Source organism: Hippoglossus stenolepis, chromosome 1 (genome assembly GCF_022539355.2).
Source record: "Hippoglossus stenolepis isolate QCI-W04-F060 chromosome 1, HSTE1.2, whole genome shotgun sequence".
NCBI classification, from domain to species: Eukaryota; Metazoa; Chordata; class Actinopteri; order Pleuronectiformes; family Pleuronectidae; genus Hippoglossus; species Hippoglossus stenolepis.
The window spans coordinates 4,604,073-4,676,161 of record NC_061483.1 but is presented as its reverse complement, the minus strand read 5'-3'; the positions used below and the strand labels follow the sequence as shown (position 1 = coordinate 4,676,161).

Here is a 72,089-nt window from a genome sequence, read left to right as displayed (position 1 = left end):
GGTCAGCACTGACACCAGCAGCTGTAGAGGAGGATATATTTAGAAACTTGAGTCAAGAGGAAAGGAGGCTTCCTCTGCTGATGTCACTGAAACGGGTGAAAACCCAGATGACTAACAGCCGTGTGGTTAAACACTGTGTTAATGTTACTGAATCTATTATTCATTTCTTAAAATTATCCTGATGTTCAAACCACAGATTCATGACTAATCCTCCTGAATAGAATCAGACTCAGGAGTGTTCAGATTTATTTTTCTGGTGCATCTGGGCGTTAACTCTCCATTTGGCAGCTGAAGTTAACTAGTCACTTTGCAGATAAGGATTAAACAGGCAAAACGTGACGGCTTTTCAAAACACAGTGGATGTAGTGAAAGAGAAACTTAGTTAGCTTCAGAAGCTCGACAAGAACAAAGTTATCTTTTCTTTGGCCCGGCTCACACCGACGAGTTCTGGAAGTCGCAGAGAAAAGCCCCAGTCGGCGCCAAAATTGGCGTTCAATCTCCACTCATTTTGTGTGAACTCTTCAAAGACGTAACTCGAGGGGCTCGTCTCCACGTCGCAGTTTACATATCTGGAGAAATCAGCGACAACTGCAGCCAATCAGAGCACAGGACAGGGTGGCAGTAGTGGTGAGGGGCCACCTGACTTTTGCTTATTGCTTCTGTGTGAAATGAATTTGATAGAAGGCTACGTTTAAGCATCAGCCAGTAAAAGTGAGTAGTTATCAAACGTCATAGTTTAAGAAAAAAGGTTCACATTGTTGTTGGTAAAGTTGAGAATAATATCCACACATTGCTATTTGAATAATCCTGTATTCATCTCACAACGTGGACATTTTATAGTAAATGCTACTAAAATACTTACGATTGTAACTGTAAAGAGGTTTAAATAAGATAAATGGAGTATAAACTAATAAAAAAAACTGAATATACAAAGTGCGAGAATATATACAGTGGAATGGGTTGCACAGAAGCCATTGAGTTGCACAGTTACAACAGTTAACCAGAGTTTAAGTGCAGACCATAATGGGTGCTTGTAGTTTTACTGGGAGCAGAGCTGGTTGTACAGTCTTGCTGCTGCAGGAAGGAACGACCTGCGATACCCCTCCTCCAGTCTGTCGCTGATGGAGCTGCCCAGTGCTGTGATGGTGTCCTTCGCCATCGTCCTCCTCTGTCCCACCGCCTCCACTGGGTCAAGGGAGTATCCCGGGACTGAGCTGGCCCCCTGTACTTCGAAAGTCCTCAGTGGCCCTTCTCATGAAGTGCAGTGGCATAATCAGTACAGTGTAATGTCCAGGTGAACACACAGGTATTTATATGAAGTCACTATCTCAATGTCCATTCCCTGGATGTCCACTGATCATGAGCAGGATGTGGAACAGGAACGGACGACGCTGCCTGGAGGTGTGGTTCCTCCATCCCTCTGCTGTCGGAGCTGAATTCGATGGCTCCCAGTCCAGCTCTGCAAACAAGGGGAACAATCTAGACTGACAGATATTAAGAGTGCAATCAGCTCTTCATCCTGGGCAGCTTTCAATTTGCCAGCATTTGTCTTTATGTACCTTCGAGTGTTGAATGGCAGTAAAACACGAGACAGGAAATGGGTCAAGGAAAAGTGATTCGCTGGGGAAACGTTGTCTAGAGACCTGAGGAGCAGGATTTTTTATTGTTTTTGTTTTGTTCATCTTTTCGCACCTCTGTTTTCTCTGTCCTCTTGTGTTTCAATTTATTTCTTTGATTTAACCGGCATCCGCTCATCCTGTTGCCGCTTTAGTGAATCCACTCGTTTGTAATTATTTATCTAACCTTCCAAATCAATAACTCTTATTTTCTACCAACAACACCATGTTTTATCTTTACCCTGCATCCGGAGCAGGATGAAGCTGAGGAGCAGGAGGATCAGTCGGACTCATCCTGTCTCTGCTCACATGTGTTTGTGTGGTTTCTGGAGACCAGACACACTCAGCAGGGTGTGTTTTTTCCTGGTGAGAGATTGAATGATGTGTGATTCCTGTCGCTGGTCAGACAGGTCGTGCAAACACTGCTGAACTCCCAATCTCTCTACAGGAAGTCGTGCACTCTGAACTTGGCACAAGTCGACCAATGATCCAGAGTTAACTTTTTGGAGGATTGTTCTTTAGATCTATGGACCGAAGGGACCAGGACGAGGGACAAGGGTTTAAAAAATGGATTCATCATTTCTGTTTGTAGGGATTTGTCAATTCTGGAGTCATTTTTTTCAAACAAGTTTAATATGACCCATTTATTGGATCCAGTTGAAGTCCAGGCGGCAGTATTCTGGACTTGAGCAGAAAATCATGACTAATACCATAACACAGAGCAATAATTACTCCTATTGGATGTGAGAAAGGGATTGAATCCTCTGTCACATTCTAACACATTATTAACAATCCTGGTTTAATGCCAGAGGCAATCACAGCAAGTGGTTCAGCGCGTTTGACCAAACGCACACAAGTGTCGACCATGTCTCTCGCTGACCCATTTCTGTCACAGTCGCTTTCTTTTCCAGCCACACTTCTTCCTCTGTCTCGTACAGAAAGACGACTCAAACACCCCCAATAGTCACGGGAGGAAAGTCCTTTCCAGGGAGAGGACGGTGTTAATCCAGTGGTTAACAACCAAGAACGTTACTGTCTCGGGATGAAGCTCCGGGTTTCCAGCTGTGCGTGGCTGAACAGAAAATCGTTCATGCCTGTCATGCTTTTTTTTTTGCTGTAAAATAATTGAAAATCCATATCTATAATTACATGGAATATTTCACTTCGCCACTTCAACCACAGCAATACGTAAAACACACATTTGGGAAACAACAACTTCAGATGTGAGGAGGTATTGAAGTTTTGAAAGCACATGAACTGTTCCAGTGTTGATATGATCGTGTCGGCAACAAGATGCTCATCATCAGTTCTTTATCTCATTTCATGTCCCTGGGACCTCGAGTCCTCGGGGGTCGTCCTGAAACATGAAAGTCCGTGTTTGATCATGTGGATTTTCCTGCCTCCTCCAGTGAGTGTCTTTACATTACAATGGCTGCCGTTAAGCAGCAGAAACAACAAAGTGTCACGATCCACTGCTACTGCCGTCACAGCTTCATCCCGTCAGCATCTAAAGTGCGATACTTCTTACAGAAACTATCTACTTCATGTTTTTGTTTTGTCAGCCAGTTGTGGTTGAAGGGACAGAAACACAACTTTGAAATATTACTGCCGAGAGAAAGTAACGACTAACAAGCAAATGCCTAATGATGTACATCAAACGTAAGAGTCACGTTTTATCCACTTTCCATCCATGTTCTTCTGCTTCTCCAAGATCAGGTGAGGGAGGTGCCACCGGTCTAAAGCTTGATGTCATGTCTGTCGAGCTTCATCTTTAGCAGCTTTCTTTACCAAACTGGTTATTATGCATCACACGTTAGAGTCAGGCTTTTATCCACTTTCTATCTATCCATCCATTTGTTTCTGCGTTTCAGAGATCAGGTCACTCAGCTGGATGTTCCAGGCGTCCCTCTCCACAGCTCCTCCTGAGGGATCCACCAGAGGAGGGTGGGTCTATCTTGGCCCTGTCTCCACCAACCTAAAGATCAATTTAATATCTTCATATCTTGGATTTTGCTAGGTTTCTTTACTCAAGTGGTTTGGTGCTGGACAGTTACTGCTCGGTGGGTTTATCCCAGAGGTGTAATTGTGTTGTAAAACCAAAACAAAGACCTGGCTAACAGACAATTATCTCTTTATTTAACTATGTTAGAGTCATGTTTCATCCACTATCCATTTTCTTCCACTTATCGGCTCAGCAGGATGTTCCAGACCAAACACAGAAACATTGTCCAGCTCCTCCTGAGGGATGAGGGTCGGTTTTCTTTCCGTTTTGGTCTCCACCCACAGATCAAGAACATCCTGATGTCTCCATATTCACCAGCTTTCTTTACCAAATTGGTTTGGTGCTGAACAGTTGATGTACTGTTCAGTGGGTTTACATCAGAGGAAAGAACACTCCCCATTATTCATGAATTTCCCAGCAGGTTGAAGTTATTCCAAGCGCAGTGCTGTCGGCTAACCAGACCTCCATCCACATGTCTGATGCTGCTCACTGTAGCTTAGTGAAGCTCTCTGTCTTTCAGCCATGACTTGTGTGACGATATGAAAACACACACACACAGACACACACACACACGAAAAAAAAAGACCTGCAGTGTTGGGTGGTTTGTCTCATTTGCTTTGTTACTACACAAAGAAAATGTGAAACGATTCACCCACAAAGCTAATGATTGATTTGTGGAGCTTTGAGCAGTTCTCGGCTCCAAGGAGGAATCCACGTATCGTCCTAACTTCTGCAGCGCTGATGTAAATTCTAAATTCTTACCAAGCTGACAGGGGCAGACACATTTCGTCAATGCTTCACCCGACGCACACAAAACACCCTCTAATTATTGTGGTCCAATTCCCAGCGGAGGCCTCGATAGCGGCTGCACTCGCACAATCAATACACAGAGTATACAGGTCATTGATTCCACCATTATGATTGTCATTCTTTTTTTGTTTGTCCTGGGTAGTTGCAGTTAGACAGAGCGACAGCTGCAATTTCACTGTTTGTTTTTTTTTAAAGAAGAAACATCACGCATCAAGTAGCACAATTACATAAATGCTCCAGAGGCGCTGACTCACATTTTACACTCACTGTCAATAATACCGTTGCACTTTTCATTTCAAAATTATAGATACGCGTTACAAAAGGACAACATATAATATAATCACTTGCAGAACATTTGCAGGGAGGAAGGGGAATCTGACAGCAGAGTGACAGCCTGCTTCCTCTGCTCTCCTGCTGCTAAGCCACACACAAAAAAAAAAAAGACCAGGAAGCTGCTGGAGTTTTTTCGGATGGATGCCTTGTCGCAGGCCGCGGCGTGGTCCCGGTGACAGAAGGGGGACGATGCAGCACGTGACCTTCATGAGTCGCTGACCCCGGCAACATTTGTTTCTCAGCTTGAGACGGACCACTTGCAGCCTTCATCAGCGCACGGCAGACATCTGTGGTTTCCATCGTGTAGAGGGCACCAACAAGCATATTTTGTGGGTAACCGTGCACGTGCGTGTTTGTCTATGTGTGCGAGTGGCCGGGAGGGGGAGGGCTCGTGGTGGTAATGCCAATGCTCTGCATGCCTCCTCCCTGCAGCCACCTTCTGCTCTCTAATTGCAGCATGTCCGCCACCTGACCGCTCCGGTCGCTGACTCATTTTCTTTCACATTTCCTCACTAAAATCTCTTCTAATCGCATATTAACTTTCAAATGGTGCGGGGAGAAGAATGTTGTCCTGATTGCCACTTTGGTCCTCACTGTGTTTGTCTCTAGAGATCAGAGTGTGTGTGCATGTGTGTGTGTGTGTGTGTGCACGCACCTTTTCTGCCGTCCTCCCCCAGGCACAAGCTGCCACATTGACTTAACGGATCAATCCACACCTCGCAGGTGCAGCAGATGGGTATCACTCCGACTTTAACATCGGAGGCTGTCTCCAACCGGAGTCGGTTCATGGCATTTGTGACAAGCTGCAAAGAGAAGCAGTAAATAAATAAATAACGCAACCTTGACGCAGTATGGACCCGTTGAGAAATGACGACGGGGTGACTCACAGAGAGAGTGAACTGGCCTGGAAACGTGTGTCTCCATGTTGTCTGCCTCCCATTTCAGGAGACAGTTAATTAATTTTCAATGTAGCACAGCTCCACAGAAAAATATCTGCATCCAAAGTGTTGCTCTTAAATCTCTGCTTCCTAACAGCCTGTGTAATCTACCACTCAACCTTCAGACATATAAATTATAATTGCGCTGCCATTATACCTTCCACCTACTTGCAAAGACTCCTGCAGAGAATGTAACTGAAGCTTGACTTTATTTTTGAAATAGCTTTTAATTTGAACCTGAAAAATAGAGACTGGCAGAGGCTGTCAGTCATTTCAGCAAATGCCCCAAATCAACATAACGTGTATTTATAGGAAGTTGTGTTTTCATTGCCGTTCGTCTGTCTGTCAGCAGAATTATTTAAAAACTACTAAACAGATTTGAATTTTTTTTTTTGTTTGGGCATGACCCAGGAAAGAAGAACACAATGAACTGTGGAGTGTTATCTGTATGAATATGTACGCATATCCAGTTTATCACATTCTTTATCCTTGTTTCTTGTAAGCGTCACTTCTTCATCAAGTGTTTATGACTGAGTCTATGTTAACAAAGTTTCCCATGACCTCTAAAAAACTGTAATTTGAACCCAATGCACTGATTATTTGACTTTGAGTCAGGAAGCTTGTTGTGTTTTCATGAAATGTTTTCAATCCTGTATCATTTCAGATTTTCCTCTTCAATAAGGAAGTGGGACTTGTCAATGTGTAACTGACCATAAGCATCATAAATCAAATCAAATCTTATCCCCAGCTGTTTAAAAGCAGGATTGGAAAGTAGAGCTGAGAGTTGTTTCAGATCAGAAAATCTTTTTCTGTTTTGACCTCAAGCAAATTTACAAATTAAGGATTTTTTAAACGTCCCTTTCATTTGGACGACTCTGCACCTGAACTTGAAAACTTTAGAAACTGTCATTTAAATTATTATCATACTTGGTTTTTACTCTCAGGCGGAAAATCACCTTTTCAACAGTCGCCCTGAATCTTTTTGATCCTAAATTCCACACAACGTAACCAATAATTAAGAGCTGAAAATCAGAAGCTGTTTACATTTATAATTGGTTTAAATCGTAATGGACAAAAGAATCGTATTGGAGTGTCTACTAACCTTTTAAAATTAAAAGTTCTACGATTTGGACTTGAACGCACAGAGAATTAGCTTCTCGGCCTTCGGCGACACATTAGGAAACATGTAGTCGGTTGTAAACTCCTGCAACAAAAGAACGAATGTTTCTACGTGGAGGGCGAGGGCTGCATCTCCTCGGATGCTACGCGAGACACATCTCGCCACTGACGCAGTGAACTGGATGTCCCGGCAGAGCCAGGGGCTGCGTGTGCTTGACTGCTCCCTCCTGACATCACCCATCACTCTTTTGTACCCCCCCGCCGCCCCTCTCTCTCTGTCCAACCGGGCAGAGTTTTAAAGGATGAGGTTGTTCCCTGGGGACAGCTCACCCTGCTGGACACAAACGCCTGCTGCGAGCCTGCGAACGACCCTGACTCCTGTTTTGGCGTCGTCAGAATCTTTTCTCGTTTCCCTGGTTTCTCATTTCTCTCATTTCCCTTGCCTCAGTTACACCATTTCTTTAATCTGTTAGTTTTTAAACCTACTGACTTCCCATCATGCAGATTCCTTTATTTAGTCCTCACTGTCTTCTCTCTTTGTGTCCCTCTCCTAATTTTTGCGGTATTCTTTTGTGTTTCTACAGTTTGGAGAGCGAGCATTGCAGAGCTCACGCTGTGCCGAGCAGCGGTGCAATTCGAGAGGGAAATAAAAATAGCTTGGCATGTCAGCAGGGGTTTATGATGGCCTCTCTTCCTGGGAGAGCTCACATTAAGTCCTACCCACATCTCACACAATAGACAAATGGAGCAAAGCCTGCAGAGCTGGTTCAGGCCGAACAAGTTGAGTCTCACCAGTTAGACCTTCCAGCACAGTCAAAATAAATGGACATTTCAATCACCCCGTGTTTCTGTGGCCTTTGGTTTTGACCTGCTGTCGTATGCAGGTGAACAGTTTGTCAAAATACACACACACTTTCACTACACTACACGACCCCGTGATTTCTTTTCAAAATAGTTTTTTATTCCAGCAATGATTGAAGCTCATGTCACTGTTGCCACAAAATACCAGGCTGAAGAGTTTAAACGTTTAAACTGGAAGGGCAGCCAGAGAGCGCACACCTCCGCCAAGGAAACCACCTTCACTAGATCCAGACTTTTATTTGGATCTGCACCAAACTGCTCACACTCGTAAAATACCAGTCTCTTAAATGAGCTTGGTGTTTTTCATCGAGTTCCATAAATTACTTTCTGGGAAATAATTGAAAATGTTGCATCTCACAATGTTATCCCCGGGATCTAGATCCACACGTTTAATGTATTCTTCCGTTACCCATAATGCACCAGGTGCTGTGAAAATCTGTCCAGTCGTTTTTGAGTAATACTGTAAAACAAGCAGGTGAAAACATAACCGCCTTGGTGAAGGTAATATATGTGAACTTAAATGTTTTGATGATTTTTCAGTATCTTAGTTTAGACAAACTTTGTGTATTATTGGTTATTCCAGTTACAGATGTTAGCACCTCTCCTACACATCTGGGAACGATTCCTTATTCACCATAAAAAGAGGAGTGTTAAAATACTGTGGTGTGTCTTTGATTAAGATTTAGTTTGTTGAAGCACGTCACTAATGGAAATAAATTTGTAACCTGAGGCTCTAGTATTCAACTATTTTGTTTTATGTTTTCTTTTGTTGTCGTCTCTCTTGCTGAGCATCACATTCACACACAGGAAGTGTATCTAGCTCGTTCCTGAACAGATGCTGCTTAACAAAAAAGGAGGAAAAACAAAATGGCACAATCCAATTATTTCCGAAGCTCTTTCCGAAGCTTTTCCAAACTCTGACTGCCAACGTCAAGACGCTGATTCTCCTTCCACCTGCAAACTTTGAGAATCAGTTTCTTCACAGAGACGTCAGGTCCAATTCCAAACCAGGCCGTGTCACCGTGCTGTGAAATCTGGTAGAGATCATAGAACTCAATTCTATTCTTTGCTGCAAACCACTACCTCATCCAGCTGTGATTGTTCCTCAGAGTCGACGTCATACTTTGTCTTTTTGTCCTGCTTGATGTGTGGAGAGCAGACCTTGATCGGTCAGTTGTTTTAATTTCAATGTCAATCAAAACTTTGAAGGACTTGCCCACTCGTTCCCCGTGCGGCCGTGTGATTGACAGTGTGACAGGATGGCACTTCTCTGCTTGTCCACACACATCAGTCATGTAATTATGTTCTGAGACGGGAGAGAGGAGAGCATCTGCTGCGCGGTGACTCATTTATGACAGAAACAATGAAGAACAGGCCAAACGCTGGTCGGATAAGTGGCTGGAGTGTTTGCTCCTGCGTCACCAGAGGGACATCTGAAATAATACATTTAATATTTACAGTAGGATGAATTGTACGCCACGTTATAGCTGCAATTTGAGACTCTGTGTTCCAGGGTTCCTTTGTCCCAATTTAACCAGTGTACCACACTCACTACAGTATGTACTGTCCCTGTATAATGCAGTAAAGAAAGGAAAGATACAAAATCGCAGTAACTGGAGTTAAAAGTACAGATCCCCACATCTGGCCTCAGGACAGTGGACGGTTCTATGTCAGGGAAACACAAACACTGGATGAATCACGTGTTTGAAGCCAGACTACAGTTCTGTCCCCGTCATGGTGTCTTCCTCACACCTCTTCCTCTTCATCGAAACACGGTAATCACTCGGTAAATGAACTGACCAGGGATCAGAATAAATGCTGCAACAGCTCAGAGTCTGTTAATATAGTCTTATGTGCAGACAGCAAATTGAAGTGTAATTCCAGTGTGAGTGTAGCTGTCATCATCACAGGGAACCGGCCCCAGAGCAGCAGACCTCGCTCGCTGCCAAACGATTTCTTGAAAATGAAAAGCTTTTTTTTACTAAAGTACATTTGCAACCATCTATTCCAGCTCATGGGGGGGGGACCAGCTCTGCATTATACCAACATGGTCTGTATGGTTTTTATTGTGCAGTTTTAAAACAGATGTGGCTGCTGAGAGTTTACAAATGAGATATTTTAGTGTTTGTGCAGAAAATAAAAGAGTTTAAAACGCCAATACATCTCACTTAGATAAGACTCTTACAGTTTCATTGTCTTTAGGTTTCACTTGTCCCCTGAATTGATGACCCTGCCTCTCAGATTAAACCTGCCAGTCCTGCCACTCCTCTGCAGATCCACTCCAGCAGCAGCCGATCCTCACTAAGTAACACAAGCAGCTAAGACTCCTGTGGCCTGCTAACGAGCACCCCATCACTCCTTCCCTGTAAACCCCTAAAGCCCCCACCCATTAGTGGGGACCCTGCCAACAGAGCTCCCAGTGTTTTGAGGGACAGGAGGACGAGGCCAGAGCCTCCCAGACCAAAACCCGGATTAGTTACTAATCCTCAGAAGAATTTTCTCTCCCCTGACACCCCCTGCTTTTCAGGAATCTGCTTGGTGCATGACTTAAATTTTTCAAGGGGAAGAGAGCTGAACAGAGAGATGTGGGAGGCTGCGGAGGAAAGGACGGGAGTCAGGACTGGTTAATGGAAATATTAGAGAGGCAGAGAGGAAATGCACACTGTAACATCTGCCCCAGAAAAGCGCTTTGCTCTTCCTCCTCGCTAATTTCCCTGACCGTTACTTCTGCCGATATCATTTCAGTGTCCTGACATTTTTTCACAAGTCACCGGGATCAAGCGCTTTCATGCAGTGGTATAAAGAGTTTCTAGTTTGAACAGAAAGTCTGAAGCTTTTTGAACTGGAAGCTGTGGTATTGAGGTTGTCCTGCCTAGCTGTGGAGCCAGGTACAATCTGTGATTCAGTATTCACACTCACCTGCACTGCACACATGTTGGTTTAACAGTCCAGTTTATCATGAAAACGATCAACCTGGATACATGTCGAGGATTTTAATTTGCCGAAATCATGTGCTCCATATATTTACACCTGCAGGACACGGCCGCAGAAATAAAATATCCACAATCGTTAATCAATCTGTAATTTAGATTACTGACACATTAACTGTGTCTTAATTTTTCTGAGGCAGCATTTGAAGGCCGTTATCATCACAGCAGCACAACTAAGCTGTTCCATATTCGAAGGAATTGCTTTTCAAAGCCATAATGGCAGCGGCAAGTGACAAGACCAGAATATCTGAAGCTTACGCCCGGCACACGCTAGATGCATGAGCGGCACACGTCATGGAACGTCTCGCTTTTTGTTTTGGCGCCCATCATATCCGGTTAGGGCGACCACACTGCCTGCGTGAGCTATGACTCGTGCTAATTTTCAGAATAGACAGTGAAATTAATCTTTCACCACTGCTTCAGGGTATTTCAGTTGAATATAAGAACACTTTTTGTACCCGTTTCAAAGTAAAAGCACTCCCAGCTCCGACTGAAACCACTCGTTTGTTTTGACAAGGTTTTTATTGTGAAATATTAGCAGGACAGGAAGTTGCGTGCTCTGCAGCAAACCCGCAGCAGACACGCTCCCTGTGTGAACAACAGACACACACATGACATGCAACAGAGCGACGCAGCCGTCACGCTCTGCACACACACACTCACTTACAGTTAAGTATCAGGCTTCAACGCAACAGCTAATTGTATAGATGTTAAAAATCCAAGGTGCATTAAACTGTCTTGTCCAAGAAAGTGTGCAGCTCTGTTGCAAGGCAGGAGAAGCTGGTGACGCAAAACAGGAATCCTCCGTAGATCAGAGCCGCTCATTTCGTTTTAGCCTTCGCTGTCTCCACGGTGCACGAAGGCCCCTGAATACGAACACAACTATTCTCTGGAGAGTACGTCGCTCCTTTGTAAACGGTAAATCCCTTTTTTCCTCATCATACCTACAACCTTCACACGAGACTGACAGCCTTCGACGAGGGCGCAATAACGACAACCATCATCACATAACCGCTTTGCTAATTGCCGCGGCATAATCACGGCCATCGAAAACATTTCACCAATGAGCCCTCGTTTCCAGAGGGTGAAATATTCATGTTCTTCTGGGGGGGAAGTGGAGCCGCCTGCATTTTAAAAACCATTACACTCTCAAAATGAAGAGCGGTTCCAATCTGAAATCCTGTTTCTGCTTTATCTAAGTATAGTATCTGATAAAAAAAAAAACTAAAAAATGGGACAGACATTATTATGATTGCACTCTGCTCAACCTCACAAGTACATTTGGCGAAATCAAATCCAGAGGAATATATGTGGCAGGAAAATGTGAAGTCTGCTGCAGCTGTCAGAAAGACGAGTTATTTATTTGTTTGTGGGGCCTCTTCTCTTCTCTGCTTTTTTGTGTTGTTGTTGCCTCTTCCTCTGTTTCCCCACTATGGAGCAGATTGGATTATACTGAGCAGAGGCAGTAGAATTAGTGTTGGATCGCTGCGTCGCATATGCTCCCCAAGGAGAGATGGTCTTGAAGAAATAAATGTGTGCGTGTGAGAGAGAGAGAGAGAGAGAGAGAGAGAGAGAGAGAGAGCAGATGGTTCAGTTACTCAATGTTCAAACATCCCTGGGCAGTAGTGGGGTGCACATTGTTGACTCTCCGCTTGTAATAACTGTAGTCACATTTCTTTTTCTACATTTCATGCTTCAGCGGGTGGATGATGTACAATAGGCCCGGGTGTAACTTCAGATCTGCAGCGGCGTCGTAAGCTCGAGACCGGGATTGAATCTCATGCTATGGAAAAAGAGGATTTTCTGTTCTGAATTGTTTAAAGCAGAGCATGAACTCAGAGCAGAGCAAGTGCTTCTCGTGTGATGGAAAACCGCAGCAATGCATCTGTTTACTACAGAAAACTGCAGCATATGTCCACACCTAATGTCTGGTGCTGGAAGAAGTAATGAAATATGACATAGTTAAAATATTACAGTGGCAAGAGAAAGTACAAATTGAGCTGGTTCTTGAGCTGATTTCAGAGACACAAATTATTTTAGAGTTCGACCTGATTTCATCGTTGCGATGCATCGTTTGACGCCCGTTGTGCAGAGGAGGGATGTGAGGAGCAATCAGATGTCGGACAGTCGGATAAATCTCTACTCAAACTTTTGGAACAGTACCATTCTATGTTAGATCCGCCTCCTCTCTCGCACACTTCAAATCATTGAAAACACATCTCTTCTCTTTGGCCTTCTTTTTTCGAGTTGAGAAAATGTTTATCCCAGCAGGTTAGTATTTTATTTTTTATAATTAGTATTTTGATAAATTGCGTATTTCAGTTTTCTTGTTGTACCTTTCATTTTCTAAAGCACTTCGGTCAACCAAGTTGTTTTAAATGTGCTACCTAGATAAAGTTGACATTGACTGACGTGTGTGAAATTCTGGTAAAACATTTCCATTCCATTCTTTCTTACATCGTCTGTGCGAAATGGCAAAACATGGTGAAAATGAAACCAGGACAAACCAGCAGACATGAGAAACCTGCCTGTTCACGGTTTCTTCCCCCGTCCGATCCCGGCCGACACACCAGAGAGAGACGTCGGCGCCTCTTTCTGGATGTTTCTGCTCACGGACGGGAACATATGGTCCAGGCAGCGACGGTCTGGAGGGGCCGATGGGAACGCTGCGTGGGAGCAGTCAGGTCGTGGCTTGACTATCGGACCCGACAGCGAGAGCACATACATTCTCAGCTTTTGGTTTATGATGCAGACGACCTACTTGAACAGTGTCAGTTGGAATTTAACAACAAGATGCGCACAGTGAATAGAAATAATGTTTTCCTGTTTTTTTACCAGTCTTTACCCTTCACATACTTTGTATCACATGTACTGTGAATGTTGTCTTTGAATATGGACAGAAACGATGCCATGGATTGTGTGTTATTGGTTAAAATCGTTTGGGTTTGTTCATATTTGTAGCTGAGATGAAGAACTGATCATATTTGAAGGCAAATTTAACCATTACCACTAAATCGCTTAATTTAATGTACGTAAACAACACAAAGAGAACTGGCTCCTGTGTGTTTACCATTATATTACTGAGTTATTATTAGGATACACCAGAGACTTTACAAAGATGGACGACATGACAGCTCACGAAAAGTGGAGCCAAAGTGTCTCTATCTCCCCCTGGTGGCTTGCTACAGTACAAAATAAACTGCATCTCCTCCATGGGACATGGACCCAACAAAAAAAAAGGAAAAAATAAATCCCTATGTTTGTTGAACTCAATGCTGCTGCAAAGTATCTGCTTCTTCCCCCTTGTTCTCGATAAGACTTCCCTGGCTCCCAGTCCTCGCCCACATCTGATTAATGCCTCCCCACTTAGACCTCTCCTCTTCCTCCGCTCGCTCTCGCCCTTCCTCTGCTGTTATTAATAGCCGGAGCCCAGAGGAGACTTGTTGTGGCACAGAGATTAGGTAGCTCGCAGTGGCCCACCTGCTGACCCCCCCGGTGAACGACGCAGACACTGTCCCTCCTGCGAATAAAAGAGAATAAGTGCCTGATGATGAGCGAGACAAGATCTGATGATGATTTATCAAGTTTGTTTTGTCTCTTACATGATCGACAAACGCTGAAGATAATTATTTCCTCGCATCGTACCGAGATCTTTTGCTAGAAAGTAGAGAAGAGTTGATTACTGCTAGTTGTAGATTCCACAGCTGGAATATAAAGAGTCATGACCCCACAACTTGGAGTAATTATCATAAGAGCAGCTGAGACATGCATACACATGGTAGAGTGATGGGTTCAGTTCTGCATGGCAGCACCACGTCCAGATACGACGGTTGTCTGAAGACGCAGGTTGTTCTGTAATAATGCTCAATGTCTGGTATGTACGAATCAGCAGGATTGTTTGGAAACAGCAGAATCGATAAGTTATTTTGGGTCTGATTCAACCTCTCACACGGGTCAAAGTTCTTCAGCAAATGCTCGTAAAACAAAGGTGTACATCTGTGTTCATGTGGCTTCGTAGGTATAAGTTCAAAATGATCAACCGTGACCAACAAGCCCTGATAGTTCCCCTGGAAGACGATGCAGTTCTCCTGCAGCATCTGTGACCTCCGCTTCAATCCCTCTCCCCACTGAAGGCCTGAACTCTCCAGTCAATAAAGACAAAATGCCCCCTTCTCTGATATTGTATACCTCAGTGTGTACAACAGCATGTTGGCTCACAGCTGAGTGAGAGATCAACTGAACTGAGGAATGATTGGATTGTTTCAGGAAGTGATTCTGTTCTCCAACCATTTGTTCCTTTTGAATGAATTCTTCATGGACAAGATGGCACTGAATGAGAGCTCAAGAGGACAAAGACATGTGTACGTTGTTTTTGCGATTGCACAAATCGCAGAGTGGAGAAAAACACAATATTACACAATATATTACACAATATTCCAGGCAGAAACCGTGCGTGTTTGTTCAGTGCAGCGTTAGCCAGAGCTGGGTTTTGAGTGAGGACAGTTCTTACACTCACTGAACTCGTAGGCTCCAGTGAATGAAGGAGCAGTCTGATGGTTTTTAAATGGAAAAATGTGCCACATTGTTATGAGAATAAAATATGTAATAAAAGGACAGAGTCTCTTTTTAATGATCCTGTGAGGCCGACACTGAAGAAACCCTGTATGAGTCTGACTCAGTGGACGCAGGCTGCAGGTTTAACACTTGGGCTGAACTGGCTGCGAATAAATCCATTCATTTGTCATAACGAGATTTCAACTGCAGGACCGGGAGATGCACAGCTTCATGCTTTTGAGTCTTGGCTTTTTAATTGTGTATATAGCTGTACTTGTGCAGCAGTCGCCCGGGACAGGCAGATGTTCTTATGAAGCCGGTGTGACCACAGCGTAAACCTGCAATCGGCTGCGTTACTCATGCTGCATTACACTTCCTGTTGTCCCCCATCGCAATACAGGAAACATCGCAAAGCTATGAGGTCATGAAAAATTCCAAATATAACGTTGATTTTGATCCTGCAAAACATCAACGGGGAGTTATCGCCTCCCCAGGTTCTAATATTTCACCAAAATGTGCAAACACTCTCCGCCGACACCATTTTGCAGGGGCGATGCATCCTGGCCTCAGTGCCGCCGAAGACAACTGTGATTGGTTTAAAGACATAAAAACAAGTCCGAGTGTCCCCCCCCCCCATAGGAGAATAATAATGGACGCAGCCAGATCATTCTTCACCGCTGACACAGCGCTGAGGAGATAGGTCTGGCTATGCGAGACTAATCCTGTATTGACACGATTTGTCAGGAGTGAAGCTCTGCTGCTTGTTTACACTGCAGCCGTCTCTAATATGACTTTCTGCACATCTGGCAGTTATTTGGCATCTGGTATATTTTGAGGAAAGACGGAGGATAAAGGTGTTTTTATAAATTTGAGACGCTTAATGACTAATTTATTAAATGGTAATGGTTTTGTATTTATATAGCGCTTTTCTAGTCTATTATTAATTATTATTAAGTGTCAAGTAATTCAGAAATGCGAGGTGTTTACCTGTGGTGAGTGACAGGTTTAACAAAGGGTGTTATTTTTGTTTATTTCAGTTTTCACAGTGCTAGAAGTGATGCCGCTCATTACGTTGCCAGGAGAATGAAATGATTGCTCCCATCAGAGACTCTCCGCTGTGATTATTGACGCTTGCTTGGACTTGCTGCAGTAGGGTTGTTGGTGTGTAGGTGGAGGCAGAAGACAGCAGCACAGGCAAAGATAAAACTGGTCTGAGTGAGTTTCCAGCGGAGAAAAAGGAACAGTCACACCTGTAATGAAAACATGTCTTGTGGCGGCTGCAGTGAAGTCTGGTCTATTGAGGTTACTGTCAGCGGAGGAACTGGCACCTCTGTCTCGTCTATAGTGGATTTCTGCTTTTATGACGGTTCGGCGTAGGTGCAGAATGGCTTTTTCTGGAGAGCGGGGAGAGTTTGGTCCGAGGGGCTGACACCGAAACCTGACATTTATTTGATGTACTGCATTAAATGTCGAAGAATGCTCGTCCTTTGAAGAAACTTACCCAGAGAGTTAGGAAAAAGAAGCAAAAGAACTAAAGCTGAACTAAAAGTCACCCGTGAGTGATAGCACGGCTGATTTAAAATGACGTTTTATTCCAAAATAAAATAAGAGCCATTGTGAAACAGTGGCGGATCCCTACATTTATCATTTATTAATGACCGGCTGAAAAACAACGGCCCTCATGCTGCCTCCTGTAGTCCACACAGAAGAGGGGGGGACATTTATATCAAGTGTGTTTGGCTGCTGACTCTCAAGTGTGTACTCATTTTGTTTCGGCAGGTAGGAACAATGATATTCAAGCTCTGGTCTCTGTCCTCCCAGAAGTGCAGTTTGTCAGGAACGAGAACATCACAACAGCGACTGCAGGGAACAAACCGAAGACAAAAAAATGTTACCAGTACCGCAAGACTATTTTTACAGAGGTCCCCTAAGATTTAAAAAAAGAGGAAGCATCATTACAGCCATAATTTAACGCATAATTAAAGATATAAAATGTAAATACATCTTGCCTTTAACAATGTGCTCTTATTTACCCCAAGTGTAAACTAAGTTAGACTGTAAATAAAGATGAATGACTAATGTTTGATTAGAAGAAGAAGACACAGTGGACGGCGGTAGTGCACCTTGATGTTGGCTGCCAACCGCCAATATACCGCACAAAGACAAAGAAGAAGATGACTGACAGTTGAGACCGACTCTCAATAGGTCGAGGACACTTATCTGCAGGACCGATTGCTACTGGGCAGACTCCAAATGACATCACAGCATCATTTCGTGCCATAAAAATGTGGTGAAAAATCATGATTGACAGCTTAGACTGACTCTTATTTGGTCGAGGGCTTGTTTCCATGGCACCTCGACGTCGTGGAGGACTCTGTCTCCACATGACGTCAAACGTGCAGGATGGTGGCACCCGCACCCTTTAGCATCGTGGGTGATTTGAGCTACGGTAGAAAAAAGAAGATTAGGAATTGTAAGTATCAGAATGAAACAAAGCAATGATCTCTCTCTCTCCACATGTCACAAATACATGTTTTTGAATTCTAGATGCAGACAAAAAGGAAAGAAAACCAGGGCTATGATGGATGAGGAGGTTATCATGACTCATGTTTCTGAGTAACATCGTAACACACACAGCTCACACACCTTATTGATTTGAAATGTAATAACCCATTAGTACAGTGTTACGCCACAGTACTAAAACTCCCTCTGCTGATTACAATCTCTACAATATGTGCTTGATAATTAAACACAACACTGAACGATGAAGCATCCACATCACAAAAAAGCTCATTAAGGCAGTTTTGGATCTTGAAAATCGTACGTATCACTAATTTAAAAAAGTAATTACAATTTTCTTACAGCTTAGGTTAGAAGTTACATTAATCATCACATTAATATATATATATATATATATATATCTCAGTCTCAACTCTGTCTTTAACAACTTTGTCCCAAACATGTCACGATATGAAGATATCCGATTAGCAGCACTGGAGACGTCCTGTCCTCACAGTCAAAGTGCAGGGATGTGCTAAGTATGGGTCAATGTGAAAACTGTGAATCCCCAGTACGTTAATTTACTGTATATTCACACACGATCACCTCACATTTGTATTGTGTCTACTCTAGTTGTCAGTTTCAGACTTTTATCTCTTGGACATGGACTTCGTTCTCAGGGACATCTGGTTCAACTGGTTTGGACATTTGTGTCCACACATACATCTCCTCTGGGCGTCGTCCAGAAAGGTTCAGGGTTGCAGAGCCTGTCTGAAACCGGTCTGAAAGCTTCTGTCACAAAATGCACAACCTCTGTCTGGGTAACAAACTGCTGCTCCAACTCTCTGCCGCTCACCTTACTGGAAATACTGGTCATACAAATACAAATACGGGTCACCAGTGTATCGCTGGGCCAACATATACAAATAAACAACACTTGGACAATATAAGAATCTCCAATTAACCAAACTCCAATCTGCGTGAGGAAACCCGTGTAGACACAGGGAATCAAACCAGAAACCTTCTTGTTGTGAGGCAGCAGTGTTAACCACTGTCCCACTATTATGTAATCAATATACTTACCTGTATATCTATTATCCAGTTTTATGTCACAGCCCAACACTGCATCTGGATCATGCACAGACAAATAACATGTTTTGTGTAGTGTAATGAAGACTTGTTGTGTGATGGAAGGTGTGAAGGATTAACTGTGCCTGTGTGTGTCCGTGTGTGTGTGTGTGTGTGTGTTTGTGTGCATGCATTCATTTATTCCCCTGTGCATTTGTTGCCACCAGTACACAAAGGCGGTATTAAACTGATTGCCTGGCCTTGCGGCTGTTGTGTCTGATGGGACTTCCTCAAAGCGAGTGATTCTGATTTAGTGGTTATCTGCCTCATGCATCACTATCCTTCTCTCGTTTACAATCTCAAACCACAGCACCGGGCCGACCTTCAGCCTCCCCGGAGCCGTTTGTGGCTTCACCCCTGCTGCTTCCAGGGCAGCCTCACAGGCCACAACTTCCATCCTGCCTGACGCTTCATTCAGTTTATCTCATTTTGAACAACTAACGTCTCCCAATCCACCACATTAAGATATACTTTCAATAGCAGCGTATTACAAATAGTTTTCGTGTACTCTGACCTTTGCAGTTGACGAGTTGTGCGTAATAGTAAATTCTTTCCAAAAAAGAGGAGAAAAAGGTAAAGCGATCATGTCGGCTAATGTTTATCTTAGTCTCCTGAAACCAGACATGGAGAATGTGATGTTTCTGCAGCACATTGGAAGGGAAAGGGAGGAGGAGCTGACGGTTTAACACCAGAATCCAGAGATGTAAAAGTAGAGAAAAGTATTGTTTTTTTATCCATGACAAGTTTAATCAACTTATACTACGTAGACTCTTTATGTGGCAGAGTCTTTAAAGTTAACCAGATGATTTTAAGGTTTGCAAACTCATTCTTAGGCGTCTTTGAGATGTTTAACTTAGTCACCTCCTCCAAAGAGGATATGTTTTCACCGCTGTCTGTTTGTTGGTTGGTTGGTTTGTTAATCAGCAATATTACGCAATAACTATTTGGTGGATTAACGCAAACTTGGTGGAAGGATGTGATGTGGGTCAGGGAGGAACCCATTCACATTTTGGTGTTGACTTGAAGGAGGATCCAGGATCTTTTAGTTTTTCCCCTTTCTTTATCAAGGCGAGATTGTCCTTGATCCTTGATTCCTGAGAGAATAATTTTATGGATCTTGTTTTTAAAAGAATCTGGGATGTTTATGGGACTGGTATTCATGAGTCGGTGCAATTTGGTGTGTGTCCGATTTAAAATCCAGATTAAATTAATTTAAATTTGGTTCCGTTGCGAAGGTATGGGCTCTACTGAGGGATATTCTAGGACGGCAGGTTTCTGTTGTCGCAAGGGAGTTTGTTAAATGTCCATAAATCAAATTACCATCGGACATAAAACTGAAAATAATAAATCAATTCACTTCATTAACTGTTACATGACTACAATTTCCCGTTGATCTAAAATATTAGTTATTTAAATATGATGATGTACTGAGCATGGGCCTGTGAGGAGGCAGCAGCACTGCAACCTGTGTTTACAAGCCACAGACAGAACCTTTATCTCCCAGACGTGACGGCACACAAGCTCCTGTTGTTTTCAAAAACACATTAAATATAACTGCTCGGGGTATTGCTCAGCTCTTAATGCAAGTTTGCCGGTACCATAAAAAAACAACTAAAAGCAGCTCCCTGTGTGTTTGATTTTATTGGAGGGGTGAAGAGAAGACAGCTGTCTAATGACCTGCTGCCCGGAAAGAGTTGGAGTAGATTAATATTTGATTGGTATTCCTCATGGCTCTGTTCTCGGGTCTTTCTTTTTCAGCTGGCTCATCAATGAAGTAAAGATTTTTGCTACCAGGAAAAAACCTTCATGATTTTCCAAAAAATGGCCTTGTTGAACACAAAGTATCAGGATAAGATAATGTTAAATTCAGGTTTCACAGCTGCCAAAGTGTGTTGGCCACAGTCAGGGGGAAAATCGCAGAACCCTCCTCGGCAGAGAGGGTGAATCAATCTTCAACAAATGAATAACAATGAGTTTATATTGGTCGTGTGTCAGATTTGATTGTGTTGCTGTGCCGCATTGTTTTTGTCAGGATGAAAAAAAACAAACTGACAGGACATCCTCACGTCTACTTCGTCATTTCATTCCGCCCGCGTGACCTGGACGAGGAGGACGTGCCAGATGCTGCTGTCAACACTCTCACCTGTTGTTGCCGATGGCTGCGGGCGAGCTGAGGGCGTTCAGTGCCACTTCAAACCGTCTCAACACCGCTCACGCTGCCCAGTCCCCCAGCTTCAGTTTGAATGTCAGTTTTACAGAATCAATGCGGAGGAGACACGAGTAAAATTGCAAATTTTGTGCTTGTCCGGGTTGCACACGTTTCTTTTACATACGTGTTCATCCAACCTGGTGGCAAATGGCATATGAATAACACAGGAATTTCAGAAATCATTGCCATGTTATAACTATGCATTTTTCACTTTTCATATATGAATTCATGCCATATAGTTACTCCTGACTCACAGTACATTGTGCAAAGGTAGCGAATCGTTTCACGAGCAATTCACAGCTTTCAATTTACTCTGATAAAAATACAGATTGATATAAAATGGTCGAGCAGTTCCTGTTAGAATGCTTTTTCAACAAAGGCACCGGCTCATTGTCAACAGGCCTAACTGCTTCCCCATCTGCAACACTAAACCTAATTGGGTAAACTACTGCTGTAATTGTGTACAATATATTAATTACCTAAACAATTCTGCCAATAATCCCAAACCTGGGCACAGTAATGATAACATGTATATTGCACAATCGTGAATCGTCCAAAGATTTGCCCTGAATAAAATGAAAACTCACTTTGGTGTTGGTACCAACACTAGATGAATGTTATTTAAATGCTATAGTGTACAACCGCTCGGCTACTTTTTAATTATATTCACTAATTTGAATCTAACAATAGTCCTGCATTAGTAACGCCTCCTCAGGTTGGAGAGATATTTGTATTTACAGATTATATTGTCTTGTTTTGCTCAATATTGAATTATTGAAATCTAAAAGGAGGCAGGTAAGAGTATAAAAAGTCATCTACACCCAAAGGTCTATTGCACAAAGTTTAAAGTTTTGATTTTGAACGTAGCCTAGATATGTGATGTCATTTCAATAATTAAACAACTCTCCCAACCACCACATGAAACCCAACAGGTTCTTTTCCCAATTATTCCTTTCCACAGATATTTCTCTCCTCTCCCTCTCTCTGTGTCTGTGTGTTTTCAATGGCAGGGCACATCAATTAAAATGTATTTGGAGCTGAACTCGCACTCGAGGACAGTTTTATTGAATGTACCCCAGCCCCTGCTGCTCGGCCTCATCAAACCAGACAGAGAGCGGAGACCCCCGACCAGCCATCAAGTAGGTCGTGTCCTGAGGTGGTTCTTTGTGTGTTGTGTTACCAGTGACTGCTCCTATATCCTACACACAGTGACTGTCAGTAACTTTACATTTTATTATACACAGCAATGGGCTTGTATTTGTATTCACATGCGATTTTGTTAAACATGTAAACTCATTCTACGGAATTAAATTTTGCTCTTCCTGCAATTTTGATAATTGCGATGTTAATATCTTTTGCAGATAAAGTGCTTTCCTGTCCTGTCAGCCCTCGTCAGGGCTGTTCTGTCCTTGCACTGTGGGTTGGAGCAGACCGATGACTCACAGAGCAGGGAGGCACAATGCATCTCAGGATTCAGTCCATCACAAATTATTATATTTGTCCAGACAAAACATCAATGTAATACACCACTTCAAAAACCGGCCTTTCAACAGCATGCTATGATTATTATTTTTTAAAGGGTTTGGGCAGCTACTGATAAAAAAAACAAAAAAAACAAAACAATTTGTGGTTGGAATTCTTGGCAAATTGGTTTTTCCAATGTTCTTTACCTAATTCTATTTTATAATGTGCATATGAAATGAGCACAAAGGGCAAAGTGAATGATTGCTTCCCATTTTTAAATCACTTACATACAAGAGGGAGGACTGACTTTGATGTTGTGGTTTCCAATCATAAAGGAACTAAGTAATAATGTCACATACATGTAGTTTCATACCTTCTGTCAGAATCATGCATGAGGAGATGAAGGGAGAAACGATATAAAGGAGAAGGTGGACATGAGGCTCTGGAAAACATAAAACTGCTGCTGCTCACATGCGAGGACATTTCAATCCTCACAACTTCAAACGACTGTTTGACAGTTAAGAGTTGGTTTAAAGTTAGAGTTAAGTTTATTTTAGGTTTAAGATTGGGTTAAGGCATTTATTTGTGATGGTTATGCTTTGGGTAAAGGGCTGGGGAAGAGATCATGTCAATGAGTGCTCTCTCAAATATAAATGTTCACAAGATAAGTTCTTACAAGTGTGAGTTTACTTGTACTTCTATCTTTGTCACTGACTGTCTCACATTAGATCTTATAGCACGTGAACATTTTGTCAAGTAAGGATATTTTGGGTGGTCCTCACTGCTTCAAAGGCATATTTGAGGGTTTAGACTTGTTTCTTTGGTTTGGGTTTGGATTTAGGATGGAAGAGGGGAAATGGGCCCAACAGGGAGGTGCATCGTCTTTCTCTCAGTGTGCTCTCTCCCAAGTCGCAGGCACACTGACGAGGATCTGCTCCCACAATGCACCGGGGTCCACCCTTCATCCTCAGAAAGAAGTCATGATTGACTTCGCTTATTATTTTTGATTTAAGCTGTGTCTGTTTTCACCTTTTTTATTTATCAATAAAACAAAATAACGAACTTGTAAGCAAAATGACCTTTGTTGAAAATAAACAAGCCTGTGTGTGTGTACTTGTAATCGCCTATCTTTTTGAAAATTAGACATAAAGTAATAAGGGTAATTTAACTGGTCTTCGCCAATTCAAATGGCTCTTTCGCTCTGTTCGTCATTATCTGCTCACCCCTATGCCGATAAGCGGTGAGTTTAAGTAAGTCTAAAAGTCCACCAGAAGTGGCTAAGCTAGCGGACATTAGCATTTCCGACTGTAATAGGGGTGAGTAGATAATGAGTGACTTTCCATTTTTGGATGACCTATCCCTTTAAGACCTCGTTTTATAGTAAGAGTAAGAGTGACGAGGGTGTAGTGGTAAAAGTTAGGAGCTGAGGAATTCACTATGTCAATGAGTGTCCTCACAAAGACAGAAGTAGTGTGTGTGTGTGTGTGTGTGTGTGTACAGTTGAGTAGGCTAAGAGTTTGGACATGGTGTATTCATGCTGGCAAAAGGCTGCATGAACGATAGAAACCCTCAGTAAGTGCATCCCAGCTTGAGTCTGACTGACTGGGCTGCTTATTCACACACAGAACCAGCTTAACCTCCTCACATGAACCTTGAAATAAAAACTCCTCCGAGTGTAACCAATGTGCTCTTAACTTCCAGAATGGTTCTGAAAAAGGCTGCAGCAGCCACAGACGTGCGCCTTGCTCGTCTGCACGGGCACAAACAGCCTCTGTGATTTAAAATAAAGAGCTTCAGCGGCAGAACGATGAAGCAATGTGTGCATGCTGCTCTGGGCGAGTACCTTGAAAAAGACTGGCCTTCATTTACAGCGTTGGGTAACAACATTGGAGTTCGGCATCGATCTATCCACCGGATGCTCTCTTCAGAACATTGTGGCATTTATTGAAAAGAATAAGCTGCAACACATCGTTCAGGTTTCCCCGTGAGATCGTTGGCGTTAAGTTACCTGACCTGTCTCTCACCTTTGGTAAGAGAGCTACAGTGACGGCTCGAGACGTTTCACAGCGTTCTCGACATCCTCTGACTGGGCTTCTACATTTCCTGTTCACTCCTGATGACTGACGAGGGTCATATTGATGGTTTTAATGACGATTTTATTGATGGTGCAACAAGCTCTCGATTTTCTGATGTTGTTTGATGTATTCGTGTATTTATGTATTTTAATGTTTTTCTTTTTTGTGCCAGAGTCTGTGTGACCTTGTTTTGTTTTTTATTTTTTTAAATTTCCCCTCAGGGACAATAAAGTTAAAGTTGAAGTTGAAGAACTGCAACATGATCTGTGTTGTAATTGTCCAAGGGGCTGTTGCCAAACCAAGTTGAGTGAAGGCAGCGAGTTTGGCTCACAAACACACACACACACACACACACACCTTTAACTCAAGATGTTCAGTAAATTATTAATTTCCTAAAATCCTAGCCATTGAATCAAAGGTTTGATTATTTATTATTTTGCTATGCTGTGTGTAAAAGATCTGTATCAGTATTTGAATGAATGTATCTGTACTGTGTCCCTGTTTTCCTCTCGTCTCTCCTCTAGCTCCATCCTGATTAACCGATCAGTCTTCTAACATCGTGAGAACTGTGTCGTTTGATGTTAATAAATCCCATTAGAGGCTTTCTGTTGTTGATTCGTGTCAGTGGTGGTCAGTTATCTTACACGATGTTCGCCCCATAGGGCCACATACATAATCGTGGGGCGATACACATGCTATGCTCAAATTATATTATCAAAATAACCTCAAAGATACCAAACGCCAGTACAAGTGTCACAGTTTGTACAGTTCACCTCTTAATTAGAGCAAAGTTTGAAGTTCCATAATCTTAACGTTGACGAAGCTCCAGAACAACATTTGTTATTTATTTCAAAAGAAAACCTTTTTTTTCGTTGCAAATAAGTATTGTATTAATATAATTTCCAGCAGATTAACACTTATGTATGTGTCTCAGTACAATTTATCACACAGTTGTATACACCTTGAATCATGAGTCAACATTGAGAACATTTGAGTTATACATAGGAAAGGCAGCGATTTTGAATTTAAAATTTGTAAACTAATATCACATCTGCATGTTGAAGACCTGCTATTGACAAATGTTGATAACGTTCGTCCAAAATCTCTTCAGTTATAATCTCATAACGTTCGTTCTTCCTGCTGGTGACAGTGCAGTGCTCCTTCTACAGGCTCTACCACGACAAGGCACAAGGACCAGGACCCGAATCCCCTGTTCTCTAATCGATTTGCCATGATACTGACATGAAGAATGTCAGTATTGACTTTGTCGTTTGTGCTGAAATGTCATTTTCTTTCCCTCCATGAATCACAGACACTCTGAACGTATCAGGCAAATACTTCAGGGCTCAGCAACTATTTCCAAACACCTCGATATTTGAAACACATTTCTTTTTACAAGTCTCTTTTTGAAATAATATTTTGCTCCTCTTTATACGCTGTGTTTCTAATCCAACACTTATTTTTTTCCTCATACCCGTATGATTGCTCACTTATTCCTCTGATCAGCCTTCCCCTTATTCTCTCTCTCTCTCTCTCTCTCTCTGTCTCTTTCTTTCTCTCCGTGCTCACTAAGCTTTTAGAATGAGGGGGCGAGAAACCCCAAAGCATGAATCATTAAAAGATGTGAAGAGAAAAATAGATCACTGCAGATGCACCTGCAAAAATAACAGCGTGTGTGAAGCCGGGGACAGAGGAAGAGGGGGAGGGTAGAGTTTGACTCGTCTTCTCCGCACAAGACAAAGGATTTGTTTTTGCTTCGCTGTAGAGATTCTGTCTTTACAAGTGTAGCGGGCTTTAAGAAGCAAGCCGGCACGAAATAAGCTCCTGATCGTTTCCCTTTACCTTGTCACACCCTTATCAACAGCTCTAGATATTTTGTTGAATGCACTGGCGCTGGTTTTAAACAGGAATATATATGTTTACAGAAGTGAATGAAGAAGAAGGACGAGGGGACACTGTTGAAAACCAACACAAGGCAAATTACCTCCTGTACTTTCACGGAAAGTACAACTGAAGTGGTACTTGAAGTGGTACTTGATGCATTGTATTGTACAGTGTTGAATTGAATTTCTATTAAACACAAAAAAACACCATGCAGACTGAATGAAATAGTTTAAATGTACAGATACTACAGGTTCCTGAACAGCAGAGAGGTATTGAGTGACACTGCTTGCTCTTCTACCTTTCCCTCTTGTTTTACCCACAATGCAGTAGGCAATCTTACATTAACGTGGAGTGAAAAACAATTCCCGAGCGGAACAATTCATGCAAATTCCATCTCAAGTGGCAACAACAACTCCGAACTGTGTGTCCATCTCTAACACCACTTTGTAGCCAATGCATGTTTCAGTGATTTACATGTTTTAAATGACTTCTATGCGACTAACTACGCATCATCACCAGTGTTAGAGTGGGCGACTAAAGGTCCTACCCCTCCGATGTGTTGTTTGGTGAAACCAAGATAAGACGGTGTGTAGTCCGACAGTCAACGACATGTGTAACAGGATACGAGTCAACACAAATAAAGCAGAATGAAATGCAACACATCCACCATTTAGAAAATATCCACTTCTCAAAGAAGCCGAGGACAAATTCAATGACAGGTTCAGTTTGAGACGTACCCGACACAAAGAGCAGACATGGCCGATGGCGCTGGAAGATAAAAAACTTGTTCACGTACAGTGTCTGTGATTCCCAGAGGATAAATCTTACTGACTTTGCTGAGTGCAACTGCAATTCACTGCTTTTAGTTCATAACAACCAAACAGGGGCAATGTGAGTTATTATCTGTTATGTAAAGAAATACAAATTTGATATTTTTGGGGGTCAGCACCGAAATCACAGGATTACTTTACTGTCCTTATGTTTTAAAGATACATCTGCGTTCACTTACTGCAGAAAGGACACGAGGCAGAGTTTAGTAATTAGGAGATTGGATTTTCTGAAATGCTCACACATTACACCCTCAGAACAAATGCAGTAATGAGCGTATTATCCTCTTCAGTCTGCCGATGCTCTCTCTAAGTACACATGCACCTGTTCTCTGGGCATTGTTTAAAGTCATTTTGATAGCAGGCTATTAACCGAGGTAGAAGTCTGGGAGGCAGACAGAGGGAAAGCTGGATGCACAAATAAACACATCATCCCTAATGTTCCAATTTCATTCAATGCCCGTGTACATTAAGCCCATATTAATAATGTTTTTATGGGACATCTGTGCGAGGGTTTTCTTTCTATATTTTAAAGCCAATTTCATGACTTTCAGAATTCAGCTTTAAGGGAGGCAGGTTAAATTACCTGTCGTTAGACCACCTCTGCTTCTCGCTGTGAAGCAGAGACCGGTGGGTAATTATTCTCTCGGCTCCCGCGGCACATCAGACGATGGCTTTATAGCTTCATGTGGATGATGTGCTTCTGGGTACGGCGTCATTAGATTTAGTTGTGATTAGAACTGTGTTAAGAGCAGTTGAACTGATTAGGACTTTGCTGAGAACAGATTATTACTTTTTTTATAAAGTAGAAAGAATGATTTCTCACTGCCATTTTAACTTTAATAATCGTCGGCTGATTATATTAGAAAAGTCTCTGAGAGTTGAAAAGTAACTACAGATATTTCAGATTTGATACATCATCATTTTCAGTGGAATATTAACACCTAGTGGTGCAAAACGACACAGGAAATGTTTCCAGGGGACATATAAAAGTGATGAACCTGTGTGTAGTTCAATGCTTTGTGCTTTTTTACTGCGTGTTTCTGTATTTGCATGTGTTGTGACTTTTTGCAGCGCATGTGTTGACAAATTGATGAAGTTGTTTTCTTAATTTGCAGCGTGATGAGCTCTCTCAGCCTCCGTACAGCTCCAATGTATCTAAAATGAGCTAATCTTAGTAACAAAGGAGAGACAATGGCTTCACGAACATTGTATTTATACAATATGCACATTTCTATATGTGCGCTGAAAGCCGTGTTGTGCATTGTCATTGTTCAAAGCCGAATAAAAGGCCTCTCTCCCATACAACCAGCATCATAACAACTCATCTGCTGATGTAGTCTGGAAGCAAAGCAGCCTGCCCTGAAATCAAAACACTTGGAACAGTGTAATTAAAAGTGAGGAAGCTTGTGTGCGAGCCAGCGGTCTGTTTGAAGTTCCTTAACTCAGAAGCACCAAGCAGCAGGAAACGCCTCGGCTGATAAAGATCAGCACAATTATTGAAAAGGGATTTTCAATCATGAATATACATTGAGAACCCTGGACTCTCTTCTGTAGAAGTCAGTGACAAGAGTGTTTTGGCGCTGGTGAACTTCAAACGGGTTCTGTCCCACATACTCTGCGATTTCCTGTGAGTTTCATCAGATATGGGCTGTGCTGTTCTTGCCGCATACGGCGTGTTAGCATCTCCAATGCTCTTCAGATTGCCTCGTTTGAATAAGGCAGACAACACACTCATCATACTCAGCTCGGGAGAGCTACAAAACACTGCTGGCTGGCTCGCTGTGTTATTGCCATTGCATCACCTTGACTTCCCCACTTTAGACGACTTAATTGCAGCTCGTGCTTCGACTATGAATCAGTGTAGCGGGCATCTTGCGTTGCTGCGTTTGCACGACCACTCAACACCGCAGAGTTCAAGACGGAGAGGATTTTAACGTACAAGGGCTGTTTTGTTTGAGCTTTTTCAACAATTTTCTGTAAGCTCGGACGACTACTACTATTTCTACAGATAATTGGCCCGTTCGTGCTGCTAAGTGGCCGTAGCTCACGTCCTGAGGTGGAGTTGATAGAATCTTGTCATGCCGATCATCTCCCCGATCTCCCTGTTAGCGCTCGTGTTCCCGATGCAACTGTGCCACACGACTATTGATTCCAGGGGAAATGGCCTTTGACTGGAAGGTGGCGCTGAACCAACAGCACATATCACTGCTGTGTATCGATCACAAGCGCTGCCCTGCAGAACCTTCCAATGTTTGTTTATTCGAGGCCCCTGGAGGGTTGACAGAGCAAGGCAATAACCGGCCGGCCACACAGGACGAGCACGTCAGGTGGAGAGGGAGCCCGGAGACCCTGTAAGTGATTAAATGTGATTCATTCACTGTTGTCGCTTATTGATCTCTGTTCCCAACAAGAAGTCCAGACTTTCTTTCTTTCTTTAGGTATATAACATAAAAGCTGTGGTATATTCTTCTACAACGCGGAGACACCCGACCGTCTCATCTGATCACCCTCGCCTTTGCCTGCATGTCGTCGCTACAAAATCTTTACTCAAAATGGTGGCTCTTATCGAGCAGGCAGCTGAATCCACAGGAGCACGATGCAGGTGACTGGAGACTTTTACCAGTTTGTAGTTCAATGCCTCTCAGCCCCAGATATCATCTGAAGATTATACATCGTGTTGTCACGCTACATTAAACAGGGGTCGTCCATGGTGATGTCGGGTGGTTAGTTTCACTTGAGTGGATCAACTGGCGAGCTAGTCAACAGCAATTCCCTCCATCCGATGTCAGACGTTTGTGCAAAGGGTTGAAATACAGGTTAAAATGAGGCCAGGCCTATATTTTTTATATTCATCACAACATTGTCACAGCGCAGGAGAGACATAGACGAAAAGATGTCATTGGGCAAAGCTCAGATTTGGATGACTGAGAGAAAATGAAAGAAGGAAGACGAGGGAGATGAGAGAGGAAGAGCAGCCCGGGATGCGATTAGCATTATGTCCCTGTGCGGTTCAACACAAACAAAAACCGACTGACCTGATTTCTTTGAAACTATGTCGGCCTAATTACAACAAAGATATGTGTTGATTGGTGATTACAGCGGAATGGAGCCAGCTCAGTTTCTGGACCTTGGTGTTTTTGAAAGCCTGCGTGTGGCCGTGGTTGCTCATGAGGACGGGGGGGGGAGGGGAGAAGTAATCATAAATATGCAGACAACAGCTTAAAAGGAAGAATCACAAAAAGCAGACGTGCAACAGAGAAAATATTGAAAATAAGCATGAGCAGCGATTTGGAGTAAGTTAAAGAAATGCACATTTTCCTTCGTTGGGAAAGTCTGTATGTAAGTAAGAGTCTTAAAACACCACTGATTAGATCTCAATTATGGAAATAAGTCAAATGACGCATGCAAATGTCTCAGCGAACTTGGGAGGAGAAGAACTTCTGCATCAACGAGCTTCACTCGGGTCAAATCGCTCACGTCAAGCCTGCGCACGTTGATTCACTGGATCCACTTAACCAAGGTGATCCACTCTTATATATCCTCACAGCAACAGCTCCTTGACTCCTTGACACAGAACATGACACTGCAGTGGTAGAACGAGCACTTTTTCTGTTTACGTCTAATAAATGATATGTTCTGAACTAGTTTGTCCTCCTGCTGTCTCCGTGAAATCTTCATGTGTGTATTTTGACAGTTTTCCATTTCTGCTCAGAGGAGGATTACAGGGTTTTTGCTGGAAAGGGTTTTTTAAGACCTTACACCACAACCTGACAGGGACTGCGTGTTTCCTTCTCCTCTCAGAAATCCTCATTTCAAGACATGTCTCACCGTCAAGCTTTTCCAGGTTTTCACAAGGCCTGTCAACTGTAGTGACATTCAATTACTCCTTCAGCGCCTGCCATCACCAAAGCGCCTCAGCTGGGGCCCGGGAGGTCACTCTGTTCCTTCCCCCGATTGGCCGCTCTGGCCTGGTCATGTTCCACAATCTGAGAGGATCACGGGTTCAGTGCAGCAGGACTTGCTCTCTCTGATGTTCCCCAGTTTTGCAGTTAAAGGAACAAAGCTCTGTGTGCATGTGTCTCAGTGTCCGTGCCCGGTATTCACAGTACCTCGACCAGAGGTGCTCACTGATGTGGAAGTGAACAACTCTCCTGCTCACAGCTCCACGTGTCTTCATCTGAAAGGATTCACTGGAGTCTGCTGCCAACACTGATGTTCATTAGTTGCGTTATTCGTTTTTGTTGTTTTGTGTGAGAAGAAAGATAAATTGTTAAGTTGTTGTTGTTGACTTGACACAGTATTATTTTTTTGGGGTAATTTCATTTAATTCAGATGCATCAACTTGAAGTTCAGACTTTCCACACACCCTCTTCATCATGGATCCCCTTAAGTCAGATCCTGCCTTATGAACTTTTCCTTTGGGGATCTGTTTTTGAAAAATATATCTTGATCTTATGAGGAAGCAGTTATCTGGAAAAGCTGCTGCATCAACAAAGTCCATTCACTGTTACATAATTAGTACGTACTTCTCATCTGTGGATAAAACTCTACAAAACAACATAAACACAATTAAGACTTGGTTCTTTAATAAGGATTAAAGTTGGGATTATGTGTCTGCATGTTTGTGTATATTTGTAATGTCGACTGTACATAGAGATGGACGACACGTCTCCCACTCCTCCCATTATCCACAAATGAAGCCAAAATATCCCAGATATGAACGACAACCCTTTAAATGTTGAGGGTTCCTCCTCGACCCGAACTGCATCCTTCCACCAAGGTTTGTGGAAATCTGTTCCGTAGTTTTTGTGCAACTTGGCTTAAAAACAAACCTACAATGACAGACACGCTGATGGAAACACAACCTCCTTGGTGGAGGTGTGTGCGTTGTGTCATTTAAAAGAGCATAATTGCTATTTGTGCTGGTATAAATAGAGTCAAATGGTGTAATTGCAGCGTTCGTTTGACACCATCAGGTTTTGACAGCTGTCGGCATGTTTTCTTCTAATCCATGTCAACGTAGTGTGAGACGCTCAACCGGCTAATGACTCAGGACAATCGCTCCCTGTCGAATCGAGCTGGAATGCAACTCGAGCAATGTCATCATTTCTAAAATCAAACCCTCACTCGACGTGGAAGTGTGACGTGTTTGGTCCAATCACGAAGTTGATACCTGAACTCGCCGATTGGCTTCGACTGGATGTGTGAGCTGAGCGATGTCACAAATTGTCTTCAGGTTCAGTTACAGCTGCTGTCGAATCACGGGCAGCGCCAATCATAACTTGTCATTTAGAAGTAAAAGCTTCTGTCACTCACCTCAGACGCATGTTGTCATTCATTATTCCCTTTCCTAATTCGTCCCTCTATTATTATTCCATACGTGTGAAATAAAGGTGCAGATGAGCCAGAAATCAAATCACCAGAGTGTGCATTTAAAATTTTGGCTGGACCTAAGATCAGAGGAAAAAACTGTGTCTTTTAAACAGAGCAAAGAGAATAAATCCCATCAGACAACCCCTCGGCTAAAGGGTGGAGACGGGGTCCTAATGTCAGTGACCTAATAAAAGTGTCAGGTGGTTTTATTTCCGTGGTTCCACAAATTTACGGACTGCCCCCATTGGAAGCAGAACAAATGTCTTGCCGCCATTGCACCAGCACCGCAATTCCATTTTTTAAACTGGGAAAGCACAACAGACCCCTTCAGTTCAATCAAGCCAAATTGTACAGGTGCACCTCCGTTATTTGTCCAGCACTTATCCAAACAAAGTTACAAAATACTTCACAAAATACTGAAGTGGTGATCTGGCGAGTAGTTTTTAGGGCAGTACTGCTAAATTACAGACAAACGACAGACGCCCATGAAAACCTTCTCGGCAGCTGATAATATTGGAGTAACTGCAGAACTAAACAGCCGATTCATGACATATCTGTGTTAAAGTTCACATCAAGTAATCTCATAGTTATTGAACAAAGAACGAGGCTATCCCTTAAATTTAAAAATCTCCTAATGCAATGGGGGACAACGTGTTTATTCTTAAATGCAATTCACCACATGTGTTTATCAGGTTGTGCTGATCCAGTAAATCTCTTCCTGGGCTCCCCTTGAATTTGATGCTAACCCTGGAGATCAATAGACAGATTCCTACCAGGTGAATTAGAGAATATGAGAATATGAGACCACCTCCACTCTGGGTCTGCACAGGGAGAGGAACACACGGACCAGCCTTCACATTAATAACAGTCTGTGGGCTCTGATAAACCCGGACAGTCAAGCATGAGCAGGTTAAACGCATCCCTTGTAAATTTCTGCATTAAGTTTATAGAGACTCTCCAGTTTACAAATTAAGATGACAAGCAGTTGTGTGTATTGAACTCGCTCTCTAGTCAAAAGTTCACACTGCACATTTGGAGACGTTTCATTTCTTTGCTCGCTAGTAAATTATGTTTGAATTTTTAGCTGAAGAATTATTGATTTGTTAGTTGCCTTTATTACAACGTTATACACATCTGGGAACATAAGTCAGCAGCTGCTTTAGAGTTCACCCGTGTGACATTTTCAGTCAAAACGTGCACATTTTGGTTAGCTTTTGGAAATTAATAAGAAGTTAGTAACCCTCTGTGTTTCAGAGACTTCCATTAGTGTGACTGCTGCTCAATGAGAAGAAGATCCCCTTTGTGCAGCAGAGAAAAACGTGTTGGAGCTTAATTATGCTGAGTATGGCTGATCAAGTGTTTTGCTCATTATGTCCATATTAGAAACAGAGAACTAATCTTTGAGGAAACAGTAGAATCAAAAGCACACAGATACGCAATTAAAGGATATGTTTTCCACAAGACATGCGGTGGTAAAACATAAACAGAAGCACTGCCCAGAGAGAGAGGTTCTCAAGTTGTAAACCTGCTGGGATCAGGAAAGAAGAAGCAACATTGAATATTTACCTGATGGAGAAATCTGTAAAATAACGTTGGAAGCTATTGCTCTGGACAATATAGTTTAATTTAATTATCCACCACTTGCGTTCAACCAAAGGATCCGTCACTTTGTAGGTAACAAGGCAGATGACCTAGTGACGTGATGGAACAGAGTTGGAAACAAAGATAAAGACAAGAAGATATTGCTCACTTACTATATTATATTGAACCGTGCAAGCTAGTGGAAACATTTATGTTTCTATAAATTATGTACATCTGTGCTGCATTATTTACACATTGTTTTTCTCGTGCCTTTCCCATATTTTCAGCAAGTTCACAGAGGTTAGAAGGTTGTTCTTCAAATCAGTAATCAGCTCGTTGTCTTGCCGTCCTCCAGCTCAGAAGACAATGGACACAGCGCAGATGTTCCAGATGATGTGTTCCGACTATAAGAAGCCTCCAACAAGAGAGTTTAGCAAACAACAAGACAAAGTGAGAGAACACGAGGTAAATGCCAAGAATATTCTCCACTGAACCAAACTGTTTTGCTGATCTGCAGAAAGATCAGTGTTCAAGATAATGGGCAAAAGAAAAGTTCCTAGTGTTTCTCTTAATAGATGCTCTCACAGATTTTTTCCCCCAGAGGTTTCTAGGGTCAGCCGGGCAAAGCAAGCGTATAATAGACACGAGGGAAATACAATAAAATGTATTCCAACGATGAAAAACTACCCAAACAAAGGACACAAAGTAGAAAAGTAAAGTAGGAAATACACAGTTTGTCGTCATTAAATGAAATAATCCGTCTGAAAAGTTCCTCACCGACTGTGTCCGGTTTGTGTCCAGGTGAAATAAACTCGATGCAATCTGCCCATGTCTGAGCGTGTCTGCTCCAACAAACACCAACAGGCCCGTGTGCAGCGCACAAACCCAATTTAAACTTTGAAAGTTCAGTGTGCTTCAAAGGAAAAGCTTATTTTTTAGAAAAATCCCATTTGAAACGTCCTCCCTCCCTCCCTCACCTTCCCGAAGTCACAACTCAGGCCACTGCAGTTTCCAACTCAGACAATCCAACACACACACACACACTCACACTTTGCAGAGAGACTGTCCCGGTGTGCGATTGTTGTGCACACTAGTTTTTCATTATTCACATAACAAAAACCCTTATGAATGCACGTGATGAGAGAAAGTTTGTGCCCTTTATTCTCATTTGTACGATTTTCGGCATTTTGCTGCTTCTTATGACAGTGGGCTTTGCTTTCATGTGTGTTTTTATTCAAGCTTGTTCATTGTTTCTCTTCCTCTAGTGCAGGGGTCTTCAACTAAAATTGCAAGAGGTCCAGACATCAACCCTCCTCCCCTTCTGGTGTCCGGATAATTAGAGACATACAAATATGGGCTCTGACTAAATCAGCTTAATTAACATTTTTATTGCACAAGGTTGCTTTTGTAACAATACAAAATCAAACACAAACTGGCAAAAATACAATGCCTTTTCTGGACAAACATGAAACAAAGTGCAATAAACACGTAAACAGACATTTGCATATAGGTCTACATTCCTCTTAACCATAAAGATGTAACTTCCTCAAAGACACACATATAGAGTGCTTTAAGTTGAACTGAGCTTAACAACCACTTAAAGATTGAAGCAAAAACTTCTTAAATCATTTTCATAGTTTCATTCACATGTAGCCTATTGTCTGTCGGCCTACTTCCCTAATTCAGGGGGAGAAATTGGCTTTAGGTCTCTCTGCTAGTATTTTGAACCTCGGGAGGAATGGGGTCAGTGCCATTCTCAAACAGGTGTGTAAATGTAAAAGAATGTCATTCTTGAACGGTATTTGGTCTTAAAAATGTTAAGTGTTGAGAATGCTGATTCGCAACTGCATGTGGAGCCAAACATCGTCAAGGTGTGTACTGCCACTTTCGTGAGACCAGGGAAAACTTTCTCAGGTACAGTCTGTACCTGTACAGTGTTCTGGCAGCATTTCTAACTCCACACTGCTCTTTCAGTAATACATTTGCTTGCAGATCAACAAGCTCCATCTGTAGAGAGGCCCTATCGACCCACTTGAGGGTAATTTTAGCCTCCTGTGAAAACGTGGTCACATTTTTGACAGAAAAGGGTTCTGAATGAAAACGATCACTGATGTTTCCAATCAGTTTTTTTAATGAACTCAACGTGAGAGGAAATATCTCTCACCCTGAATTTGCTTCATTGCTGGACAATGTGTAAAGTTCTCTTGGAGAGCCACTTTGAAAATCTCCAACTTCCGCTGGAAAGACTGGACCGCTGCTACCAAATCACACACAGAGTTGTTCTTGCCCTGCAGTTTTAAGTTGAGGTCATGTAGGTGTGAGGTTATGTCAACTAAGAAGGCCATAAAATCATTTTTTCTCTCATCTTCCAAAAACTGAGCAATCTGTCTGGCCTTATGATTCTTCTGTTGTTCCAGGAACATTTTTATTTCATTTCTAATGGCCCAAACGCGTGCTGGAACTCTGCCTTTGCTCAACCATCTAACAGTGCAGTGCAGCAGCAGGTCATTTGAATTTGCGATGTTTATGTGATGACGATGCCCTGAGAAAGTTGATAAGTTTCATCACAGTATTCATAACCTCTTCATACTCTTCTGAAAGAGCAGAACAGACTGATGGATAATGCAGTGATATCATGGAGGGAGCTCCATCGGTGGGGATGGACACAACATCTTTCATACTGATACCTCTCTGTGTTAACATTTCTTTTATAAGTAAGTATATGTCTTCCCCTCTGGTGTGTGTTGTAAGTGCTGTGATGCCTAAAATGTCCTCACAGAAATCGTTCCTCTGCGTGGTAAAATCTGACATATACCAAAAGTAGAGCATTGTCACTAATATCAGTTGATTCATTAACTGCTAAAGCTATGCAAGGTGCACTCTTAATAGCAGCAGTGAGCTGTGACTGAACATCCTCTCCTAATATTTCTGCACGTCTTGTGGCTGGGGGATTTGTTGAATTTTTTCTGTCAGTTCACGTCTTTCTTTTCCATCCAGAAGTGTTTCGGACACAGCATTCATGCACTCTTTAACGATGCTCCCATCTGTAAAGGGCTTTCTATGTTGTCCCAAAATCCACTGTATTCTCAGTAGGGTTGCAAAATTCCAGGAATATTCAAAGTTGGAAACTTTCCATGGGTATTAACGGGAATATACGGGAATTAACAGGAATTAACGGGAATAAACTGGAAATTTTATGGGTAACTGTATTTACCTTGTCATATACAGACATAAATATAAACATTTTGTTTTGTCATAAGATGATTTGAGCCCTGAGGAAACTTTGGGCACTTGACTATATGCTTCTGCATCTTTGTGGCATTCTTAACATAGGTCTTTGCAAAGTATTTGCAAATGTACACAGCCTTTCCTTCTACATTGGCTGGGGTGAAATGTCTCCACACATGAGATAGTGCACGTGGCATTGTTCTGTAGAATAAGATGAGAAAAAGAAAAAAGCTTGTAAAAAACACTAATGCAATGCCAGAGATACAAATAGTTAGCTAAACAATTGGAATCGTCTTTAAAAATATTTTACAATTGATGGACAAAATTTCAAAATTCCAGAGCTTAACTTCCCATGGAAACTTTTCCGCCCCTTTGCAACCCTAATTCTCAGCGAACACTCGTATGTCCGCTATTGTGCAGAGAGGGAATGAGAGAGGACCCGCGTAGATCGCTCATACTGGGCTTTGAGCTCATTTATTTTCCGCGTCCTTAGCTTGGACTGCTGTCTCGATGGGACGCTGGAGACCGTGGCTGCAGCATTACTTCAGGTTCCTGTCGTCATGATGAAAGTAGTGAATAGTGGGAGAAAGAAGAAAAAGATCAAATGTTTTAAGGTTAATTAAAAATACCTTTTAAGGTTTCTGTTCTGTAAATGTTTGTATAATGTGTAATTAAACACACACTTATCTTCACACCTGATATCATCATGCAGAACAGGTGTTTACCGCATTTGCATAAAACCAAACTGGCCTAAAAACGCAGGGTTGTATTGTTTCCAGGATTCACCGACGCTGCCACACAACATGAAAGCAGGTGTGAGGCAGCCGCTGACATGTCTGGAGAGACGTAAATAGAAACTCATGAAATATGGATGGTGTTGACTGCAGACGAGGAACATGCAACACCGGGTGCCATTAATTTGTTCTTACGAAATGATCAATCTTAATAATGATGGCTGACGATAAACTGCCCCCGCGTTGATGTCGGTGTCTGTCAATGCCAGTCACACAAAAAAAAGGCACGACAGAAACGCTTTAAGTGCTTTTACTTTGTGCACAGGAAGTGTTATTCAACAGATTCAAACACTGAAACTGTGGTGATGGATAATCTTCGCTGTATATTTCGTTGTGAGCCACGTTCTAACCTGATAACATGAGCCCTCAGCACTCTGGCAGCCTGTGTGGCCCCGGTGTGATATCAGTATCAGCATCAGCAACACAAAAATCCATATTGGTCGGCAGAAGCAAGTTTCTCCTCAGGAATCAGGAGTTAATATCCCAAACTCTGACTCTGGTACGTGAACGAACCCAGCGAGGCCTAACACCTGGAAGCCCCTGAGCGTTCTCTTTGGCGTACAGGCGTTCCGTTCAGAACGTTAGCGAAGAGCCGAGGGCTGCGAGTCTGCAGGAGGGCTGGTATCAGCAACAGTGGAGTCGGGTAAACAGGCTTGTACGGGTGTGTAGTACCAAACAGTCTCTGCAGCGAGCAAAGGCAGCTACGGCAAGTCCAGAGGGGAAAACATGTCAGTCACCACCTGCACTGCTTAGAGCAAACTGAACTCTGCCACCCAGTCCCAGTGAGTTTCTAACAGCGTCTCAGACTTTGATTAATCCGTTCATGTCTGATAGGGGGGAAGAAGGTGAAACTTATTTTGTCAGTGTCGGACGTCAGAGAAGAAGAATATTGCTCTTTCCTGGAGGCCGAATATACCAAGTTCAACTCAGTTCATTTCAAACTTACAAAAACAACCCAACAAAAAAGATGTGTTGATTTTAGGTCAGCACTACAAGGACGAGACTGAGGGATGAATAACGTGACATGACTTTGCTTTAATTATTTTTTGCTGTTTGCAATAACTAACCAACAAATATAAAAGATGAAGAAGAGGAGAAGAAGAGCTGATTAATAGTCAAGGATCCCAAACAAGAATAAATAAACTAGAATCAAACTCAGTCAAGCACAAAACAAAAAATATGTCAACGTGAAAGGCTACAGGGAAATAAAAATGTGAATTGTTCACACTCATGAATATCAGCCTAAAGAAATTCTCGATTTTTTGTTTAAATCCCTATCTTTCCTCCAGGCGGAAAAAACTACTCAGTGTAATACTTTGTGTATAATCCTGCTGACAAATAAACCAACTAGTATCTTAGTAGAGTAACGTTGTAGTAACTGAGTAGAGCGCATACCTCCAATTAAGCCCAATTCCTAAAAACCCAATTAACAAAATCCAGATTTCTCAAACGTCCCGTAAACATTCCTGATTTATTTAATCTCGATCCATTAAAAAGTTAATTGTAATGTTAAAGAAAGTGAAAAAACTAAAATCCTGGATCCGCCCTTTGATCCAGATCCACACAAAAACATAGGAAACTTGGTTGAGTCGTTTTTGCATAAGACGTAAGTAAGTAAATTAAAGTTTAATTTAATATATTTCCTTCATACGCACTGATGCACCCGCCGCGCTGCTCGAATCACAGCCCAGTTTGTGGCTCTGCTTGTTTCGTTAACATGTGCAATCAAAAGATAATTGCGATCCATGGTGCGAATAAATCAAATCCACCACCAATTCCCTTATTTCCCTCCTTGAGTATTATTGTCCATCCTTGGCACAGCACTAAATGCATGCAGTATATATTACCACAACATGGAAGCAGCAGTGTAATAAGAAGAACACGTGTGTTTGAGCTAAATTACACAGAGGGATTGTAACGCATTGAGGTTCATACATCTTAAATATATATATATATATTGTTGACACACTATATTAGGAATAGGTGCCATAATTCACACTTGCAAATGAAACAGAAAGAACAAAATCATTCTGCTGCTCATCTCATTAACACCTTCACGGACACACGCACTTCCCAGAATCCTCTCTGGGTTCGTCAGGCTTCTGGGGGCCGTCCTGGGAACGTACTGTCTTTCTAATGTGTGACTGTGGGTTTGTATACATTTCGTAACAGCCACATCTAAACATCTCGCAGTTGCACAAACTCCTTGTTAAATTGGATCGTCACGTTTCCGTCACACCGACGAAGCTGTACGTGCCCCGGTTCTGAATTTTCGATTCATCCCTCACTGTTTCTCTCGTGGTCACAGATCCACATGAGTCCATGAGAGACTCCTGGAAATCACCGGCACTGAATCCAATAACAATTCCAGCATCAGAAGATAATCGATACGAGCAGGAATGAGAGGACTGAAGGAACCTCAACACTCGGTGAAGTCTGAAAACAAACTGAACAGAATATGGATCTGACACAGATTCACCATGAACTCTCATCTCTTCGCTCGTTATTGACGTGTGCCTCAAAGCTTTGATATCTTAAATTGTCAATGCTGACGGTTCACTTCTTCACGGCCCCCTCATCTCGAAGTGTGGGTTTGTAAAAGGGAGATAATGTGTTTGTTTGAGCGTGTGGTGTTGTATGGACACACTCAGCAGGCGCTATAGGGTGAGAGAAACAACACGGCAGGTAGAAATCCAACCATTACAGCTTCGGGGTATTGGTTTTAGGGGTCTCGCAGGTAGTGAGCAGGGGGGAGAAAAGATGACTGACCAAAAAAAAACGAGGCTGGATGGAGGGAGCAGGCGATGATTTCGATGGTGGAGTGAGCTTCTGGAGGCGCCTGTGAAAATCAGTGGCCCCCTGGGAGACCAGCTGAGCTCAATTACCAGGAGAATACAGTTGCAAAGGGAAGCCGAGAGGATACAGCATCGATCTGTCACACGCTGACAGCGGGGGAGAGAGCGCAGGCGAAGAGGGGGGGGGTGACAGTCGAGGAACGGAGCGAGAAGAGATGGAATTGGAAAAGGGAGCGAGTCGCAGTAAATAGTGAAGTAGAAGAAGGTGAGAAAAAGAAATTCTGCTGTTTTAAAGGTGGATTATACGACATCTCTGCAAATCCTGGATTCATAGTCAAAGACAGGTTTGTATTTATCCCTGAAATACCATGAAAAATACAAATTCAGTCTTTATGGTCATTGCAAGAAAAATGTATACATATAATAGAAGAGGAAATAATTCAAACTAGGGCTACGTTGTAGCACAGCCATTTTGAAGCCTGTTGCGGTTAGTGGAGAGAGCGATCAATGACCAAGCACACGTCTCCGCGTTGCATGCATTTTGCGCACTGCGGCAAGGACAAAGTACTTCCTGTTTCATGGCGAATCAGTAGGTGGCGCTATGACACTGAGGAAATATTGACACATAGAGCTGTTCAGGCTTGGTCTCTGATCATGAGACAGAAGTTTGGCGGTGATAGGACAATGCACACTGGAGTTATGACAACATCGTCTCCTTTGGCGAAGGATGAACCTTCACCGCACCTCAATGTTTACACGGTGTGAGGAAATGTCACGATTCTGACCATGATCCAATGACTTGACTGAGCTCTTTTGAGCTGTATATTGTAAAGCAGCCAGGAGCAGTTCATCAAAGTATAAAACATGTCACTTCTTGTAGCCAGCAGGTGGCGCTGTGATTTTAAGTCATGATTTCTGTGTAGATGTCATCAGGCCGGGACACTTGTCTTACATGTCTAGTTTGGACTCGATTGGATCAAATATGTCCGAGATACAGAACCTCATGTTTTGATGGCGTGTAATCAAACTTTGATGCCACGCCACGGTCACACCGTGTGATAAAATCAAATATACCGAGGTAATTTATATCTCCATCTTGTTGAGATGACATTCCCAGAAGTTGAAGTTGATCTGATGAAAGCCCAAGGACAAGTTCATCAGAGTAAAAATGTGGAAAATGGCCAATATGGCCACTAAAGTCAAAATGGCGGGCTTCCTGTTGCTTTTTTCCAATTGCACCTCCGACCTTTTTTGTTTGTCTGGTCATGATACACCTGGGCTACGATTTTTGTGAAGATCGGTGAAAGCTAACTGAGGGGCTTTTCCTTAGATGGCGCTGTTGAGCCATTTTGCCACACCCATTTCAAATTACTCCAGAATACAACAACTTTTTGGGGTTTTGAATTCCCTGCAAACTTTGGTCATGATTTCAGCATGTCTAGGCCCTGAAAAAGCCCCAAAAGGGAAATACAAGTCCTTCGAAATACAATAGGGCCTCCCACCGTAGCTCCAATGAGCTGTTCAACGTGTTTTAAATGTCACTGTGGCGTATTCTGTCTTGTCTACAAACAACAACCCTCCTGTATTTCACGCCTTTCGGGTTCATTAGGGTTTAAGATGCAGGTAATGCTGACAGCGGAACTGTCTGGATAGAATATCAATATTAGATCAACACCACAGAAGCATCAGGCTTCTCTCCACTTTACCTCAAGTCCGTTCTCAGAAGTTTCCCATCTCGGGCTTCATCAACTCAGATTTCAGTTGGTCTTGTCAGAGTTAGTTAAAGCTGCTTTGCTCAACAGGCCCCTGGGAGTGGCTGGCAAGCAAGACAGTGGTAGTAGAGAGATGCACATCAACTTAACTTAAGACTCACAGAAGAGAACACAAATTTACCTGAATGCTGTTCCCGCAATTTACTCATTTAGATCATTTTATTCCTCATTGCTACTCAGCCTGTGGTAAACAGTGTGATAATATCCTCCGTGGCCCTAATGTCTGAGACAATGCTGATATTTGAGATCTTAACTCAGAGTCGTCTTAGCACTGCAGTGAAATGTGGTCGAGCCACTTCAGATCATTCATTCTCAAACATCCTGGACAAGTCACTGTCCATCACAGTCCTCGCATAACCAGACACACAACTTTCCACACTCACAGCTACAGAAAATGTGGAGTTTCCAGTTTCCCTGGTTCTTTGAACTGTTGGAGAAACACTGAGAAACAGAGATTTATTGTCGTCAGGCTCAAACCCTGCACTTTCTTACTGGGAGATGACAGTGCCAACCACTTTACCACCTGCTGTCCCTGAATTGATTTATTTTATTGTTTGAATGTATCATGAGGTACACATACAGTGGAGTCTTGAGTTTTCTGACTTGTGTGATGGGATAGAAACAAAACAGTGTGTACATTATCAGCATTAGTCACTATGGCTATGCTAATAACAAAGACTTTACTAAGAGAAACCAACACCTACAGTCACAGGCATCATCAGGTAGAACAAGGGGGGAAAAACCATAGTCATTTGATTGAAAAGAAAAAGTGATTTTTTACCTTATTCTAATGAGGAGAACCTGTTCATTAGAATAGCTAACTGCAGTATTTCTGCTGTGTTGAACAGGACCTGCAGGACCTCGGAAGAGACCCTCCAGCAAACTGCTCTGCTGGACCAATTGGGGATGACTGTGAGTACACACACAAACACACACACACACACACACACACTCTATATTCCTGGTAAAACAACCCCCTCAGGCTCGCACCACCCCCTTTGTATTATTTGACATAGCATACCTGTGTTCTAGAAAAAAAGTGCAACATTCCTCCCTTGAAAGTGGAACCTTCCTACTCCACGTTCTATGGGTTGTTTGATGGTCAATATTGGATAATAGCACACAATTGCGACACTGAAACGCACTTTGCATAAAACCAACAAATAAGGCCATTGTAGCAGTGTGCTTTATCCCATGCTTTGTATGTATGCATGCATTGTGGGTGGCTGTGGCTCCACTAGACAGAAAATTGGTAGTTGAAAAGAACAACTTTATTTTGGTACATCATGAAGAAGTAGAGCCGCTTCGTCCATCTTTATAAACAGTCATTGTTTATAGTGGATTCATTATGAGTGATGAACATTGTGTCTGTGACATGTACAGCTTACATTCTTCTGTGTTTCTCTGTTTCTCCCTTAATTGCTTCCAGTGTTTCATTGGCAGTCGACCATTATGGGTCCAGTGAGTATCATTTAAGTCTTTCAGTCCTCTCATATAGAATCTTGTGCGGCATTTATTACCTATATGGACATAGATTGTTTACCATTCTTTTAAGTAGCCTACACTAAACTCCATTACCTCCAGTAATTATTTAAATTTACATAATTCAATGTCTTAATGTTTCTGAAGTTAAAGCACAGAATAAGTAAACAGTTATTGATTTTAACTTCATTGAATGGTCTTGTAGAACCACGTAATCGAAGTGTTTGTCTCATTCAGCTGATGAGCACACTTCTTGTTTTTTCCTGAAGTGGAAATCAAACATTGTTCAGAAAGTTGGTTCCAACACTGTTACAGAAGTTGCACCGTCAGGTTGATTTACTTTCACCTTGTGTCCAGTTCACACCAAAGCAGCTGTATGAGGTTAAATGGATAGTTCACCGAAAGATGGAAATTCACTCATTATCTCCCCACCACTATGCCTATGGAGGGCTGGGTGAAGTGTTTGAGTCCACAAAACACTTTAGGAGTCTCAGGGGTAAACAGTGTTTCTGCCAAAGAGACGTAATAAAACAACAGAAAAAACACACAACATGCCTTTATACTGCTTGTGTGGTGTCATCCAAGTGTCCGCAAGCCCAGACATATTCGACTCGAAACAAAGTCATTTACACTGTTGTTTAAGCCTAAATATCCTAAAGGATATTTAGGGCCAAAATATGGTTTATATGACGCCGAAGAGTCGAATATGAAACTTTAACTGGAATTGATCATAGTAACCTGTGAAGCACAGCTATCCTGCCACGGAGTAGAAACATTCAGGTTCAAACTTGTAACAAGCCACATATTGATCAGTCAAGTTGAAGAATGAAGTCATTGTCCCTACACAAACATATCATGGTCTAAAATACACTTTACAGCAAAGTAACAAGTAATAACAATCCAACAGGTCAATTTGAACAAACCAGGAGAATCGGGTTTCTGTAAATGATACAATTTATAGCAGAAGAAATGTGTCACGTTAATTTATTTTCAAATATTTTAACAGTAGTTAACCAAACAGTTACCAATAACGGTTTCCAGTTATATATAAAGTGAAAAATGACAACGGAGATCCCACCACATTAACTGCTGGGATTTCATAAATGTTTTTTTACTAACGGTACACATGGTCTGAACAACAAAAATTATATTATAATAACAATATAAAAGTAAATAAAGTTATGTCTTTATCAGGTTCTGATGCAGATTTATTTGAATTAATTACTACTGATCTGTCAACATTGTGTTTGAACCTGATTTAGTGGGAAATGTTTTGCTGACAGAAATGTTCTCATGTCTTTACACCAGGCTGATTCTCCATTCCAAGGAGGAGTTTTCTTTCTCACAATCCACTTCCCCACCGACTACCCAGTCAAGCCACCACTTGTAAGAAGTGCTGTGGTTACTCCAAGCTTTGTCCGGTCATACTGTGAAATGTAACGATGTAAATTATCTAAGAGATTATAACCTACAAATTGTATGTTCCATGACTGTCCAACTCATTCTAGCTGTGTGATGAAATTATACTAGCTTGATAATGAATAGCTACAGCCTGTTGTGTACAGGCTCTATGATAGGAGGTAGCTGGGATCAACAGCAACTACTCGCTGTTCCAAAACACAGGAAGCCAAGAAAAAGTGTTTGGTGGCTTTCCTCTGGAATCCATTATTTAAACTTACTGTGTTTAAATCCTTATATCTTCTGTAAAGTTCTTCCTGTATTGATAAAAGCTAAAAACTGTCACTTTGATCCTTAATGTAGTATATATTATTTTATGTGAAACTAATTGTTGTGGCTCAGAACCTAATGAACATTAGTACACTAGTACCATCTGAATAAATATGTTTTTTTTTACAGGTATCATTTACAACAAAGATTTATCACCCAAATATTAACAGCAATGGCAGTATTTGTTTGGACATTCTCCGTTCAGAATGGTCTCCAGCACTAACAATTTCTGGAGGTAATTATAGTCTTCTCTCTTTATATTTTATTCTGGATGCCTTTTATATTTGAAGTTAAACATTTTAAATTGCCTTGTTGTTGAAATTAGCCATGTTCACACTACACGACTGCACCATTGGTGTCATGTGATTCCGGTTCTGGCAGTTACTGTGAGTTCATATTACACGACTGACGGGGGGTGACAGGGGATCTTGCACTACACCATCTTTCAACAGGATAAACCCTGACTGGTATGTCTGGTCTCCAAACTACATTTGATCAGGAAGAGACACACTGAGTTTGACTGATCCTCTCAAAATGCGTCCATGGAAATCACAGTTGTATGGAAAAATCTAATAATGATAATTATTCTCAACTCTACATTTAACTTTGTAATAATTGTATTTATTTATTAGGGAAAATAGCTTAATATTTACTAATTGCTTTGATAATATACACTTAAATGTTTTACTTTGTGTGGCTCATACTTAAACCAGGCCTACTACTAAATTTCAAACCAAACCACTACCTCTATATACCACCTTCACCCCATCCTGAGCTCCGATTGGCTGTAATTGTTGCCAATTTTTCTTGATATTTATCTGCTAGAAATCAAGACAGAGGAAGCGGATTTGTCAGCAAGCCTTTAAATCGCATCTTTGAAGAGTTCACAGATAGCGAACGCTGATTTGTCCCTGATCTGAGTGTTTTTTTTGTTGAGTTCCAAAATTTGTTGACAAGTGGAAACATTGGGCTGAAAATCGTGTAGTGTGAACAAGACATTTCCTTGCATAAATATTCTTCATCTTAATGTTATTTTGTGTCTATTCATTTCAGTTTTATTGTCCATATGTGCATTGTTGCGGGATCCAAACCCAGACGATCCCTTAGTTCCAGACATAGCTCGAATCTACAAGACCGACAACAAAAAGTGAGTGTACACACAGGCTCGGGTGAGACTTCTTTTTTCTGCTTATATCATCAGTGCTGTCGTGAGGTGACCACGTTCTTTTCTCTCCTCAGATTCAACGAAATGGCAAAAGAATGGACCCGCAAGTATGCCATGTAAAGAAAATAATAACATCCAAGAGAAGAGGAAGAACATGCTGAATTTTTTTGCATCTTGTTACAGATGAAGCTGAGTGAAAGAATGTACTGTTGCAATTCCTCTAAAAATGGAAGCAATTACAAGTCATTTAATATGGTGTTCTTCATCTTGTATTATTATTATTATGGGTATTATTATTATTAAAATCATCGGGAACTATCTAACAGTTTAATTATTTTCAATTAGAGTCATCACAAAATAAATCTTACAAACTGTACTCTTTTTTTTTTTTCTTTCCCTGGGAGAAGCTGTGACATTAGCTTTTTGTTGGATTTACACAGGTACATAGATCAGATTTTGAACCCAGTCAAACGTGTTCCTAAGGGTTGAACATGCTCTTCTGTTCATATCCATCTGTGCTATAGAAAGGGTAAAAAAATCCTGTTTCTGTTCTTGTGTAAACAGTCTGTCACTTGTATCTGACGCCCCTGTGGCACCTTTTGTACTGATTAAAGGATGGGACTGTTTGTTATGACTATGGTCTGTACATTTTTATCACAGTGCATTTTGGATCTTTATGTGATCTTGTTGTATTGACGTGGTCGGATTTATTGATGATATTTTTTGGTGTAACTTGTTTGTAATTACCACCTAGATGATGTAGCAAGCATTAATTTGGCACAAAAGTTTAGTCATAAATACCTATAGGAAAACGGATAGTAAATATTAAGTATCACTAAAAGAAACAAAGAACCTTGAAACTAGTTTTTTCTTTGTGGTGGGGCATTCATAAGAAGAATAAAAGCAAACTTAAAATGTCTTCAAACTGGATTTGGACAAGATCAATCAATCAAATTTTATTTGGACAGGCCATATTCAAAAATCTCAATTTGTCTCACAGGGCTTAACAAGGTGCGATACCCAAAAAAACATAGAGACCTCAGAGAGAGCCACATGAGAGGGATCCCTCTCCCAGGACGGACAGAAGTGCAGTAGATGCAGCGTGTAACTGAGAACATCAAATAATAGAGATAAGAGAGAGAGACTAGGAACAGCATCAGGTTTCAGCTCTGACTAGTTGTGATAAGTGATAATTATGGATGCCCCAAACTACCCCGAAAATCAAGACCAGCCAGGTGAGATGACAGCTCACCAAAACCAGGATGAATAAGACTAGAGGTCCGGACAACATGGACCCCAAGGTCTTCAAGGTGTGTGTGGAGCATCTATACAACCTCTCGCTGAGGCTGCCCAAGATCTGGAAGACATCCTGCATCGTCCCTGTGCCCAAGAAGGAGCGTCCCAGTGCTGCAAACGACTTCGAACCTGTGTTTTTAATGTCACATGTCATGAAAACCTTTAAGAGGATCGGCCCACAGCACCTCGGGCCCAAAGAATGGTCAAATTGCACATGAACACAACTCTGATCCCATCTCTATATTGCCTTTTTTTTTTTTAAATAGCCTTGTGTATATATAGAATTATCCCTACTTTTGTATATATTTCTATATTTACTCATATTTTTAGTCTTACTATATTTTCCACTTGAGCTGTTACTTTCTTTATTATCATCGACCTCCAGAGCCGGAGAGCCCCTGTTCTCCACCATTTTAGACCTACGCATGCACGAGTTCCAAACCCACTAAGAGAGGTAAACTGAACATCTAGTATTCATTCTAACATCATCAAGGCAGAATATTAATTCCAGCACTCTATGATAGACAAATAAATATACTGGTGGCATAGTGAACAGCTTTAAGTAGCACTCTATGTCTCCAGTCAGATTTCCATGGCTGTGCCCAAATGAAGGTCAACAAAAGCTCTTCAAGTTTATGTTTCCTTGAAAAAACTCACAAAATCTGTATAAAGTCTGTATAGATATAGATATAGATATCAGTGTCTGTATATTTGTATTTGCATGTGTGCAGGCATACAGCTGTTTTTGATGAATGTTTATTACGTAGGGTTATGGCTGAGTTAACTTAATAAATGTTTATATTGATGAAAAAATCTAACATTTTATAGAAGAGAAGAAAATTTGATATATATATATATATATATATATGTTGTTTTAATAATGTTGGCAGCTTTGATAGAGTTTGACATATGCATACCTGGAAAACCATGAGAACCAAACTGGTGGTGCATGCACAGGCCTAAACTGTGGTTCCATGACTCTTGCATGTGCACATCTGGAACGGTTCTGCAGGAGGATGTTTCTCACTTTCTTCTGCTGCTGTGTCATTTGTGAATTTCCTCTACGGAGGATAAATAAAGGTACATCTTGTCTTATCTTATCCTAAATACATCAACATATGCAAGAAATTCATTTTTTTATCGTTTTATTTGGTGCGATACTATCATTGTGAGGACATTATTATTTTTCATGATGTTTTGGAATCAAATTGTAAATCCCTCCATTAACCTTGACAGTCCTCACAGCAGGTGAAGAAGGTAAAGTCAGCACAGTTGCTGGGGGATGTTGGCGCCGCTGACTTCTTCCACCTCCTTCTTCCGCCTCCTTCTCAACCCCACAAAGCGGCGGACTCTCTTCCAGAATGAAGCCTTCTTTGGTTTCTCTGTCTTCTCAGGCAGCCCCGTCTCCTTGGGTTTGGGATCAGGGAGAACATTGGAGAGAGACTCGTCCTCAGTGAGCTCAGTGCTGGAAACATCAGATATATATCTTTGGAAGTCCTCATCATAAGTAGCGCTGAGCTTCTCCAGTTTTTCTAGGAGAACATTCTTCTTCTTCTCATCCTCCTGAAGCTCGGTGTTGAACTTCTCCTGATTGGTTACCTGACTTTGGTAGTATTCCGAAAAGGAAGCTATGAAGTTCTCCATCTCTTCTTGGAGATCGTTCTTCTTCTCCTTCTCCTCCTGAAGCTCGGTGTTGAACTTCTCTTGGTTGGTTGCATGACTTTGGCAGACTTCAGTGTTAACCCCCTGACTCTCACCACAGACCTCAGTATAGAACTGAGTTTTCAGCTCCTCCATCTCTTGCTGCAAAATGGTTTCCTGCTCAGAAGCGTTTTGCTGCATGAGTCTCATTTCTTCCGTCTGCCGACGGAGAGAGTCCTGCTCATCCCTCAGGTGTTTCACCAGGAGCTCATCCTGTAACACTCTCTCGTCTTGGAACCTTATTTGTATCTCAAGCTCATTCTGGTAGTGGTCAACCTTCTGCCTGGCAGCGAGAACATCAGCTTTATAGCTTTCGCTCATGTAATGGTACAAAGCTCTGAGCTTCTCCAGCTCTTCTTGGAGATCCTTCTTCTTCTTCTTCTCCTCCTGAAGCTCGGTGTTGAACTTCTCCTGATTGGTTTCTTGACTTTGGTAGTATTCTGAAAAGGAAGCTATGAAGTTGTCCATCTCTTCTTGGAGATCGTTCTTCTTCTCCTTCTCCTCCTGAAGCTCGGTGTTGAACTTCTCCTGATTGGTTTCTTGACTTTGGTATAATTCCTCAAAGGAAGCTATGAAGTTCTCCATCTCTTCTTGGAGAAGCTTGTTTTTATCCTTCTCCAGCTGAACCTCATTGTTAAACTTCTCCTGGTTGATGATGTGTGCCACCTTCAGCTCCTCGTAATCTTTCTGAAGGTCTTTTTTCTTCTTCCTCTTGATGGTGTTGTTTACCTGAGAGGCGATCTTTGTGGCGCTGAGGGCTTCTGCATTGCTGTACTTTTGTAACATCTCCAGCTCTTGCTTTGTTTCCTTTCCTCTGTTAATGAACATTTCTTTTAGCTTTTTCTGTCGAACCAGCTCTTGTTTGTGCTCCTCCAACTCTTGGCCCAGTTGGATCCTCCAGTGGTACTCTGTACTACGGTAGGCCCTCTCCTTCGCCAGCAGGTCTAGGAGGTAGCTTATTTGTTGAGACATACAAATAGAGTTCTGCTGAATCGAACCTGGGGTTTGACTAGTCTCCACGTTTGGGTGACAAAAACCTTCCATCACTGGTTTAATCTATTCAGTTTGAAATAGAAAGTTACAATTATTCTGAACAGATTTCTGCGTCAGTAGAAGTTTTCCCTCTCTCACAGTGGGGTGTCACTTTCTGAAATCAATGTCGCATTATCCTTTGTACAGATGGTATATCTCCTTCCTTTTATTGTTGCTATATATTAGAGACTTAATGATAAAAGGTATTTAAGGAACATTTACGATCAAAGAGCATGAGCCTTTGATACAGAACATCGAACATGTCTTTAATCTTTAACATTAAACGTGTCATTTTAAACAGTCCTTTTCTTTTAAATGTATTTTTGGGGCTTTTTATAACCTTTATTTATTTATTTGTATAGGACAGAGGCTTAGTTGTGAAAGGGGGACAGAGAGAGAGTGGGGGAGGACATGCATAAATGGCCGCGGGTCGGCTTTCCTCTTTGGGGCAGCAGCTCTACCAGTTAGGCTATACGCCGCCCCAAACAGTCCTCTTCTTCCGGGAACATTCCATTTATTCCTTGATTTCTTTATTTTTGCATGTTTACTTTCAACATATTTCATAGTCATATTTCATCACAAAATGCAAAAATCTAGATTAATAATCGTGGATTCCACCAGTCCCCTAAATGTATTATTATTCTCATCAAGATCCATGAATTATTCTCTGTGAAATCAGTGAAAATGTAAAAGAAATCTTTTGTCTCACATTGTTTAAGACAGTGAAATAAAACTGTGAATCCACAATTACTGCCGGTTGGAAAAGTCTAAAATTCCCTAATCTGAATTTAAAGTCTTAAATACGTTAAAATATCACATACAAAGTCTTAATTATGTTTAGCTATGTCTGAATTATTTTAATGTTCACAGATATATTTGCCAATATATTGGTATTGGATTTTTTACTCCCCACTATCAACATTGGCATCTGCACCACAAGTCCACATAGGACGGGCTCTCAGGTTTTAGTTTTTGCGGATAGGACGGAGCAGGTAAATGAGTCGGTTCGGGCCCAAACCTAAACCTAAATCCAACCCTAACCTTAAAACCAATTCTTAACCTTCAAACAGTCCTTTGAGTTTGTGAGGAACAGCCAAAATGTCCTCACAATGATGGTATCGGACCAAAATTTGTCCTCAAAACTATAGATAGACATGCACACGTTTATCATAATGATGAATCTGACCCGGGACAAACGAGATCACTTGAAGTTTCCACAGTGGAGGAGGCAGAGCGAGATTTGACGGAGCGACACGGCTTCGTCATATCTCTGTTTTTCAAATAATCAGTTTTCTCTCTGTTCTTTTGACAATAATTCATTGACAGAAAAACCCGTCAATGATATGAATTTCTTTAATTTATCATCTAGGGTAGCAGGGCTTCATCTGATTGGCCAAATATATTGACACGCAGAGTGTGAATGCGTGGCGCATCGAACACCATTTATCACATTTTTTGCCGCCATTAGCGATATGTCTATCGCCCATGTTGATATCGCGATGGTGATAGATTTTTTATCGTGCAGCCCAAACGAAAAAACATTATCCCTAACATTAACTATGACCATTTCATGGCTATAACATATAACCTTAACCTAACCACAATTCACATCTCACCACTAACCTTATCCAGGAGGTCAGAAATCATGTCTGGCCTCTTTTGGTCCCCATGAGGTCCACTGGTCCTGACAAGATTAGTGTTTATGCTGGAAAAGGTCTTGAATAGGAAACAAAAACCAATACACAAACAAGCACACGTACACACCATCTGCTGGGGGTTTTAAAGATAATATTTACTCCAGTGTTACTATATAGGACACATTTTTGAAAAATAATTAGAGACATGATAGAGTCACACAACTAGTTTTCTATTTTGAAATTATATAGAATGATTCTCGATCACTGTTATATTTGTAAACAACACACATACACATGTGATAGTCCCATGAACAAACAAATAAACACCTGAGACATTATTGGCTGTTATACTTTAAAAGTATGACATTTAGATTTTAGATTTTTCTCTTTATCTCTTCCAGTTTTATTGTCCCATATTACATTTAAGCTATTTTATTTGTACTGTCTATACTTTTCAATATATTTTTCAGTGTATATTATGTAAACATTATGTTACATTAAATATATTATGCAGAGACACTATTATTTATTGTTTTTTATTTTTAAATTGTATATTTTTAATCTACAAAGTGGACTATGCACAATTATCAAATAAATGTAGCCCTAGTTGGGTAAAAACAGCAGCATTTGCCTCAATTGTAGTTGATGTGAAGTTATGTGGAAATAATTAGGCAGAGTGTAAATCTGTACTTAAGTGTAGTTTTTGTAGAGGGAGCATCTAGTTAGGTCTAAAATGGTGGAGAACAGGGGCTCTCCGGCTCTGAAGGTCGATGATAATAAAGAAAGTAACAGCTCAAGTGGAAAATATAGTACGACTAAAAATATGAGTAAATATAGAAATATATAAAAATGGCAATATAGAGATGGGATCAGAGTTGTGTTCATGTGCAATTTGACCATTCTTTGGGCCCGAGGTGCTGTGGGCCGATCCTCTTAAAGGTTTTCATGACATGTGACATTAAAAACACAGGTTCGAAGTCGTTTGCAGCACTGGGACGCTCCTTCTTGGGCACAGGGACGATGCAGGATGTCTTCCAGATCTTGGGCAGCCTCAGCGAGAGGTTGTATAGATGCTCCACACACACCTTGAAGACCTTGGGGTCCATGTTGTCCGGACCTCTAGTCTTATTCATCCTGGTTTTGGTGAGCTGTCATCTCACCTGGCTGGTCTTGATTTTCGGGGTAGTTTGGGGCATCCATAATTATCACTTATCACAACTAGTCAGAGCTGAAACCTGATGCTGTTCCTAGTCTCTCTCTCTTATCTCTATTATTTGATGTTCTCAGTTACACGCTGCATCTACTGCACTTCTGTCCGTCCTGGGAGAGGGATCCCTCTCATGTGGCTCTCTCTGAGGTCTCTATGTTTTTTTGGGTATCGCACCTTGTTAAGCCCTGTGAGACAAATTGAGATTTTGAATATGGCCTGTCCAAATAAAATTTGATTGATTGATCTTGTCCAAATCCAGTTTGAAGACATTTTAAGTTTGCTTTTATTCTTCTTATGAATGCCCCACCACAAAGAAAAAACTAGTTTCAAGGTTCTTTGTTTCTTTTAGTGATACTTAATATTTACTATCCGTTTTCCTATAGGTATTTATGACTAAACTTTTGTGCCAAATTAATGCTTGCTACATCATCTAGGTGGTAATTACAAACAAGTTACACCAAAAAATATCATCAATAAATCCGACCACGTAATACAACAAGATCACATAAAGATCCAAAATGCACTGTGATAAAAATGTACAGACCATAGTCATAACAAACAGTCCCATCCTTTAATCAGTACAAAAGGTGCCACAGGGGCGTCAGATACAAGTGACAGACTGTTTACACAAGAACAGAAACAGGATTTTTACCCTTTCTATAGCACAGATGGATATGAACAGAAGAGCATGTTCAACCCTTAGGAACACGTTTGACTGGGTTCAAAATCTGATCTATGTACCTGTGTAAATCCAACAAAAAGCTAATGTCACAGCTTCTCCCAGTGAAAGAAAAAAAAAAAAGAGTACAGTTTGTAAGATTTATTTTGTGATGACTCTAATTGAAAATAATTAAACTGTTAGATAGTTCCCGATGATTTTAATAATAATAATACCCATAATAATAATAATAATACAAGATGAAGAACACCATATTAAATGACTTGTAATTGCTTCCATTTTTAGAGGAATTGCAACAGTACATTCTTTCACTCAGCTTCATCTGTAACAAGATGCAAAAAAATTCAGCATGTTCTTCCTCTTCTCTTGGATGTTATTATTTTCTTTACATGGCATACTTGCGGGTCCATTCTTTTGCCATTTCGTTGAATCTGAGGAGAGAAAAGAACGTGGTCACCTCACGACAGCACTGATGATATAAGCAGAAAAAAGAAGTCTCACCCGAGCCTGTGTGTACACTCACTTTTTGTTGTCGGTCTTGTACATTCGAGCTATGTCTGGAACTAAGGGATCGTCTGGGTTTGGATCCCGCAACAATGCACATATGGACAATAAAACTGAAATGAAGAGACACAAAATAACATTAAGATGAAGAATATTTATGCAAGGAAATGTCTTGTTCACACTACATGATTTTCAGCCCAATGTTTCCACTTGTCAACAAATTTTGGAACTCAACAAAAAAAACACTCAGATCAGGGACAAATCAGCGTTCGCTATCTGTGAACTCTTCAAAGATGCGATTTAAAGGCTTGCTGACAAATCCGCTTCCTCTGTCTTGATTTCTAGCAGATAAATATCAAGAAAAATTGGCAACAATTACAGCCAATCGGAGCTCAGGATGGGGTGAAGGTGGTATATAGAGGTAGTGGTTTGGTTTGAAATTTAGTAGTAGGCCTGGTTTAAGTATGAGCCACACAAAGTAAAACATTTAAGTGTATATTATCAAAGCAATTAGTAAATATTAAGCTATTTTCCTAATAAATAAATACAATTATTACAAAGTTAAATGTAGAGTTGAGAATAATTATCATTATTAGATTTTTCCATACAACTGTGATTTCCATGGACGCATTTTGAGAGGATCAGTCAAACTCAGTGTGTCTCTTCCTGATCAAATGTAGTTTGGAGACCAGACATACCAGTCAGGGTTTATCCTGTTGAAAGATGGTGTAGTGCAAGATCCCCTGTCACCCCCCGTCAGTCGTGTAATATGAACTCACAGTAACTGCCAGAACCGGAATCACATGACACCAATGGTGCAGTCGTGTAGTGTGAACATGGCTTATAAGATAAATCTTTGTTGTAAATGATACCTGTAAAAAAACCATATTTATTCAGATGGTACTAGTGTACTAATGTTCATTAGGTTCTGAGCCACAACAATTAGTTTCACATAAAATAATATATACTACATTAAGGATCAAAGTGACAGTTTTTAGCTTTTATCAATACAGGAAGAACTTTACAGAAGATATAAGGATTTAAACACAGTAAGTTTAAATAATGGATTCCAGAGGAAAGCCACCAAACACTTTTCTTGGCTTCCTGTGTTTTGGAACAGCAGTAGTTGCTGTTGATCCCAGCTACCTCCTATCATAGAGCCTGTACACAACAGGCTGTAGCTATTCATTATCAAGCTATAATTTCATCACACAGCTAGAATGAGTTGGACAGTCATGGAACATACAATTTGTAGGTTATAATCTCTTAGATAATTTACATCGTTACATTTCACAGTATGACCGGACAAAGCTTGGAGTAACCACAGCACTTCTTACAAGTGGTGGCTTGACTGGGTAGTCGGTGGGGAAGTTGATTGTGAGAAAGAAAACTCCTCCTTGGTATGGAGAATCAGCCTGGTGTAAAGACATGAGAACATTTCTGTCAGCAAAACATTTCCCACTAAATCAGGTTCAAACACAATGTTGACAGATCAGTAGTAATTAATTCAAATAAATCTGCATCAGAACCTGATAAAGACATAACTTTATTTACTTTTATATTGTTATTATAATATAATTTTTGTTGTTCAGACCATGTGTACCGTTAGTAAAAAAACATTTATGAAATCCCAGCAGTTAATGTGGTGGGATCTCCGTTGTCATTTTTCACTTTATATATAACTGGAAACCGTTATTGGTAACTGTTTGGTTAACTACTGTTAAAATATTTGAAAATAAATTAACGTGACACATTTCTTCTGCTATAAATTGTATCATTTACAGAAACCCGATTCTCCTGGTTTGTTCAAATTGACCTGTTGGATTGTTATTACTTGTTACTTTGCTGTAAAGTGTATTTTAGACCATGATATGTTTGTGTAGGGACAATGACTTCATTCTTCAACTTGACTGATCAATATGTGGCTTGTTACAAGTTTGAACCTGAATGTTTCTACTCCGTGGCAGGATAGCTGTGCTTCACAGGTTACTATGATCAATTCCAGTTAAAGTTTCATATTCGACTCTTCGCGTCATATAAACCATATTTTGGCCCTAAATATCCTTTAGGATATTTAGGCTTAAACAACAGTGTAAATGACTTTGTTTCGAGTCGAATATGTCTGGGCTTGCGGACACTTGGATGACACCACACAAGCAGTATAAAGGCATGTTGTGTGTTTTTTCTGTTGTTTTATTACGTCTCTTTGGCAGAAACACTGTTTACCCCTGAGACTCCTAAAGTGTTTTGTGGACTCAAACACTTCACCCAGCCCTCCATAGGCATAGTGGTGGGGAGATAATGAGTGAATTTCCATCTTTCGGTGAACTATCCATTTAACCTCATACAGCTGCTTTGGTGTGAACTGGACACAAGGTGAAAGTAAATCAACCTGACGGTGCAACTTCTGTAACAGTGTTGGAACCAACTTTCTGAACAATGTTTGATTTCCACTTCAGGAAAAAACAAGAAGTGTGCTCATCAGCTGAATGAGACAAACACTTCGATTACGTGGTTCTACAAGACCATTCAATGAAGTTAAAATCAATAACTGTTTACTTATTCTGTGCTTTAACTTCAGAAACATTAAGACATTGAATTATGTAAATTTAAATAATTACTGGAGGTAATGGAGTTTAGTGTAGGCTACTTAAAAGAATGGTAAACAATCTATGTCCATATAGGTAATAAATGCCGCACAAGATTCTATATGAGAGGACTGAAAGACTTAAATGATACTCACTGGACCCATAATGGTCGACTGCCAATGAAACACTGGCAATTAAGGGAGAAACAGAGAAACACAGAAGAATGTAAGCTGTACATGTCACAGACACAATGTTCATCACTCATAATGAATCCACTATAAACAATGACTGTTTATAAAGATGGACGAAGCGGCTCTACTTCTTCATGATGTACCAAAATAAAGTTGTTCTTTTCAACTACCAATTTTCTGTCTAGTGGAGCCACAGCCACCCACAATGCATGCATACATACAAAGCATGGGATAAAGCACACTGCTACAATGGCCTTATTTGCTGGTTTTATGCAAAGTGCGTTTCAGTGTCGCAATTGTGTGCTATTATCCAATATTGACCATCAAACAACCCATAGAACGTGGAGTAGGAAGGTTCCACTTTCAAGGGAGGAATGTTGCACTTTTTTTCTAGAACACAGGTATGCTATGTCAAATAATACAAAGGGGGTGGTGCGAGCCTGAGGGGGTTGTTTTACCAGGAATATAGAGTGTGTGTGTGTGTGTGTGTGTGTTTGTGTGTGTACTCACAGTCATCCCCAATTGGTCCAGCAGAGCACTGTGCTGGAGGGTCTCTTCCGAGGTCCTGCAGGTCCTGTTCAACACAGCAGAAATACTGCAGTTAGCTATTCTAATGAACAGGTTCTCCTCATTAGAATAAGGTAAAAAATCATTTTTTCTTTTCAATCAAATGACTATGGTTTTTCCCCCCTTGTTCTACCTGATGATGCCTGTGACTGTAGGTGTTGGTTTCTCTTAGTAAAGTCTTTGTTATTAGCATAGCCATAGTGACTAATGCTGATAATGTACACACTTTTTTGTTTCTATCCCATCACACAAGTCAGAAAACTCAAGACTCCACTGTATGTGTACCACATGATACATTCAAACAATAAAATAAATCAATTCAGGGACAGCAGGTGGTAAAGTGGTTGGCACTGTCATCTCCCAGTAAGAAAGTGCAGGGTTTGAGCCTGATGACAATAAATCTCTGTTTCTCAGTGTTTCTCCAACAGTTCAAAGACCCAGGGAAACTGGAAACTCCACATTTTCTGTAGCTGTGAGTGTGGAAAGTTGTGTGTCTGGTTATGCGAGGACTGTGATGGACAGTGACTTGTCCAGGATGTTTGAGAATGAATGATCTGAAGTGGCTCGACCACATTTCACTGCAGTGCTAAGACGACTCTGAGTTAAGATCTCAAATATCAGCATTGTCTCAGACATTAGGGCCACGGAGGATATTATCACACTGTTTACCACAGGCTGAGTAGCAATGAGGAATAAAATGATCTAAATGAGTAAATTGCGGGAAAAGCATTCAGGTAAATTTGCGTTCTCTTCTGTGAGTCTTAAGTTAAGTTGATGTGCATCTCTCTACTACCACTGTCTTGCTTGCCAGCCACTCCCAGGGGCCTGTTGAGCAAAGCAGCTTTAACTAACTCTGACAAGACCAACTGAAATCTGAGTTGATGAAGCCCGAGATGGGAAACTTCTGAGAACAACCGTGGTAACTCTGAGTGTGTTCACTCAGAGGCTGCAGTCTTTTTTTTTTACACAAGAATCTGTACTTCTACAGTAAAGAGTGTGTTTACGTTTGCCACCTCTGGTGTTATTGCATCATAATAGTATATTTCGCACATTCCTATGCTAATGCTGAGCTTCGTGCGGACTTGAGGTAAAGTGGAGAGAAGCCTGATGCTTCTGTGGTGTTGATCTAATATTGATATTCTATCCAGACAGTTCCGCTGTCAGCATTACCTGCATCTTAAACCCTAATGAACCCGAAAGGCGTGAAATACAGGAGGGTTGTTGTTTGTAGACAAGACAGAATATGCCACAGTGACATTTAAAACAGTGACAGCAGCCATGGAGCTTGTTTTGATGTGAGGACAGCGTCTCAATCTTTATGAATAAACCTTTACCATGAAAATAACTGCTGGGCTAGTCGGCTACCATTAGCTGAAAACATTAAAGCAGCTAGTCAAACTTACCTCCTGAATTCTCTTCAGCGCCATGTTGATGGTGTAGTTCTCTTCTCGGCTCACTTTCAGTTTTATCGCTGGAGAAGTCAAAGTCTGGAGTTTTCTCCCTGAGTACTTCAGTACTTATACAACCAGGGCTGTGTTTGTGTCTTATAAAACCCTCCTTGTTCCCGCCTTCTTCTGTTGACGGTTGCTAATTCGAAATGGATCATGGGAAACATAGTTCTGAATAATGCATTTGCATGTGACGTGGAATACCCCAAGAATGGACGTTCAGGAATCACATTGGATTGATAATATTTCCTATATATTTATTTTAAAGGTTCCTTTATATTCTGCTTATAAGTTGATTATGAGTAACACACGTAATAAGTTGTCATAACAACAAAATAACCAAACTAAAAAGTATAGTTGACTTCAAATCGACTCATTCTCTAAAATGACTGGATGATGAGAACTCAGTGTGCAGATTTACTGCTGCATCAAATATGTCTAAAATTACACCTATGTAAATCTACAGCCTTCATTAATAAATTTGCATCATTTGATGTTTGAAAGAGCTGAAATAGCGGAAATCTGGAAGAAAATAAAATGCTCATGTGCCATTTTGTTTGTTTTCCAAACTTACAAAATGGTTAAAATGATTAAATGTTAAAAAACCTTTTGAATGTCTTTTCAATTTTAAAATAAAAAAATTGAGTCAGATAAAGTCTTGAGATTGAGTATTATTACTGTAACTCCGCACTACAACCATTTTGTTTGCCTTTTGACACATGAGGAAAATCCCCCAGCTATAACTCAAACTTCAGTCCCTTCACTGTCAGGGACTTAATTACAGCGTTGTCATTACGAGCTCAAATGTACAAGGCAAGGTGCGTGTGTTTCTGGAAAATGAATAATTCACTCTTGACAGCAAACTGGTTGATCAGGCCATAGCTATGTGCTAACACCCGAAACTCTCTGTAACAACTGAGCAAACTTGCTTCCATTAAAATTACTTTGTCCAACTAGGAAATACTTTACAATAAATCTCTGTTTCTCAGTGTTTCTCCAACAGTTCAAAGAACCAGGGAAACTGGAAACTCCACATTTTCTGTAGCTGTGAGTGTGGAAAGTTGTGTGTCTGGTTATGCGAGGACTGTGATGGACAGTGACTTGTCCAGGATGTTTGAGAATGAATGATCTGAAGTGGCTCGACCACATTTCACTGCAGTGCTAAGACGACTCTGAGTTAAGATCTCAAATATCAGCATTGTCTCAGACATTAGGGCCACGGAGGATATTATCACACTGTTTACCACAGGCTGAGTAGCAATGAGGAATAAAATGATCTAAATGAGTAAATTGCGGGAACAGCATTCAGGTAAATTTGTGTTCTCTTCTGTGAGTCTTAAGTTAAGTTGATGTGCATCTCTCTACTACCACTGTCTTGCTTGCCAGCCACTCCCAGGGGCCTGTTGAGCAAAGCAGCTTTAACTAACTCTGACAAGACCAACTGAAATCTGAGTTGATGAAGCCCGAGATGGGAAACTTCTGAGAACAACCGTGGTAACTCTGAGTGTGTTCACACTCTGAGTCTTTTTTTTACACAAGAATCTGTACTTCTACAGTAAAGAGTGTGTACGTTTGCCACCTCTGGTGTTATTGCATCATAATAGTATATTTCGCACATTCCTATGCTAATGCTGAGCTTCGTGCGGACTTGAGGTAAAGTGGAGAGAAGCCTGACGCTTCTGTGGTGTTGATCTAATATTGATATTCTATCCAGACAGTTCCGCTGTCAGCATTACCTGCATCTTAAACCCTAATGAACCTGAAAGGCGTGAAATACAGGAGGGTTATTGTTTGTAGACAAGACAGAATACGCCACAGTGACATTTAAAACACGTTGAACAGCTCATTGGAGCTACGGTGGGAGGCCCTATTGTATTTCGAAGGACTTGTATTTCCCTTTTGGGGCTTTTTCAGGGCCTAGACATGCTGAAATCATGACCAAAGTTTGCAGGGAATTCAAAACCCCAAAAAGTTGTTGTATTCTGGAGTAATTTGAAATGGGTGTGGCAAAATGGCTCAACAGCGCCATCTAAGGAAATGCCCCTCAGTTAGCTTTCACCGATCTTCACAAAAATCGTAGCCCAGGTGTATCATGACCAGACAAACAAAAAAGGTCAGAGGTGCAATTGGAAAAAAGCAACAGGAAGCCCGCCATTTTGACTTTAGTGGCCATATTGGCCATTTTCCACATTTTTACTCTGATGAACTTGCCCTTGGGCTTTCATCAGATCAACTTCTACACAGAAATCATGACTTAAAGGCACAGCGCCACCTGCTGGCTAAAGGAAGTGACATGTTTTATACTTTGATGAACTGCTCCTGGCTGTTTTACAATATATAGCTCAAAAAAGCTCAGTCAAGTCAAGTCATTGGATCATGGTCAGAATTGTGACATTTCCTCAAACCGTGTAAACATTGAGGTGCGGCGAAGGTTCATCTTTCGCCAAAGGAGACGATGTTGTCAATAATTTTCTTATTGTGTTACATATAACTCATATATGACTCATCAAATCAAGTGTCTCTAAATTTAATCTTTAAAAAGTTACCAGATCATATCAGTACAGATGTTTTTTATGTTTATTTGCAATCTCCTCATTTTAATTCATTTTATCTCCTTGTCTTTCTGTTCGCTCAACTCAATCCCTTCTTCAAACCATCGGACTAAAACTAATTGAAAACTACATCTTTTTGACTTCATCATTTATCGACAGCTTATATTTCTGTAATTAACACTTAAAAGTTGTCATTTCATTTGTTTTCATCTCAGTTTTTCTTTTGAACGTGTTTCACGTTTCATCATCATTGTTCTTGTTTATCGAAAAACAACACAGCATTTCAATTAATGCCATCAAAACTGTCCTGCAGCAGAGCAATAACACTCTTCAAAGCAGAGAGCTTGTGTTATTCCTCTTCCTGTGTCTCATATAAATTATTTATTAAAGCCTAACACTGCTATTTATGAAATGTACAGCCTATTTTCCTATTTATCATTATCCATCCGATTGAATCGCACCATCTCGTGTGCTCCTCCACTGTGCGGCTCTCCGCCCGCTCCTCCAGTAATTACGCAGCACCGATGATGTGTAAATGAAAATCTGATGAACTTGGAACTTTGCAGCTGTCAATGCAGATGCTTCACGTGCACTAATGAGCCTGTGGAAGCGATGATGAAGGACTGTAGCGTTCCTGGACTCTTTCAACACTGTGGAATTAATAAAGCATTTCTAATGATAGAAACAAACAAGAGAAGAACTTTGCCATATTGAGAATAAAGTCGAGTTGCCTTTTATGAGTAAACTGTGGTGTGTGTGTGTGAGAGACTAATCACGCAGATAAATATCTGAGGTATCAAGGCCTCTTATTGCAAGATGCTGCTCTTCTGAAAGCTGTCACCGGTAGAACAGATGGATGAAGTAGGCTTGAGTAAGAACAATACACTGTGGTGGCTCTGTACGACCTTTAAAAACCAGGTGGTGTGATGATGCATGATATCAGATCTGTAAAAATTAAAAGAATTGGCGGAGAGAAATGTAGCGTGGGAAGACAAAAATATAACGTTTCTTTTAAATGAATTGTGTTAAAGAGAATCCAGATCTGAGTAAATCTGTTAGAATGCGACGCTGGAAGGAGGTGGGAGGCACGAGGACACCACAGGCACCAGATCTGAAAACACACATGCCGGGGAGGAATCGGTAAAGAAGAGCAAGAAACACTCAAATGAACAAAAGCTACATGCACGGCATGTTAGATGTGACTTTGCAGCATCAGCCTGGATCACATCTTTGCTGTTTTACAAAGGAATCCTGTCTTTACTTATCAATACTTTCACTTCAGAGAAATAAAACAACACAGATTCGACATCCATGCGGTTACTCTGTGAATCTGGACCATAGACAGAGCTCCACTTCCTCCCACTGCAGAAAAGATGAAGCCAAAAAGATCCAGGATCCGGGCGCTCGACCAATCAGGATCTTGACCGATGTTTCAGAACTATTTAAAGTGACAGATACTTCGACCCATGTCCCAAATGCTAACATGGACGTTGCAAAGTTTATGACCCATGCTGCAGCCAGCCACCAGGGGGCGATCAAGATGTTTTGTGGAGCTGACATGTGGTGCATCTTTATAGTCTATGGGTTGTACTGTGGGTGAGGTTGATTTGCTTTTAAAATGTTCTCAAAAGCTCGGATATCAGCCTCATGGTGCGACTGGAGCCTCCATCAGGGGACGACTAAAAGTCCATTATCTGGTTCCTGTGAATATCTGTAGCAAACTTTAAAGCAATATATATCATATTTTCCAAGATATTCCATTAAAACCTTACAGAGTTTTTGGTGATGCTTGAGGAAAAGTCATGGTATCACATCAAAGTGGTGAATAAAAGACGATGATCCATAAAGTCGTATTAGCTTGTGTTAAAAAAGCTATAATATTATCAATAATCACTTTATTCTCACCCATAGCAGAGGATTCATGAACCAAATCATTCGGCACTGGAAGCAAATCTCTTCTGTGTCTTTCTATGCAGATTTTATGAAAACATTATGAAGGTCTCTGTTCAGCCTGTAATGCATTAGCATGAATCACACTGTCATGTGTTTGCTGTGGACCCCAAGGCGAAAGGAGCGTCTGCTCGCCGAGGATGATCTACAGCTGCCTGATTCACTGCCGCTGCGTGTCCGCCCAGTCGCCTCCCAGAGCTGAGAGACGCCCGGGTCCTGGCGTCCGGCGTTCTCCTGAGCACGACTCATCTTTTTTAAAGAAAGCCTTGATATATCTCGTCTGAAAGGATTCCTCACTAATATAAACAGAGTCCGGGACACGAGAACATTTCAGATCGCAAACACATTCAGTTCAGATGCCTTTTTTACCGGCCGTGGAGATTGTACAATGTGTGGCAGCAAATTAATTTTGCTTTATAAAATGAATGGAGGCTTCGCAGCCGCAGGTGTTGGCTCGGGCTCATTTTCAGATGCAATTATTAGATTGGATCAGGAGGGCGACGTGAGTAATCATTTGTGGAAAATCTGTTTTCATGGGCGTTTGGTGGCACCCACTGTCTCAGCAGGCTGAAGCAGCAGAAATTCAAATGTTGACTAGTGTGTGTGAGGAGGAGACAGGCACAGTCAATCGGTGACTGATCCCCTGCAGCATGTTTTTCTGCCTCTAATGAGGTTGTCTTCGATGCAGGAAACTGTCAAAACTGTCTCAATTATTCTAGGATTTTTTTTTTAAAGCAAAATGGCAGGATCACGATATTTAAAAAAAAAAACGTGAAGTTGATATTGCACAAATCACAAACTGCTTGGTTTTGTGATTTGGAAATGAAACACTGAGGAGTATTGATGTAAGGCTGTAACAAGAGGTCATTACCACCAGTTGTTGGGTCCAGAAAATCCAGATGTAGCTGCTGGTACTGCTGCTTATGCAGTATAACATTTCATACCTGCCACACATAGACTGTAAATAAAGATGGATTCTAAATCTTCACTTTCCCCTGTTGTACAAAATGAAGCTAAAATATTTGATTACCAGCCAGAGTCTGCACAGTGTCCGACCAATCACGAGTCAGTTTGAGCTGTCGATCAAAATGTTTACCTCACATTTCTAGTACCAATTTAAACCAAACAAATTAGTAGCATGAACTCTTGAACATACACCAGTGTGATTTTAAAATAAACCTACTTTGCCAGAAACCATCTTTGAGAAAAATATAATATTTGACGTGTACCTTTCTCTGGACTTTAAAGTTTGGTCCATGTCCCAACTGCTAACATGGAGGAGGTGGAGTTTATAACCTATACAACAGAGATGACACTGAAATATCAGGTGACCTTTCACCAGGTTTCTACGTTTCTAGTTTGATCCATATCCCATCTGATAACATGGAGGAGGTGGGATTTATTATTTAGTGAGGCAATCAAAACGATTTGACTTCTCTGTTGTGAAGCTGTCGTGTCGCTCGTCTTTGTTTACGGTCTCTGGTCCCACTGGAGACTGGAAACTGCAGTTTGCTTCCTGTCCACTAACAACAGTCAAGGTCGACTTGTCATTTCATTTTAAATGTAACACAATAGCTGTGCAGCGCTGTCTCTTCTCTCTCCCTTGTGTGTCTGTGTTCTCCTCCTGCTCTACTTGTATTCGTGTGTGTGTCTGTGTGTGTTATGGGCCACGGCCCCCCACTTACCTGCCCCCCTGAGTTATTTCCAGCGTTTCTTCTGATTTCCTTCGTGCCTTCTTCTAATCAGTTACCTCCCGTGCCAACTTACCTGGCAGCCATCGCCTCCCACGCCGGCTCAGCTGCGAACCGGCCCGCTCCGCTCCCAGAGCTTATGATGACTCCGTTTTTTCTGTAGTTCAACGGAGAGGTGTCTCGTGTTCGTCTTATGAGTCTTATTACAAAGTTCATTAGTTCCGTATCCCGTGTTCATCTCTGAACACTCAAAGCTAATTCGTTCACTCTTTGCCTTTATGAGGAAAAGTACAACTGAAGCCGTATGAAATTGCTTTTTTGGATTTGAGAGAGAGCAGGAGCACGATCCAAAAAGTTGCTCCCATGTGCAAAAAATGTATTAGAATCTCATTATGTGTGGTTTTTCTGAGCTTTGTGCTCTTCATCAGAACCTCTGGCAGGAGCAGACTGACAAAATTATCCTCACAAACCAGCGGACTGCTAATTTTGAAGGCTAACACTATTTCCTAACTTCACAAGTTATACGTTTGGCCACAATGTGCATTAGGGAGGAAAGTTGTTATCTGGATACTGAGATTCCAAGGTACGCTATAGCGATGGTACAAGCTTCTTTCAGACATGAGCTGAAGTCCGGATCTCCTGAATGTCAGAACACAAAAATGCCCAAGTCAGTTGCTCCAGATATTATGCAGAACTTTCCCCGAACAGCCCGTCAGTGAAATGAAAAGGAGTGATCCCATGCAAGAATATAGCAGGAACATTTCTGGAAAGATCCACAGTGAACAAGTGGGTGTGTTTATGATGTGTGTAACATGCGAAGGACGCAAAAAACAAATATCTGAGACGCTGACGAAGGTGTCAACTCGGAAAGAAAACAAGATTCAAGAACTATTCTGGATAAGCTAATGTGGATACATATCAACAATAACACTGTGCGGTCCGTAGCAGAATTTATACGTCCAGTCCTTTTGTTTTCTGACCCAGAAACTACGTTCTTCATATTCAAGGTCTAAAATGTTATTGGTGGAGAAGCAGATGCCTGAGAGAGAAACATGGATTCTGAGGAGAGGCCTGTCAGTCAGTTCCTGTTTGTTGTATTATCACTGCTCAGGTTGACGGTTGGAGTCCGGCCCAAACGACCCTCAGGCCACGATGCTCCCAACGGACTGTCCACACGTTCCTCCGTCCTGAAACCAACTCCGATTGCCTGGCGTCTCAGGAAAGAGACTCTGGACATTTCACTGGCCCTGTGGTTTTCACTTAGCTTGAAATATTGCAGAGGTTGTCCGTTCACTGATTTGCCTTCCGGGGCGACTTTGGATGTGATTTTGTTTTTTTTACTTTCTGTTATTGCCTTCATATCCTGCACCTTGTTAGTTTTGCTGTGTGCTTGTTTTTTCTGCCGCTGACTTCCCAGGCCGGGACAATGATCCTGATTGGAAATGAAAACAGGTCGGTCTCATCCAAAGACAGATTTTCTCTCCTTACAATTTGTTTCAATGTGACAAGTTTGACATCTTCTCACTCCACCGTCTGTCTGGAGAACTTCCAGCATCCAGCTCGTTTTAGTTTCTTTTTAACTGCCGACGCTTGTCAGGGTTTCCCCTCAAGGACATGTATGGTATTTTTTAAGTTACATGTATATTTCATAAGCACATGTCAACAAAATCTTAAATTGCTGCAGCAGCTGTGCACCGATTAAGTGGGGAAAGGAAGCTTTTAACTTCATTGCTCATTAGAGAGCTAATCTCTTATTGCCTATTAAAATTGTATTGTTGTAAAACGTTTTTGAGCACAGATAAGATACCTGTCAGAGATACATGCACATTAATACAAAGCCACACGCTGAACATCACATCTTATCATAATCGCACACCACTCAATATCTCACCTTGATGCACAAATTACCAGAAATATGGTCTTTAACCTTTAAATCGGAGATAATGGAAAATCTCCCCGAACCAGACGGCTTCAATGGCTCTGATCGTCTACGAGCCAAATAGAGCAGAAGCAAAACCGCACACCTGCTTATCCGGGCAATTATCCCATCAGCCAATCATGTGTCAGCCGGGTGGCGTGTAAAATCCTTCAGATGCAAGACTCAGAATGTGAGAAAAATGTGATTTTCACATTTTTGATACAGGCTGGGTTGAATATTTCTGAAACTGCCGGTGTTCTGGGATTATCATCAGTTTCTAGAGTTAACTTTTGTCCAGCGTCATCTTGGTTTTACACCAGAAGTCACCATATTTTGGAAGAGCAGGGGGTGGAGCCTGCACAAGCCGTTCGGCGGGATCCACGGCACAATGCATACCGTGCTTTATCGTCAATTTGACTCTAAATGGGACCATCATTTTCAAAATGAACATCATGCTGTATTGAGGAAGACTTGAAAATAGCTATTGAGACCCTGAACTCCTTAGAAAAAAACATGTTAGGATTCACAGGAATCTGAGGTGTGGAGCAACAGACCCATTATGTAACCTGTGGAGTCCAGAGTTGTTTGTGCATTGTGTTGGGAAGAGGAAAGGGCCCAGACCATCGATCTATGCAGGCAATCTCCTTTTATTCTGACGGAAAGAGCTAAATAACGAAATCCTCCGGTCAATTGTGTATGAGTTGAGCCCTTAAACAAAATAAACAACATAAATATGTTAGCATACAAACAATATCGATAAACAAACGATATAAACAGCATAAAAGAGAGGTTAAAATACGTTAATTTGTATAAAAACACATAAGTACATCGTAAGGAGGAACTCAAATCAAATTGATCCTTTATCACATCTATAATTACAGTGATTACCATGGTTATTTGGTTGGTGTAACAACATGAGCTGCCAGTGCTCGGACCATAGCTGCATCTGCCAGGATCCTCGGTCGCCAAAAGCACAATTTGACTCTTTTTCACACGGTGCTGCTGCATAATTGACTTTGTTACACACAGAGAAGTTAAATGACATTTTCGGGGAAAAAAAAAGCTTTGAAACGTATGCGTGAGTTGAACAAAGTAAGTGTCAGTGTTCCCTGATAACGAAGTCAGTAAATGGAAGGAGGGAGGCTGCACAATATTTGGGTTTCACATTAAAACGCAGTGTGTCCTCGACAATTACACTCAATTAAATGAAATATCCTGAATGCAGCAGGAGCAGGAATGAGACAGGAGGCACTGGAGAGCTGTTTTTATCCCAAGTACGACGCTGTGAGTGCACGTGCGGTGAATTCAAGCTCGTGCTCCCCCCCCCCGCTTAGAGTGAGTGTGCCTATTTTTATGAGTGCGATGCATGTGCGTCACACTGCTGCCGGCCCGGCAGACATCAGGTGATGTTTTGGCTGCGTGGACGGCAAACAGGAAGTGTTATGTGTGCCAGAACACTGCATGTGGAACACGGGGAAGAAAGATTAAATTAGATTGTTCACTTCTGAATCTAATAAAATAATAATTTGGATCATTACACCTCATACACAGTTTTTGATTTTCTAGATAATATTTTAATTAGAATGCACCTATTAGAAGAATGAAGGGTTTTTGACTTGATGTATTACAACTATAATGTTTGCAATGTATCTGAATCTTTAAAACTTACAGGAAATTAATAATATATAGAAGAAATATACAGTTTTTTAACAAAACACTGAAACGATGAACATCCTCTTCAGAAAGGCTGCAGTCTTCAGTTTTGCAGTAGAAGCTCGGTAAACACCGAGGATTACAAAGACAGCTCCCCGCCCCTGTTATGTGTGTTTAGTTAACCGATAGAAAGTTGGCAGGCAGAAGGAAACATACAGTATATGTAGGTCACTGAGCAGCTCCACTGAAATTGAGGGAATACGGCAAAAACAAGTGTCCCACTGGTTTATGAGGCTCCATAAACGGGAATGTCAACGTATATAGATTGTGTATCGACGTGACAGCTTAGTGAAGCTAAATCAAATAGCTCATAAACCCTTCTCCATGTTAACAGATGGGCTTTTTGTACAACGGGAGGAAGTGGAGATGCGTCATCATTTATGCAGATTTCATGCATCGCCTTGGATTTTGATATAAAATAGTCCTTATTCCCAGAAGTTTGAATAAACTGCTCATTCTTGGTCTCGATTGTTTTTTGAGTGACTAAGTTTTAGACGAGTAAATCTAAAGTGCCTTTTTTATCTCAAGACTAAAAGTATGACTACATTGTTTAAAACTAGATTAATAAAAATAAAAAAAGCAGCTGACAAAAATAACACCTGTAATAAACTATTTTCACCGACATCTTATTTTTACAGGGAGCCAATTTCAAGTTGTCCCATTTTCAGATATAAAGGAGGAGACAAGGACATTAACGAAAAACTGAGACATTTCAATTCACTATAATGTTTGATGCTCTACTCTTGTGCTTTACAGTTAGTAAAAAGGTCAAGGATTATTAATGTGTGAAACGTGATCATTAACATTCAGCAGCGCCGTTTTATGATGAGTCCAAATGGAACATTTTCTCGTGCTCGAGCATAAAATGGAGAAAAGGAAAAATCGAACTAATTTGAAGTCGGTGCAGTGAAATCACGTTTTGTTTTCATCTCTCTAATCTTCATCATGCTGTGTCAAAAAGCAGCAAAGAAACACAAATGCACAAAATGTTTATTTTCACACACTGACAAAAAAATAAGTTGTGTATCGGCCGTTGTTTTGTAAAGAGAAAACTAGGTTCAATGAAAGAACTGTGTTCATCTCTGCATGTTGATAAAACCCTGTAGCCCCTCTGCTCTTTCTGCTCGTTCTTCATCCACCCCCTCTTCCTCTCCTTCTGGGCCACTTTCTCATGGCGGTAATTAGAAAAACAAAATGTTTCTGGAGCCTCGAAGCTTCTGGACGGAGCCTGATAAGAGAATTGTTCTGGTCTGCTTAACGGTCAGTATTAACCTCCTCCCTTGTAGACGCTACCTGAAGATGACAGGAGCAGAGTGGCTTCCATTAACAGCAGATCACACATATAATCTGTTAGTGTAGTAAATCACACAAAGAGTCTGTCCTGAAACCTTAATGGCAACAAATCAGGTTCCCTAAATATTTATGTTCAATAATGTGGAAGATACAAAACAGTTTGTAAATAGAAAACTACAAGCAAAACTATTATAAAGCTGAAAGAATATATATGTAAAATATCCGACTTTCAGAGGAATATTTAGGTAATATCTGAACAGCATCAGCAAAAAAACTGAAAAAGTTAAATCTCCTACAAAATATTTAAAACAGCCAGAATTAAGCAAAATTCCACTCAAATAAAACCATAAATATAAAAATGATAAAAAAAGGCTCTTTCCAGATATGGTTGTATGTTTTTAATGTAAAATACCAAAAGACTCCATTGGGAAAGAACAGGTGAGTGTTTAATCAATAAAATCAGTGTTCACACATGTTGTTGGTGATAAAAAACACTAATGACTCACAAACCACTTCACTGTTTCCCCATGTTTTTGTTTTTAAGTGATTTTCACTGTGGAATTCACGACTTTGTGTTTCCAGTAAACTGAAGCACAACTTTGTCTGTGACCTTGATCATTGACCCAGTTATTGTTTCTGGAGACAAAAGACGTGAGTTACAGAAAACCGCCAATGGTCACGCTCTCGTACACACACACACACACACACACACACACACACACACACACACACACACACACACACACACACACACACTACTGACCTCCCTGTCTTCTTAGCCGTGTGGTCGATATTCACCGGTGCATGTCATTGTGTCTTGGGAAGGGAGACAAAGGTTAACGATGGGGTAAAGGGCAAAAACCTCCCTCCCCTGTGTGCAGTTTGTGCA

General features: G+C 41.3%; 1 protein-coding gene and 2 long non-coding RNA genes across 3 annotated transcripts; 1 reads left to right on the top strand and 2 right to left on the bottom strand.

Moving 5' to 3' along the window:
• Nucleotides 1-43,511: 43,511 nt before the first annotated feature.
• On the top strand, nucleotides 43,512-47,856 carry LOC118108874 (ubiquitin-conjugating enzyme E2-17 kDa). The gene is made up of 7 exons (XM_035155761.2): nucleotides 43,512-43,577; nucleotides 43,683-43,767; nucleotides 44,285-44,316; nucleotides 45,646-45,723; nucleotides 46,195-46,300; nucleotides 47,119-47,212; nucleotides 47,305-47,856. The coding sequence occupies exons 1-7, from the start codon at nucleotides 43,512-43,514 to the stop codon at nucleotides 47,348-47,350; spliced, it is 507 nt and encodes a 168-aa protein (XP_035011652.2). The 3' UTR covers nucleotides 47,351-47,856.
• A 7,111-nt stretch (nucleotides 47,857-54,967) lies between these two features.
• LOC118114125 lies at nucleotides 54,968-55,418 on the bottom strand. The gene is made up of 2 exons (XR_007032726.1): nucleotides 55,309-55,418; nucleotides 54,968-55,216 (listed from the first exon to the last, which is right to left on the bottom strand). It is a non-coding gene; the product is annotated as an uncharacterized LOC118114125 (long non-coding RNA).
• A 718-nt stretch (nucleotides 55,419-56,136) lies between these two features.
• LOC118114114 lies at nucleotides 56,137-64,605 on the bottom strand. The gene is made up of 5 exons (XR_007032725.1): nucleotides 64,541-64,605; nucleotides 58,579-58,642; nucleotides 58,033-58,064; nucleotides 56,627-56,704; nucleotides 56,137-56,161 (listed from the first exon to the last, which is right to left on the bottom strand). It is a non-coding gene; the product is annotated as an uncharacterized LOC118114114 (long non-coding RNA).
• Nucleotides 64,606-72,089: the final 7,484 nt, after the last annotated feature.

What these genes read in the sequence shown, in the direction of transcription:
- LOC118108874 (XM_035155761.2), top strand. Translation starts at nt 43,512, where the DNA reads ATGGCTATGCTAATAACAAAGACTTTACTAAGAGAAACCAACACCTAC. An exon ending in ACAGTCACAGGCATCATCAG is followed by an intron (nt 43,578 to 43,682) that starts GTAGAACAAGGG and finishes AGCTAACTGCAG; the next exon opens with TATTTCTGCTGTGTTGAACA. An exon ending in ACCCAGTCAAGCCACCACTT is followed by an intron (nt 45,724 to 46,194) that starts GTAAGAAGTGCT and finishes TTTTTTTTACAG; the next exon opens with GTATCATTTACAACAAAGAT.